At 40.6% G+C, this 58,362-nt stretch overlaps 2 protein-coding genes across 3 annotated transcripts in view; one reads left to right on the top strand and one right to left on the bottom strand.

Annotated features, from left to right (window-relative positions):
• Positions 1–11,202, bottom strand: part of LOC125131590 (nmrA-like family domain-containing protein 1) — a 13,062-nt gene extending 1,860 nt beyond the window's left edge. The window contains 5 exon segments of the mRNA XM_047788385.1: positions 2,525–2,715; positions 4,281–4,530; positions 6,577–6,751; positions 6,753–6,813; positions 11,103–11,202. Coding sequence (XP_047644341.1) covers positions 2,525–2,715; positions 4,281–4,530; positions 6,577–6,751; positions 6,753–6,813; positions 11,103–11,142 — 717 coding nt within the window. The 5' untranslated portion in view covers positions 11,143–11,202.
• Positions 11,203–31,553: 20,351 nt separating this feature from the next.
• On the top strand, positions 31,554–52,045 carry TRA2B (transformer 2 beta homolog). 2 transcript variants are annotated; one of them, XM_047788361.1, is made up of 9 exons: positions 31,554–31,834; positions 43,007–43,140; positions 44,199–44,361; positions 45,348–45,536; positions 47,999–48,114; positions 48,407–48,490; positions 49,628–49,687; positions 50,421–50,494; positions 51,630–52,045. In XM_047788361.1, exons 1-9 carry the CDS (start codon positions 31,799–31,801, stop codon positions 51,638–51,640), a joined length of 867 nt encoding a protein of 288 aa, XP_047644317.1. In that variant the 5' UTR covers positions 31,554–31,798; the 3' UTR covers positions 51,641–52,045. The 2 variants fall into 2 exon arrangements, with proteins under 2 accessions (XP_047644317.1, XP_047644327.1); XM_047788371.1 differs by lacking the exon at positions 51,630–52,045 and adding an exon at positions 50,273–50,325 and having other exon boundaries at positions 31,630–31,834; positions 50,421–50,466.
• Positions 52,046–58,362: the final 6,317 nt, after the last annotated feature.

Raw genomic sequence — 58,362 nt, 5'->3', positions numbered from 1 at the left:
GTTTCTGTCCTTGAGTCACTCCCTTATCCTGTAACTTTGGTAACAAACAGCCCTCTGTAAAATAAGGGAATCTTTTCTGCAGATTCTTGAAGGAGAGAGATTTGTTCTGTTGTGTCTCACTTTCTGAGAGAACCACATTCCTTTTGGGGCTAGATAGGCATTTTCAGCCAGATCAGAGTTTCTGATGGGAGTTTGTTCTGGGGTGTGCATATGCTGAAGTAGTAAAGCAAACAGGCTCATTCTGACCAGATTGAGCAAAAGTCAGACTTCCAGTGCTGGAGTGCCACCTTGTGGCCACATGCATCCTTCCCCAGAGTAGCATAGCCTGTAAGTATTTCCTCACTGCAGTTCAGTCGACAGCAACTCCAAGTCAAACTAGTTACAAAAAACAGCATTAACCATTCTGCAGAATTTCCAGCCTCTAATGCCCTAAAACTTCAGGTGCCAGCTGCGCTGTGAAATAGCTTGATGTACCAAGACCAGAAACCAAGAAATTTGAGTGAGAAACTCTTGGATGGTCCTGAGCCATCCCAAGCAATTTCTACCCTGTCCTCTGAGAATGAACCACACACACACACACCATATGCCCACACTCCTTCACCTTGCTCCTCTTCTTCTTTACAGAGTTCAGACCTCAGAGACAAAAATGAATATAAGAGCCAAATGCAAATTCACTGGGAGAGGGATCCATCGCTGAAAAGTAAATCTGCACCCAAGTATAAATTTGCAGGCTTTCTCATGAGTCCATCTTTTGAGTGGGTGGTGCCTTCTTGGGCTTGGGAGTAACATCTTCTCCATAAAATTTCTGTGGGTTTCAGTGAGATACCCAGATGTGGTTTTATGGCTGGCTTGACACCTACAATGTTTTTCCCCTACCAAATATCACTCTGCCTCCTCACAGCTCCAGTACTGGAGGTAAACTGGGAATCTAGGTGTCCCCTCAAGACTCACTGGCCCAAGAGTTGAAGATGGAAACAAAAACCAATCCTCTATCCCTAACTCCAGGAAACATTCTGGAGCAGAGGTCAACAAACTTTTTCTCGAAGAGCTAGACATAAATATTTTGGGCTTTCCGGTCTTATGGTTTCTGTCACAAGTACTCAGCTCTACGACTGTATTGGGAAAACAGCCACAGACAACACATAAACAAGGGTGCGGTTGTGTCCCGATAAATCTTTATTTATAAAAGCAGGCTTGAACTCTGTAAGGAAGAAGGCACTCCATACTATGGAGAGATGTCAATGACCAATTGAACCTTAGAAGGTATCCAAACCACACTCTCCTTTCACACATGGGAGAACAGCAGCCCAGACAGGCAAAGAGTTGTGCTGGTTAATGCCTGCCAGCTCAAGGAAAAGTACGATTCCTCCTCTCAGCTGCAATGGTGTCTCTTCCAGGCACACACACACACACACACTTCCTTCTGGAAACCTGTCCCTCTCCTCCCGCTTATCAATACCTACCTGGAGAAATGGCTGGGATCGCTCGGTATCATTCCTCTCACATCTCTAGGAAAGGTCTGTCTGAGCTACACTTGAGTCCAGGCCATTCCAGCCTGCTGAGTTACTGGGGGTTTACTAAGGGTCACAACAGTGCCAGGTGCTGCCCATAGGAGTCTGACTGCATCCTTACAACAATCCTATGACAGGTGTGACCATCTTTTTTAACACGTGAATAAATGGAAGCCAGAGAGATTCAGTAACTTGCCAAGATTATTCAGATAGATAAGGGCAGAGCCAAGATATGCTTACCTCCCCACACTGCCTCTGTTTCATTCCTGTTGATTCTTCAGTTTAGCCAGGCCAGCCCTATAGCTTGCTCCACTCGTACCCAAGACTTGCCCACAGCAGGACTGCCTCAAGGCTACTCCTTCCATGAAGACTTCTCCCACCCCTCTCTGACCACCAACAGCACAGAGAGTGTGAGCAACACAATTAAGCACCCACAGCATTCTGTTTTGTATTGATCACTGGGACTTCATGTGTGTTGGCATTTTCATCCCCAAACTCCTCAAAGATAGCACCAGGCTCATAATAGGTACTTGAGATATACTTATCATGTGCCAAGCCCCTTAAGTGTATTCTCTCTAATTTTCACAACATGTCCTGAGGTAGATGCTCTCGTACACTTTATGAATGAAGAAGCTGAGTCTCAGGGAGGCTCAGTGCTTGCCCCACACCAGCCAGCTCCAGCAGACTGATCAGCAATGAGAGCTAGTCAGAGGGAAGTCAGGATGGTGTATATGGAAAACATTGTACTTCCATCTTCAGAGGCTAAGTTCTTTCTACCCAAAGGAATTTTACTTTAATAAGCTGATTCGCCCTGAAGCCAAAGAAATAAAGTCGGAAGGGTAGGATTCAGATGTACCAACAGATGAAGATAGATTTAGGGAGCTGGAGTCCTCTTTGATTTCTTCTGACAACCCAAGCTCAGCCCTGCTAGATCCATCAAAAGTCTACCAGAATTTATAGATTAGAGAGATGTCACCTCCTGTGATCATGTTGATGCATCTTTAAGCACTCACCTTTGCATCTCGAACCTCTTTCCCCATACTCTTGGACAAGATATCAGCATATTGTTGTATCGTTAGGGCTTCTGCACTGAGACCAACCGCCTTGCCTATAAACTCTTCTGGAGAATTAAAAATGCTGCAGACGGCCACTCCAACATCAGCAACAGAGATACCATACATCGGTACATCCCCCATAGGCAGTGCTAGTTTTTAAAATGGGGGGGGGGGAAGAGATAAAAATAGCTAATTACTTCACATCCTTGGTAGGTCCCACCAACCTGAATGAATCAACCACTTAAACAAAAGGTATAGGAACACCATGTAATACTGAGAAGCTACCATTTATGCACAGTTATAAGGTTTGTTTGAGAAAATACCATAATGCCTGTGTATTGATTTTTTTTAAATGACTATTTACTAAGCACCTCCTGTGTGCAAGGCATGATTAATTGTATCTGTAACTCAGATGTCTCTGTTCAACTCCAGACTCATGTGTCCAGCTTCCTACTCAACATCCTTACTTGACTATTTAATAGACATTTTAAACTCAGCATGCACCAGGATGAATTCCTATACAACCTGCACCCCCAATGGATTTCCCCATCTCAGTTAATGGCACCTTTATCCTTCCAGAGTCATTCTTGGAGTAAGGAGTTCTCTGGTGACCTGGTGGTTAAGGATCTGGCATTGTCAACTGCAGTGGCTCGGGTCACTGCTATGGCACGGGTTTGATCCCTGGCCCTGGAAATTCTGAATGCTTGCAGGTTGCAGGCAGGGCCAAAAAAAAAAAAATTCTGGAGTCAGCCTTGACGTGTTTCTCCTGCCACATATTTTTTTGGAAGTCCCGTTCACAGTATGTCCAGAATCAAATCCATAGATTACAATGTCTCCGTTCAGGACCTGGGAAACATGAGGTGAGCTGGGTCCTAAAACCTGGTAGGAGCATAGGAAGAAGCAGGTGTGGCGTGGAGGGTGAAGAGAGATAGCACATCTGTACATTTATCTAGTCACTTGTTGACCTATTACCCAAGTCACCTGTGATGTGTGGCAGGTGCTTCTGGCTCTAGTTCAGGTCCACTTTGCCACTAGTTATGCCCCAGTGAGGCTTAATTATGTGCCAAGGAAGAAAGACTGACTCACTGGCACTGATTCTTCCATATCCCCTCCACTCCATTCCACCTCTGAAGGGTGGCCTTCCCCTCAGAGCCACCTTGGACTATGGGCAAAGAAATGTCCCCAAGGGCAGGGGAATGGCAGCCGTGGACCTGCAGCCTGGCAATAACCAGGGGTCCTGGTGAAAACGATGGTCCTCCAGGCTCCAGCCCAGACTTAAGGAATCAGACTCTGCAGGCAAGGATGGAAACGTTTCCCCGGCAGAGTCAGGGTCCCTCTAAGGATTCTGACCCTGGGACTCAGGTCAAGAAGAAGAAGAGAATGTTTTCCCTGTTGCTAGCAGGGGAAGGCATCTTGTCCACCTCTCCCATGAGATGTGAGGAAGCTGAGGTTTGTGGCTCAGTGCTTACATGAGAAGCATCAGCACAGTAAGACTGGAGGTATAATCCTTTGTGTTTCTGGCCCAAGAGTCAGCTCTCTCGAGGTCTGGGACACTGTGGAGTCCCTCGCAGCACCTCACACAGAGCTGAGCACACAGTAGGCACTCAGATGGCATGTATCCACTGAACAGAGGAAGGAGGGGAGAGACCTGGGTGGAGGAGTGGAGGCAAGGACAGCAGGTGTCTGGTGAGTTTCACCGCAACCTTCCACTTACCCAGGGTGTAGTAATCTCCATCAGAGGCTTTCACTGGCTTCCACGGGCCGAGGAAGTTTTCAGAGTAAGCTGCTATGAGGACACTGGTCATGGGAACGCCAGTGGACCAGAAATGTTCCTCCACCTCTCCCTTGCCGTCGAAGTGCGGCACCTCCAGCTTACCGCCTGTCAGGCGCCAGACATTCTCCAGGCTGCTGTACACCACGTGCTTCAGACCCAGGCTCTTGGCAGCATCAGCCACCAGCTTTCCCTAAGGGGCAAAGGTAGATGCCTTATAGAGAAGGCTGAGTGGGCACACAGACCGGAGGGCAGGCACTGGCCCCCTACTCCCCCTCCTTTTCTCATGGTCCTCCTTGGAGGGGAGCTCTACCCACATCAGACCATGTGAGAGGCCACCAGCGTCAACCAGCAAGGATCCACTATGCCAAAGTGCTCAACTCCCATCTAGCTGAGAGGTAACCTGGCAGGAACAGTCAGGAACATCTGGCCACTTCCCCTGGGCTGTCAGTAACTTTGTGATCAACTATCACATTTATATATGTATAAAAGATTCAGGCATACCTGAAGAAACAGTATGTAATGTTTTCTGGTAATGGACTATATCTGCACACCAGTTGGATATTGAGGGCAAAATGGAGGGAGATATACATTATTCATACACACACACACACACACACACACACACATATGTATGTGTATATATACATTTATTTTCTTTTGTGGTTTTAGTTCCAAAGCTCCTTCATCATTTCCCTCCCTCATCTTTCTTTTCACTGTTTCCTTCTTTCTTGCCTTTCAAAACCCCATGTAGCAAATAGAAAAGACATAATTTATCTGCCTTAGTAGGTGGAACAAAAGAAACAGAGAAATGACTTGTACCCCTATATTCCATGGTGAGTGAATATCAGAATCAGAACCTATAGTTCCTAAAATAAGCCCTGCCAATGTTCATCACTAAAAGACAAGTTGTAAATGATGTAATTACCTTAACAGACATTCCTAAAATGGTTTGATCTTGCTCTTTATTTTTTAAGTTGTATCATTTCTGAAAGAGTCTGGTCCCATCCATTACATTTTTAAAATCCTGTTTTCATACTTTTTTTCTGATTTATACATATGTATAATTTTCAAATAGTTCTGTCATGAGGGGGGAAAGTAGATCTTATAATGGTAAAGAAGTTCCCTGTACCCCCAGGCTGATAACCACTTTTTAGAAATAATCATGTTCATCTCTTTTAGCTGCTTGTGTATTTCTTTTTTTTTTTTCTGGTCTTTTTAGGGCCACACCTGCGGCATATGGAGGGTCAGAGTCAGGAGTCTAATAGGAGCTACAGCTGCTGGCCTATGCCAGAGCCACAGCAACACGAGATCCGAGCCGCATTTGCAACCTACACCACAGCTCACAGCAACACTGGATCCTTAACCCACTAAGCAAGGCCAAAGATTGAACCTGCAACCTCATGGTTCCTAGTCAGATTCACTTCCCCCGCGCCAAGACGGGAACTTCTGCTCGTCTATTTCTAAATAACGTGTTTATACTGCTAATTCTTGATTTTTCTCACTTTATTATCTGCTAAATTTCTACTATGACAAACGAGCCCTCATCTTCAGCTCGCACTCTCAATTTCTCTCTCTCCTTTCTCTCTCTCACACATGCAGCCCACCATCATCATCACCATTACACACCTACACAATTCCCTTTTATCATCCTCAGAATATCATCATTTAATCAGTGCTCACATAGCTGAAGCTGAGCCACGTGATATTCTACAGTTACGTTTACTTTTTCTACAAATTGTCATTTTCCCCATGGTTAATCACTGTGGCGTATTTGCTTGTTTGCTTACTTCTTTTCCAGTGTACTCATCATTCTTTCATCTCCAAATTCTCTGCTGTAGGTCTAAAGATATTCATTACTTTTTTGTTCTTCCCATTTCACTCTGAGTCGTTTGTGGGTGTCCTTGCTGCCACCCCTCCTTGCTGCCACCCCTCATGTGCCATCTACAAACACGTGGGGAGAATCAGAGCAGCTAGTGGCTGACTCTACTACCCAGTTCCTCTCAGATCTGCAAGGTCACATTTGGACATTGATTTCTCAATCACCACTCCAACAATCCACCCCTCCAACTTACAGTCATACCTCTAACAAATACCAGAAGTGCATGTACTTCATAAGCACCAGAGAAACATTATGAGATGAGGCTGACATTTTTGCCTGGGGTTGAATACCTACCCCTTTCAGGGAGGGCAGAGTACCCGGGAGGAGAAGAAGAAAGGGCTCAAAGGTGGTTCCCACCTGAAATACTTCTTTCTCTTTGCTGAAATCGTCCCAGAAGTTGGTCACCATGAAGGCCCCATAGGCTCCTTTCAAGACAGCCTCCACCGATGCTTTGTCGTTCAGGTCCCCTTTTACCACCTCAGCCCCAAGTTCCCGAAGCACCTGCACGTTTGGTCGGGTCTCATCCCTGGTCGGCTCTCACCTCGAATTTTTTGCTCTCCAAAATGGCCCTGGCCACAGAGCAGCCCTGAGCTCCTGCAGGATTGGGGAAGAAGCAATACAGGAAGATCAGAAAGCAAGTTCCCTAAAAGAGTAGGGAGTCCTATTATTCAAAGTAAAGGTGCTGTTGTAATTACTTTGGGTGGTATCCCCACGGCTTGCAAGAGTGGTTTTCAAAGTAGGTTTCTCACAGCATCTTTGGAGGTAGCTTTGCCGAAGCCACTGGGGGAGAGGAAGCACAGGAGAGGCTGGAAGCAAATAGGAAGCCAAGTAAGCAGGGAGGGCACCAGACCCCCCACCCCAGGCTCAATGAAGCAATTCTGCTTTTATCTGACTATAGATTTTATTTTGAGGTTCTTCATACAATTTTACTTTCAAAAGTGGTTTTATATATATATACACATATATATAATTTATATATTTACATATATTTATATATAATATATTTATATTATATATTTATATATATATAATTTTTTTTTGTCTTTTTAGGGCTACACTCGTGGCATGTGGAAGTTCCCAGCCTAGGGGTCTAATTGGAGCTGTTGCTGCCGGCTTACGCCAGAGCCACAGCAATGCCAGATCCAAACTGTATCTGCAACCTATACCACAGTTCATGGCAATGCCATATCCTTAACCCACTGAATGAGGCCAGGGATCAAACCCCGCAACCTCATAGTTCCTAGATGGATTCGTTTCCACAGCACCACAATGGGAACTCCATATATTTATATTTTATATATAAACAATATATTTTTGTTTTATTTATATTTAATATGTATATTTATTTTAAGGTTAAAAACTTGTAGAAATTTCTTTTTATGGTGTTCAAGGCCATTCACGGTGTGATCTCTACTTGCCCAGTTTACAAATATTTACTGAATTCCCTGTAATATATGCCAGGTACTGTGCAGTTACTGACATTTGGGAGCCTCCATCAAATTGGCCAGCTGCTTGTCCTAAATTTTTTATGTGTGTGCCTCAAAATCCACCTTCACCTTCTCTCTATCCTGCCTAGTGCCTTGGACTCCATCAGTGGGCTCTCTTGCCCTCAGTTTGGCTTTGGCCCAAGGGAGGTATCAGCAAGGAACCCAAGGGTTGGAAGAGAGGTGACCCTCTCCACATTGCTACTCTCCCCAGATTTTGGTCATCTCTCTTGCCCTTTGCTTCTTTCATGTTGTTTCTTAGTCTTTACTGCTCTATTCACTGTCTATCTTTATTAAATTTTCTCAACTTCTCTGAAAGAGTGTGGCACCTGTTTCTTGGGTTACCCCTACTGATAGACCACTGATAACACTATGAGTCTGCCAGTCCGTGAGCTCCACCTTTGCACATGGAGCTCTAGCCAGTTTCATGCTGTCATGAATGTGAACAGATAGCCAAATTTCAAGGAAACCCTCCAACATGAAAGGCAAAACCAAAACAAGCAAACTGCTGAAAGGAAACAGAAACAATGGAGGGAACAGAAGAAAAATTGTAAAGAATTAATATCCCCAGAAATTGGAGAAGTTATTGTGGCTCAGCAGGTTAAGGACCCTACTAGTATTCATGAGAATGCAGGTTGGATTCCTGGCCTCGTTCAGTGGCTTATGGATCTGACGTTGCCATGAGCTGTGGTGTAAGCCGGCAGCTGCAGCTCTGATTCAATCCCTAGCCTGGGAACTTCCATATGCTGCGGGTGTGGCCCTAAAAACCAAACCAAAACAAAACAAAAAACAAACAAAAAAATTACTTTTGCATGCTGTATGTATAAAAATTAAAATTCAATAATAAGTATTTGTTGACCACATGAGTTTGCTAGGGCTGTCATAATAAAATTCCACAGATTCGTGGCTTAAACAACCAAATTGTATTTCTAAACGTTCTGGAAGCCGGAGGTCCATAATCAAGATGTTGATAGGTTCAGTTTCTCCTAAGGCCTCTCTCCTTGGATCGTAAATAAAGAGGCTTCTTACTGTGTCTTCACATGGCCTTTCCTGTATGCGTTTGAGCCCCTCTTGTCTCTTTCTCTGTCAAAATTCCATCTTGTTATGGACATCAGTCAAATTGGGTTACGGCCCAAGCTCATGGCTTCACTTTAACTTTAAAGGCCCTATCTGCAAATGCTGTCACATTCAGAGGTATTAAGATTAGGGCTGCAACATATGAATTTGGGAGGGGACACAATTCAACCCACAATACAACTGTTGTAATGATTTCCTCATAACCATGCTATAAACATTCTCTTCAGAAACTGGTTATTCAGTCAGCATGCCTCCTTAGCTAACTACCAGTCAACTTTCTTCAACTCTGATTCATCTAACCTGATTCCTTTAGGAGCCACTCCTAAGGATCTTATCCAACCTCTTACTCTGGATGCCTAGGTGGTAACTAAAATTTAAGGAGACTAAAAGAGAGCTCCTGACCTTCCTTGACCCGTTGGTCTTCCCCATTTCAGTGAACCACAACTTTTTTCTTCTAGTTGCTCAAGCCTGAATGATTATGAATCATTCTTTTCTCCTCTCCTCTTACCTCTGATACCTGGTCCCTCAGGGAACCCTGTCAACTCTCTTTAAAACATAACAGGGGAGTTTCCTGGTGGTCTACTTGTTAGGACTTGGTGCTTTCACTGCTGAGACCTGGGTTCAATGCCTGTTCTACAAACTGAGATCCCGCATCAAGCCACTGCATGATGCAGCCAAACAGACAAGCAAAAATTATATCTGGAATCAGACTATTCCCGGATCTAAGGTCTAAGCTACTATCATCTTGCCTGGTTTAGGGCAACAGCCTCATAAGAGGTCTCCCTGATTCAGCCCTTGCCCCCATAGTCACTTCACAAAACAGAAGCTAAAATGAGCCTTTAAACACCTAATCTTATCATTCATACTCTGTCCAAAACCCTTCCCTGGCTTCTCAACTCTTTCAGGAAAAACCAACCATGTCACCATCACTGTAATGCGACAATCATCTCCTTTTCTCTACTTTTATTTCCTTCAACAGGCAATGTCATATCTGGCTGTTGATTTTTGAGAATTTGCTTCTCTCTTCTCCCTGCTTGGGGCTTTGCCTCCCTTCAGACAAAATCCCTAACCTCACAGAGCTTCTATCCTATGTGGAGAGACAGACGGTAATGGGAGAAATCAAGCAGGGAGGGGAGTCAGACAGGCAAGGTGAAGAGGGGTAGCAATTTTATTTTATTTTACTGTCTTTTTAGGGCTATACCCGTGGCATATGGAAGTTCCCAGGATAAGGGTCGAATCTGAGCTGTAGCTGCCGGCCTACACCACAGCCACAGCAACACGGAATCCGAGCCGTGTCTGCACAACCTACACCACAGGTCAGGCACCACCAGATCCCTAACCCACTGAGCGAGGCCAGGGATCCAACCTGCGTCCTCACGGATGCTAGTCAGATTCCTTTCTGCTGAGCCAGGACAAGAACTGGCCTAAAATTTTAAATTAAAATTTAAAATTGGCTGCAATTTTAAATACCGAGCTCTGGAAAGTGCACATGGAGAGGACGCCAGCTGGTGGCAGACAGGAGGGAGAAAGCAGTGTGGGTAACTGGAGGAAGATTACTCTAGGTTGTGGGAGCAACCAATGCTAAGGCCTTAAGGTGGAGTGAGTCTGAGAAACACACAGAATGAGCAAGGGCGAACGGAATAAGATGAGGTCCACAAGGGTCTCATAGGTGATCCGCTGGGCTTTGCATTTTACCTGGAGTGAGACAGAGGGTTTTGAGCAAAGCTTGCCATGCTATGACAGTTTCAAATAGATCAAAAGGCAGATGTGAGAATTCGACAGAGGAGAAAGACCTGACTAGAATTACATTTTGCCAAGATAGCTCTGGCTGTTGGAGAGCAGAGTGCAAGGGAGGCAGAGTGGAAGCAGCAATGCTGGCTAAAGGCTCTTGGGCAGCTGTCCAAGAGGGAGAAGTCCCTCCCCCGGAGAGTCGCTGGAATACAGGTTAGGCACAAGGCTGTCCCTACATACCCACGGGCTCTCACACTTGCTCATTTTGCTTGTCAGAAAGCGACCAGAGAAAAGTCTCCAGAGTAGAGCTAACGCTGATGTGCAACTTCTACGAAAAAAGAAAGAAAAAGAAATAGACAGACAGCTGTCCTTGTTCTGCTGAGATCCTTTCTGACCAATCAAGTCAAATCACCCTGCCCCATTACTACATCAGAAATGATGTATCAAGCAAATGATACTTTTCTCAGTTTTCCTCCAAAGGGCCCTTTGTTCTGTCCCTGCTTGCAAGCTCTGAAGTGAAAATCAGGAAGACAAGAAAGTAAGCAAAGTGAGCATGCACTTTAAAATTGAGGAGTTTGGGGGGTTTTTTACCTGTTGCTCCAAACACTGCAATGGTTTTCTTGCTGGCCATGTTACTGAACACAGAATTAGTTCAGAAGCAGGAGTTTCCTCCAAACAGCGAAGCAGATGAAATGCGAAGTTCCGTTGACTGTGAGATTTATAAACCACAACTAGCCACCACATCCCTAATTTTCACTTGTAAAACCTTTATCGCTAGATACCTTAGTCACTCTGACACAGCAGTTTTCTAAATGAGGATTCATTTAGTCGCTGTCATGTGTACAGCAAATTTGTATTAAGTACACTAGGCGTAGAACTAGAGACCCTGGTTAGAGAGAGAAGCTAGTAAGTAAAAGTAAAGCAGAGAGGAACATAGAGGGGACATAGGTCCTAGTGGAAAGACAGGAAACTCAGACTGGGGGGGTGTTAGAGAAGGCATTTAGACGAGGTGATGCTGGAGCTGACCAGAAGTCCCCTTGAGTTGTTCAGTCAGGAAGAGTAGAAAGAGAGACCACCCTAGGCAGGAGGAATGGAGGAATCAAGGAACCAAGGAACTTGAACTTTGCCTATTTAAGTTCAAAGACAAGGTAATCATGACACAGGGCTCATGCTGGCTGCAGTAATGCTATATGAATGGCAGGAAATCAGACTGGGAAGGATGGTGGAGTCCAGAACACAATGGCCTGGCAAGTCTGTCAAGGAGCTTGGATTTATCCTGGCGGCCACAGCAGGTGTTATGTGATCCTCTGGCAGCAGAATGGAGGATGCGTTGAAACAAGACAATGCTGGAAGCGGAAACTCTCCTAAGGAGACTTAAGAAATGATACATGTGAGAAATGACAAAAGCTTGAATGGAGGCAAGCCTTTTTTGGGTGGATTGTGTCCCTCCAAAATTCAAAGGTTGAAGTTTTAACTTCCCATGCCTCAGAATGTGATCTTTCTTGGAGAGAAAGTGTAGGCAGAGGTCATCAAGGTAAAGTGAGATCATTGGCATGTGCCTGGCCCAGTATGACAGGTGTCCTTATAAAAGGGGGAAATTTGAACACAGAGGTGAGTACAGAGGGAAGAGGATGCGGAGATACAGGGAGACTGCCATGCGAATGCAAAGACGGCCATCAGTAAGGCAAGGAGAGAGGCCTGGAGCAGATCCTTCCCTCATAGCCATCAGAAGGAGTCAACCCTGCCAACATCTGAATCTTGGACTTCCCTTCTCCAGAATCATGAGACAATATGCTTCTGCCTTGTGGTTCTTTGTTGCAGCAGCCCTAGCAGACTAATCAAGTCAGTGACAATGGGGGTGAAGTGAAACATATTCAGGAGGTAAACTGAGAAGATCTGCATGGTTGATTGGATGTGGGGAAAGGGAAAATGAAGAGAAAGGACTAAAAATGACTCTGCCCACTGGAGGAGTTGGCAACAGAGGAAATGAACACAGAACTGGGCAAGTTGTGTTGGAGGCTGCAACTGGTTGAGACATTGGGAGGTGAGGAAGTGAGGAAAGCACTGTAGATATCTGCTTTAAGGAGATTGCTGTAAAGGCAGTGAGAGCAAACTGTGGTTACATGATGAAATAAAGTTTTCTTTCCATCGGAAAGACTTGAATACACATGAGGATTAAGGGTGGCATACTACCTCCCTCATACTTTGCTTTATTTTTCTTCATAACATTTATAACATGACATGCTACAGGCGTGTTTCTTTGCCCTTATGTTTATTTCCCCCCCTCCCTAGCAATTGGACTGTGTACTCAACAAGGGCACTGACTTTGTTTTATTCATTTATGTGTGTCTCCAATGCCTGCCACTCCGGCACACAGCAGGTGCACATGAAATATTTGTGAAATGAATGAAGGAATAATTAGTGGAGTTAGGTTACTGGGAAATATGTAGGGCACAGACTCTGCAGCTGATGAAGAGGAGCTGGAAAGAGCACCTACCCAAGGAATACCTGGGTCCCTCTCCCGAAAAGGCATGAAGATGGATCTAAAACAGGAGGCAGATCATGGGTCTTCAGCCTGTAGGCCTTTCCTTTTCCCTCCAGGCTCCTACTTGTATCACCTGCTTCTGCCTAATTATCCTTGTAAGAGAGAGCAATTCTCCTAACTGTGTTTCTCTGTAGTATAACCCACAGGGAAACTGAAGGGTAAGCTCTGGAGTTGTTGAGGTTGAAAGAGCTGGTCATGTACATCTGTCCATTTCTCGAGGGCAAAGGTGCACAGGCTAAGCTGGACACGCTAAATCCAGAAGAATCAGTAAGTGGGGCACTGTATGTTCTCACTTCTAAGATAAAAATGCTAATTGAATAAAGTCAGCAATGTCACAAAAAAGACATATGTAGCTTCTGCTACCCTAAACTACATACAATCCTACCATAGCCGTATGGAGAATTCTCAATACCATTCCAAGCAGACTTGCACAAGAGACAAAGGTTTATTTTCAAGGAAGTTTATCCATAGTACTATTTGTATTGAAAAGAACTAGAGGAGTTCCCGTCGTGGCGCAGTGGTTAACGAATCCGACTAGGAACCATGAGGTTGCGGGTTCCATCCCTGCCCTTGCTCAGTGGGTTAACGATCCGGCGTTGCCGTGAGCTGTGGTGTAGGTTGCAGACGAGGCTCGGATCCCGCGTTGCTGTGGCTCTGGCGTAGGCCGGTGGCTACAGCTCCGATTCAACCCTTAGCCTGGGAACCTCCATATGCTGCGGGAGCGGCCCAAAAAATAGCAACAACAACAACAACAAAAGACAAAAAGACAAAAAAAAAAAGAAAGAAAAGAAAAGAACTAGAGACAATCTAAAATTCTGCCACAAGAGGATGAATTAAATAAATAAAGGCAAAGCCATGAGACAGAGTGGTGTAGCTCCATTAAAAATTACATTTTCTTCAGTTCCCATAGTGGCGCAGTGGTTAATGAATCCGACTAGGAACCATGAGGTTGTGGGTTCGATCCCTGCCCTTGCTCAGTGGGTTAACGATCCGGCGTTGCCGTGAGCTGTGGTGTAGGTTGCAGACTCGGCTCAGATCCCGCGTTGCTGTTGCTCTGGCGTAAGCTGGCAGCTACAGCTCCGATTAGACCCCTAACCTGGGAAACTCCATATGCCAAGGGATCGGCCCAAGAAATGGCAAAAAGACAAAAAAAAATTACATTTTCTGGAGTTCTCATTGTGGCAGAGCAGCAGCAAATCCAACTAGTATCCATGAGGATGTAGGTTCAATCCCTGGCCTCACTCAGTGGGTTAAGGATCCGGTGTTGCCATGACCTGTGATGTAGGTCACAGCCGTGGCTTGGATCCCACGTTGCTGTGGCTGTGTCGTAGGCCAGCAGCTGTTGCTCCGATTCCACCCCTAGCCTGGGAACTTCCATGCTGCAGGTGCAGCCCTAAAAAGCAAAAAAAAAAAAAAGCAAAAAATTACATATTCTAAGAATTTTCATGATATGGGAAAATACAATATAAAGTTATATGAAATCAGCAGAATAGAGAACCACATATATATTGTGATTCCATGTTGTAAACAAAAATACACACACACATATATGGTCTAAGAGGAGTTAAGTGATGTTATGCAATATATTGCTGGTAAAACCAGAGGACCGGGCATGACATGACATGATTGCTCTCACATCCTGATTACAGCATAGTACTATGACATGCACTTTCTGAGAGTTGAATGCAAAAAAAAATTAAAAGTTTATGAGGATATAAAAGCACAGTTCCTAGTGGCCAAAAGTCAGAAACATCCCAAATATCCATCAAGAGTGGGATGGTTAAAGTGTGGCATATTCATACACTAGTATACCTTACAGCAACAAGAATAAATGAACTACTGCAACACACATCAGTCTGGGAGAATCACACAAATAAAACATTGAGCAAAAGAGTATGGGAATTGGAGTTCCCTTCATGGCTCAGTGGTTAAAGAATCCGATTAGGAACCAAGAGGTTGTGGGTTTGATCCCCGGCCTCTCTCAGTGGGTTAAGGATCCGGTGTTGCCGTGAGCTGTGGTGTAGGTCGAAGACGCGGCTCAGATCCCACGTTGCTGTGGCTCTGGTGTAGGCCAGCAGCCACAGCTCCGATTAGACCCCTAGCCTGGGAACCTCCATATGCCATGGGAGCAGCCCTAGAAAAAGCAAAAAGACCAAAAAAAAAGTACAGGAATATCTAGCATATAATTCAATGTATAGTCAAGCCGAAAGCAGGATAAACAAATATATGCTGAGAGAAATCAGAATATGAGGGTGGTGATTAGAGGGAGCTCAAGGATGGGGCTTCTGCCCAGCTGGTAAGGCTCTCTTTCTTGATCCAGGGGTTGATTGCATGATTGAGATCATGTTGTGAAAATTTATTGAACTGTACAGTTAAGATAAATCCAATTTTCTGCATCATACTTCATTAAAAAGTTTACTTTAAAAATCATCTTTAAAGAAAAGTAAGTTTAAGGTGACCGAATAGGAAAATATAAAGAGGGCAGATACCAGCCTATAAGCATTTACACTTGGTGGGGAAAAAAATGGCTGCAGCTGTTTAACTAGGTTAATCCCTATCTGGGCAAGTAGCAACCCATTAAGAGACCATATGCTCACAGAGAAAAGTCAGTGATGCCTTTTTCTTTTCCTTTTTTTCCCCTTAGTATTCCTTTTTTTAATTTTTATTAAAGTATAGTTGATTTATGGTGTTGTGTCAATTTCTGCTGTAGAGCATAGTGGCCCAGCCATACATACATATATATATATATACACATTCTTTTTCTCATATGCTCTTCCATCATGTTCCATCCCAAGAGATTGGATATAGTTCCCTATGCTGTACAGTAGGACCTCATTGTTTACCCATCCAAAATATAAAAGTTTGCATATACCAACCCCAAACTTTCCAACCATCCAACTTCTTCCCCCACCCCCTTGGCAACCACAAGTTTGTCCTCCATGTCTGTGAATCTGTTTCTATTTTGTAGATTTGTTAATTTGTGCCATATTTTAGATTCCGCGTATAAGTGATATCAAATGGAATTTGTCTTTCTCTTTCTTACCTCATTTAATAGCAGAATCTCTAGTTAAATCCATGTTGTGGCAAATGGCATTATTTTGTTCTTTTTATAGCTGGATAGTATTCTATTGTATGAGCATCCTGAGCTGACTTCATAGCATTTATTTATGGCCCCGTGATGGAAGGAGTCTGCTTTTTGGTCCACCTGATAAAGAGAATGGGCAGGATTTTTCTTCTCCCAGCATTCAGCCATGAACTCTCTTGCCTATGTTTGCCTCGTACTTCCAAGTGTAATTAAATCAACAAGATCAACCCTCAACAAGAAAGCTGTACAACCCAATGACTAAAGCTTTGGAAAAGGACTATCCAAGGTTTAAAACCCAATTCTACCCCGTACTAGCTGTGTGACTTTGAGTACATTTTTTTAAAGTTCCCTAAAATTCAATTTTCCTTATCTACAAAATGAGGGGTGATTATGGCATCTACCTCATATAGATGTAGTGAGGATTAAATGAAATTAAACCACTTACCCTACATGGTTCACTCAAAAAAAATTAGCTGTTGTTATTTCTAAACACATTTTTCACTGCCAGTCTGCTTTCCTCCCCTTACTCAACTTCTCACCCCGTAACACAACTTATCTTCTTCCACTGCACTAAACTGATATATCCTCAAAGAATATAAATTAGCTTATTTTTTTCCATATTAAAAATTTTTATTGAAGTGGAGTTGATTTACCGGTTGTGATCATTTCTGCTGTACAACAAAGTGATTCAGTTACACATATACACACATCCATTCTCTTTCAGATTCTTTTCCCATGTAGATGATCACAGAATACTGATTGTGTAGAGTTCCCTGTGCTGTACAGCATGGCCAGGCATTCAAAATACAGTGTGCATGTGCCAATCTCAAATCCCTAGTTCACCCCTTCCCCCACCCCACCTGTCTCCTTTGGTAACTATAAGTTTGTTTACAAAATCTATGAGTCTGTGTCTGTTCTGCAATAAGTTCATTTGTATCTTTTTTTTAGATTCCACATATAAGTGATATCATGTGATGTTTTTCACTGTCCAACTTCACTTAATATCTCTAGGTCCCATCCATGTTGCTGCAAATGGTATTATTTTATTCCTTTTTATGGCTGAGTAATATTCCATTGTGTGTGTGTATACACACACCACATCTTCTTTATACCGCATATATATGGGTCTTGTTTTTGTATCAATTCAGCCAGTCTACGTCTTTTGGTTGGAGCATTTAGTCCATTTACATTTAAGGTAATTATTGATACGTATGTTCTTATTGCCTTTTGTTAATTGTTTTGGATTTGTTTATGTTGATTTTCTCTGGCGCTTTATCTCTTGGCCTTTTTTCTTCCCTTTTATTCTCTTGTGATTTGATGACTATCTTTAGTGTTGTGTTTGAATTGCATCTATTGTAGATTTTTGGTTTGTGGTGACCATGAGGTTTTGATATAGGAGTCTATATTTACACACAAGATTGCTTTAAGTTGCTGGTCTCTTAAATTGCAAATGCATTTCCAGGATCCTGCATTTGTACCTTCCTCTTCTCAGAATTGTTGCTTTTGGTGGCATATTTATGTGTGGATGATTTCCTACCTTTACTCTTGTTTGCCTTTACTGGTGAGCCTCCTCATTTGTAATTTTCTTCTTTCTAGTTGTGGCCTTTTCTTTCTGCCTAGAGAAGTTCCTTTAATATTTGCTGTAAAGCTGGTTTGGTGGTGCTGAATTCTCTTAGCCTTTGCTTGTCTGTAAAGGTTTTGAGTTCTCCTTCAAATCTGAAAGAAAGCCTTGCTGGGTAGAGTAATCTTGGTTGCATGTTTTTTCCTTTCATCACTTTAAGTAAATCATGCCACTCACTTTTGGCCCACAGAGTTTCTGCTGAAAAATCAGCTGATAACCTTATCGGGGTTCCCTTGAATGTTATTTGTTGCTTTTCCCTAGCTGCTTTCAATATTTGCTCTTTGACTTAAATGTTGGACAGTTTGATTAATATGTGTCTTGGTGTGTTTCTCCTTGGGTTTATTCTATATGGTATTCGTTGTACTTCCTGGATTTGAGTGAGTGATTCCTTTCCCATGTTAGGGAAGTTTTCAACTATTATTTCTTCGAATATTTTCTCTAGCCCTTTATCTCTTTCTCCTTCTCGCACCCCTATAATGCGAATGTCAGTGTGTTTAAAGTTGGCCCAGAGTTCTTTTAGACTGTCCTCAATTCTTTTCATTCTTTTTTCTTTAGTCTGTTCCACATCAGTGATTTCCACCAGTCTGTCTTCCACCTCGCTTTTTTGTTCTTCTGCCTCCTGTATTATGCTATTGTTTTCTTCTAGTGAATTTTTTATTTCAGCTCTTGTGCTGATCATCTCTGCTTGTTGAATCTTTAAATCTTCTATTCCTTTCTTAAATGTTTCTTCTAATTCATCAATCTTTGCCTCTATTTTTTTCCCGAAATCTTGGATCATCCTTACTTTAAAGTATTTTTCAGACAGGTTTCCTATCGCCACTTCATTTAGCTATTCTTCTGGGGTTTTGTCTCGTTCCTTCATCTGACTCATGTTTCTCTGACTTTTCATTTTGTAGAACTTTTTGTGTGGTCTCTTTTCTGCAGGTTAGAGGGTTGTAGCCTCACTTTCTTCTGGTGTTTGCCTCTTTGTGGATGAAGTTGATTGATACAGGGGCTTCCTGATGGCAGGGACTGGTGCCTGCCCACTGGTAGGTGGAGCTGATTCTTATTCCTCTGGTGGGTGGGGCTTTGTCTCTGGGTGTGATTGGGGGCAGCCTACTTGCTGATGTGTGGAGCTGTGTTCTCACCCTGTTTGTTGTCTGGCCTGGGGCTTCTCAGCCCTGATGGATGTGGCAAAACTTTTCCAAAACGGCAGCCTCGGGGGAGCTCACACAGATGATTATTCCAGGGACCCCTGCCTCCAATGTCCTTCCCCCACAGTGAGCCATGGCCACCCCTGCTCTCCCAGGAGACCCTCCAAGACCTCCCAGTGGGCTTGATCCAGATTTCTATAGAGTCCCTGCTTTGTCCTGTGATCCAGTGCACATGAAACCCTGTGTGCCCTCCTAGAGTTAAGTTTCTGTCTCCCTGAGTCCTGTGGAGCTCCTGTGCTTAACCCTCAGTGGCCTTCAATGCCAAATGCTTCAGGGGATCCTCCTCCCAATGCCAGACCCCCAGGCATAGGAACCCGATGTGGAGCTCCAAATTCTCACTCCTGTGGAAGAGCCTCTGCAATGTAGTTATTTTCCAGTTTGTGGGTCACCCACTGGGCAGTTATGGGATTGCTTATATCATGAAAGCACCCCTCCTACCATCTTGATGTGACTTCTTCTTTGTCTTTGGATATAGGATATCGTTTTTGGTAGCTTCCAGTCTATTTTGTTGATGGTTGTTCAACAGTTAGTTGTAATTTTGGTGTTTTTGTGAGAGGAGGTGATCTTGAGTCCTTCCACTCTGGAATCTTGTCTCTGTCAATTATGTTCCATTTCCCATGTTCCCTTGCAGTCCTGTCCACATGTAACAAAGTTGGGATGGTCCTTTGCAGGATGCCGTTGTTGGCTCTGAATTAGGGACCAATAAATTGTTCTTCCTCCCCTGTTTGTGCCTTGTCCTCTGTGCTGAGTCTAGTCTCACTGGCTCATGGGCACCCAATGCAGAGCTCACACACCTGGCCCTTCAGACAGCATTCCAGGGCTAGCTTATTTTTTTTAAGGAGAGAGAAATATGAAAATAAAACTGCCTGGGGGTGGTGGGAAGGAGACTTGAAGCATATTCCAGTCCATGTGGAAAGAATTCAGTGGCAGCCCAGTCTGAGGATTCACCAGCTCCCACTCTCTGCCAGTTTCCTGGAAGGATGAATAGCTCCTTGACTCTGTCCTTTTCCTCAAGTCTCATTAATGCCTCCCATGGAAACAGAGAAGCTTAAGGATCTAGACAGGTTCAGCCAGGACTAGGTAGAGGTGAGTAAGGCACTCGCCTCGGTACAAAACTTAAGGGATTGCCAAAAAACTCCCTCAATCATGATAAATATTTTTAATGCAACATTTTAAAATATCAAAATTTTTTTACACTTTTTTTTTGTCTTTTCTAGGGCTGCACCTGCGGCATATGGAGGTTCCCAGGCTAGGCGTCCAATCAGAGCTATAGCTGCTGGTCTGCAGCAGAGCCACAGCAATGCCAGATCTGAGCCAAGTCTGTGACCTACACCACAGCTCATGGCAATGCCAGATCCTTAATCCACTGAGCGAGGCCAGGGATTGAACCTGAAACTTCATGGTTCCTAGTTGGATTCCTTAACTACTGTGCCAGGATAGGAACTCCCTAAAATATCAAAATTAATCCCCAAAAAGCCATGGTGAATAAAGACAGGATCCAACAAGGCCAGGACGAGGGTGAGCAAGTGAGGCTGAGTCCAGCAGGTCTAGGACTCCTGAACAGCTTAAACTCTTAGATTTTTACCCAGAGAGCCACTGCTCTCTCTGGTTAAAATAAATAAATAAAAATCTGTTTCATTTTCTTTTAAACTAGATGATACCCTTTCTGCAGAGGCCTCGCCCAGGAGTCCTTCACTCTGCTGATTCTCTTTGGAGGAGCCTGGACCTTGGTATACCTTCGTTTCCCAGATCAGCAGTGTGTGTGTGTGTGTGTGTGTGTGTGTGTGTGTGTGTGTGTGTGTGTGTGTGTGTGTGGTATGTTCACTCTCCCCTCAGAATAGGGACAAATTCTCAGGGGATAGAATTGGCTTGGCCTAACTTGGGTAACCTGTCCATCCATGGTCCACTCAGCTGGGACTGCGGACGTGTTTATTCAAAGCCGTCACAGATTGCATGCCTACTCTGTCCCAGTCACAATGTTAGGTGCTTAACAAAACATCTTCTCATTACAATAACCCTGTAATTTGGGTATTAGTTCTTTCATTTCTGAGATGAGGAAACTGAGTTAGAGAGAGGTTACACAGATTTACCAAATCCACACAAGTAGTAAAAGGGCAGAGCCCAGATTAGAATCCAGTTCTTCTTTAACTAGCTGCAAAGTCTGTGCTTTTTCCAATAAGCATGCTGCCTCCCTTTTTATGTATGAGGAGCATAGTAACTTAATAATTCTTCAAATTATTACAGTAAATTTAAGCTAAATTACTAGTGTTTGAAAAGGGAAAAAAAATCACTTATCTCTTGGAGAGAAAATGGGTAAAGGAACAAAGTCTAGGGAAGGGTTTATAACATCATGGTGTTCCAGCTTAGATAGGAATGAGGACTGCAGAGCTGGGTGAGAAAAATTTCCTGTTAAAGGAAGAAGCTATAACTGTTTTAAGCATAAAAAATTTAGATGAAGCTCCTTGCTTTTGTTTTTGTTTCTCAGATTTTAACTGGTTTCTCTTGTTTGCAGTCCCATAAAGAAAATCTGGAAAATTCTTTTATGTGTAAATGAGGAACATTTTTATCATAATATCACTACCCAGAAGGGACCATGCTTGGCATGTTTGGTCCCATATTTTTAATGCATTTATTTCTTTATTTAGTTGAGATTATTTTTATGTAAAATTTGGTATCTATTTTTTTTTTGGTCTTTTTTGCCATTTCTGGGCCGCTATCACAGCACATGGAGGTTCCCAGGCTAGGGGTATAATCAGAGCTGTAGCTGCCGGCCCATGCCACAGCCACAGCAACGTGGGATCTGAGCTGCGTCTGCAACCCACACCACAGCCCACGGCAACGCCAGATCCTAAACCCACTAAGCAAGGCCAGGGATCAAACCCACAACCCCATGGTTCCTAGTTGGATTCGTCAACCACTGTGCCATGACGGGAACTCCAAAATTTGGTATCTATTGAACAGTACAATAAAGATGGGAAAAAGCTGAATAAAACATAATAAAAACATATTAGTAAAGTCAAGATTTTACTAGTCAGGATTCTTATTTGCAAACAATAGACTCTGATTACAGAAATTACTCAAAAGCTATTGGTCAGCTTTAGAATCATTTAAGTAATGCTGAGAATGAAGCTCAGAGGCTGAACACACAGGATAGAGCTCAAAATGAAACCACAGACCTGGTCTGGCAAACACAGAATCACAGCTGCTGCCACTGAGCACAGCCGTCACAGTTCATAACCACCAACACTCCTGACACCATGCACTGGACCCTGTAACTAGGAGCTAACCTGTTGCTTCTTGTAACTGCATGTAGCTGCAGCTGTGGTTGCTACCACTTCCAGAATGTATTCTGTTCCATCTCAGTTTCTTGGTACCACTAACTTCTGATTCCAAGACAAGGATGGTACCTGGTTGCAGGGAAAACAAGTACCTGGAATCCATGGCTTCTACAGTGGGAGGCAGACTCTGCATGTGGAGAATCCCCCAAGCAAGGGAAGGAATTCAAGTGCTAAGTGACGATAAAACAACTTTCCACCATAGTCTACCCCTCTGGCTACTCAAAATCAACATATATGTTTCTTCCCACACTTAGACTTCTTTCTTTCTTTTTTTTTAGGGCAACACCCATGGTATATGGAGGTTCCCATGCTAGGGGTCCAATCAGAGCTGTAGCCGCCGGCCTGGGCCACAGCCACAGCAATGCCAGATCCAAGCTGCGTCTGCAACCTACAACCACAGCTCAGGGCAACGCCGGATCTTAACCCACTGAGCAAGGCCAGGGATCGAACCCGCAACTTCATGGTTCCTAGTTGGACTCATTTCTGCTGCGCCATGACAGAAACTCCTAGACTTCTTTAAAGTAAGTAACATCTAACATAATGCAACTACCTCTTATATCTTTAACCTCTGCAAAAAAGGGTCAAGTGAAAATCTCAATTATCACACCCAGGATCCAGGATCTCAGGGTGATGCTTATCTGTCTCCTAATTCTCTTGAATTCTTTAATTCTCTTGAAAATTTGGCCACTATTCATTAAGTTATAAAATGAACAGTTATCTTTGTCATAAAATATTGGGGGAAAGGGAGAACAAAGACCAAAATTATTCTGAAATACATAAATATGAACATGAAAATGTCAGTAGATTTTCAAGTTCTCATGTTTGCGATTGAATCCAAGTCCACAATTTGTATTTAACTGTGGCCTTGTATTCTCAACTACCCATTCTTATCTTTCTCTAGCCAACAGCACCTCAGCTGATCAAATTTTTATTTCTCAGACATTTGAAGTCTTAATGGAATTAAGTTACAACTTAGAATTACATCTTCCTGGGTAAGGTTACAGAAGTTTTCCATGAACTTTTACCACTAGAGATGGCAATAACCCACGAAGAATTACTCTGCTTTCTTAGTGGTGCAGCAATTAGTCCTTCCTTTTCAGAAGAAAGGAACTGGTCCCCTGAGATGATGTGCCATTGGAATTTCATGGGATTTGTCTCCTATCCTTTGGCATATTTGTTTTTTATGAAGGCATCAAGGGCAACTGCTTCCAGTTCCATAGGTCATTGCAGCCAAATATTATCAATTAGTCCAGTACTAATGGACTAGTGTGTAACAGCCTATAGATTAATGAAACAATAAATATTCCTGAACGGAGTTCCCTGCTGGCTTAGCAGGTTAAGGATCAAGTGTTGTCACTGCTGTGGCTCAGGTTGCTGCTGTGGCATGGGTTTGATCCCTGGCCCCAGAACTTCTGCATGCTGCTGGTGCAGCAAAAAAAAAAAAAAAAGCAATAGTGTTGTAAGTATAGTCAGACAGACCCAATGGAACCGAATAGATAGCTTCGAGATAAACTTCTATGGGAACTTAACATACAATAAAAGCAGCACCACATTGGAAAGGACAAGTCGTTTAATACAAAATGTTGGAGGAACTGGTTAAATCTATAGGGGTAAAACAAAATGATCTCTATCTTTTACCACACACAAAGGTGGACCCTAGATGGAATTGAACCTAAATGTGATAGGTGAAAACAGTAAATAGAAAGAAGTATAGATTATCTTTTTAAATTATGAGCAAGGAAAGTCTTCATAAACAAAATCCCTCAGTACACGGGTAGCCAGTTTAGGACCTCAAATAAGGTGGGTATCAGCAAAGCTATAGCACCAGAATCTCCATAAATAAACTGAGAAGCAGGCCATGCAGTCTACATCAGGAGCCCCAACTCCCATGGTCCTGGCTGGGAGAGAAGCAAGTGATGAGACACCTGCCTAGGGAATTCTTGGACTGATCAGGAGGGACTGGAGCTGACTGGGCATGGGAGGCCAGGTTCCAGAGATTGAGATGGTTGAGCACCAAATACTGTTTTGTAACTACTCGTTTGACCTCTTACCATGCCATGCTGATATAGGCGGAGAAGTTTTGTGATACACTTTTTAAAAAAATAAGTCCACTCTTTGAGTCTTCTTTTAAAATGTTGGCCCTATAAATATTTTGGTGAGGACAGTATTAACATTATGACATTCCAGTTTATCATAGCAAACTAATAAAAGAAAATCAGGGAAAATCACTGCATTGTGGTGCAGTGGAAATGAATCCCAGTAGTATGCATGAGGTTATGGGTTTGATCCCTGGCCTTGATCAGTGGGGTTTCATTGCCATGAGCTCTGGTGTAGGTCACAGACACGGCCTGGATCCCTTGTTGCTGTGGCTGTGGAGTAGGCCAGTAGCTGCAGCTCTGATTCAGCCCCTAGCCTGGGGACTTCCATATGCCTTGAGTGCAGCCCTAAAAAGCAAAAAAAAACAAAAACAAAAACAAAAAAACAAAGAAAAAAGAAAATCATATTTTCTAATATGACAAGTATCAAAAGACAAAGAGTTTTACTCTTTCACTTCTGTCTAGTTCAGAAAATTTGTTGTTATGTCAAACCCTGTTTTTTTGTGTTTTTTCCTATGTTTTTATAATAATTGTCCAAATGCTATCAAATGTTTAAAGGAAATCATGAAAACACCTAGAGGAAAATGTAAGGGTACATTTATTTTATCTCAAGATGAGGCAGAACATTTTTTAGCCTACATATAATAACAAAATTCCTAACAAAGAAAATTTGTAGGTCTGACTACATGAAAATTTAGAAAATGCCTTGTGGTCAACACAAATTGGGATAGCTGCCCAGACTCTATTTGTCCTACTCCTTCTTTTTTCAGTAATAGACCTGCCTCTCAGTATAGTAGGCACATGACCCAGGCTAGCCAATCATACAATACCTTTCTCTTCTCGTTTCTTATTCATTTTTTGGTCTATTAATTCATTCCACAACTATTTATGGAATGGGGATTCAATGATGAATGACATATTCCTGCACTTTCTTAAAGCTTAGGATTTGGAGGGAAATAAGCATTAATCGAACACTTTGGCTATCAAGTATACAATTACAAGCAGAAATAAGTTCTCTGAAGGAGAGGAACGTGGGCCTGTGAGAACACTGGACTTTCCATGTGGCTCACAACATGGGTCTATGAGAACATAAAGAAAATGGACATACACTAGAGGCAGAGAAGAGCGCAATCAGTAATGAGGGCTGTTGGTGGAGATGAAGTGTAAAGAATTGGGTAGGAATAAACCAGGTGAAAGGGGTAATGAGGGCAAAGAGAAGATTGCACGCCAGGAGAATCACAGCCATCTGTCAGTGTAAAAGCAATTAGAGATCAGCAGAGGTAATCCTGTCACTGGTTGTTGAATGCAAATGAAACAACTACCAGATGTCAAGTCCCTCCCCCACCTTTTTTTTGGTTGTGCCCACAGCATACAGAAATTCCCTCAACAGGGACTGATCCTGCACCACAGCCCTGACCAGAGCAGCCACAGTGACAACACTGGATCCTTAATCAAATGAGCCACAAGGGAACTTGAAGCTGAGTTTTTCTTTAGCACTCAGGAAACTCCAAAATAACTGGTTATTTCTGCACAATTACTTACATTATACAGCCGTAGTCATCATTACTAACTAATTATTTTCTTATTTTCCTCTATATTTTCTTAATGACCCCTCAATTCTAAGCTGGTTCATAAAAATCAGCCTTAACTAAGTCTCCAACTTTTGACTTCCACATTCATGTTTCCAAGCAATGGATGGTGTTCAGCCACTTTATCTGCTATTCCCTGAGTGTTACAGAGTCCAAGCTTTTACAGCTTGCTGCAGGAAAGGCCAATAAATCAAGAGAGGAGGTGTTGAGGCAAACAATAGAGACTTTATTCTGAAAGCCAGCAGACCAAGAAGATGGGAGACTAGTGTCCCAAAGAATCCTCTTACTCAAGTTAGAATTTAGGCTTCTTTGGGGTTCCTGTCGTGGCACAGCAGAAATGAATGTGACTAGGAACCACGAGGGTGCAGGTTCGATCCCTGGCCTTGCTCAGTGGGTTAAGGATCCAGTGTTGCCATGAGCTGTGGTGTAGGTCGCAGACCTGGCAGATCTGATGCTGTGGCTGTGACATAGGCTGGCAGCTGCAGCTTCAGGTCGACCCCTAGCCTGGGAACCTTCACATGCCACTGGTGCAGCCCTAAAAAGCAAAATAAATAAATAAAATAAAATAAAAATAATTTGGGCTTCTTTCATACTAAAGGGAAGAGGGTGTGGCTGGTGGTTGTAGACTTCTTGGTGCCAGTCAGACCCCAGAAGGAATGTGATAATCCTTTCTTCTTGAAGCTGTCCATGTAGGTCTGGTCACAGTGTTCCTGTACACCTTCAAAAAGACAATGTTATTTTCTGTTCTACAATTTTTTATCTCTATATGCATGATTTACAACTTTTTTTTAATAAACTGTTATGGCTCTAAAGGTCAAGTCTAGGAGGCAGAGCTTTGAGAAAAGGCTATTATGTATATTTCAGGCTATAGGTAACATTCTCATAAAGAAAGGTACAGAGCCAGCATGACCAAGCACAGGCAACAGAGCACAAAGGTTAGAGCTCAAGAAACAGATCCAATACAGAATCAGGTTTGTTCTTCTCTGTTATGTGAAGACATCCCAACCTCACTCTTTAGAGGAGCTTACTTATTCCGTGTAAAGTTTTCTTGACCATCTTTATACTGGTAATTCCAGTTCTATATGTGTATTCCACCTAGATGTCCCCTGAGTCCCAGACTGTTATAGCCAGTGTTGACCGAATACCTTCATTGGGATATTCAAAACGGAACCCACCATTTGGCCCCACCTATCCTTATTTTCCCTCAGTTAATGGCACCACTGTTCTTACACCTGTTCACTCAAGCCAGAATCCAGAATTTGGTCTAGATCTTCTCTCTCCTTCCCTCCCACACACCACCGATATCACAGGGGACCACTCCTGGGAGCAATTTTGAATCAGGGTCCAATCAGGAGAGATAAGCCACTAAGTAATAGGAACAGAGAAAGTTCAATATAAAGATATTTGGGGAGAGGGCCTAGACTCTAAAAGGAGACACCATAATTAACCTTGGGGCCAGACTCCCCTAAGCTGTGGGAGTTAAGCCTCAGAGTGTACTCCCAAGTGGGCATATTATTTACTCCTGTATATATCTCCCTTACCAAGACACACAGTTTTTACAGTCATTTTTTTTAACTCTCTTTTCCTCTTATCCTCATATTCCCATTATTAAGGCCAGTCAGGCCTATTCTTCCAGCACTATTCTCCCACCCACTGTTTACTCTCCATTCTTGCTGCCATGGGAGACCAGTCCTCCTCACCTCATAGTTACATTCTGCATGGCCACTCATTCAGCAGCCTGACCCTGTGCAAGGTGCTGAAGCTCACAGACATGAACTGATACACAAGCCCACCAGTGGAACCTCCAAGTCTTTGCCAAGACAGCAAGTCAGCCCCCCCAGCACTTATGAAGGATCACTGTTGCCTTCCCAATGAAATCTAAGTTCATACTTTTCTTTCTTTAGTTCACTCACCAAGTGTTACTGAAAGTTACTATGTGCCAGGTACTGGTACTAGGAATAAAGAGGTGAACAAACTGGCCATGGGCCCTGACCTCAAGGAACTTAGTCTAATGGGGAAGACAGACACAAAAGCCGAAAATCACAGAAATAATTATATAATTACTATTGTTTAATTACAATTATTATGAATGAGGGGTGCTTATAAGAGTGTATAAACAAGTGATCTAATCTAATCTAAACCAGGAAGTAAGACAAGACCTGAGATCCGAGTAGGAGCCCAGGTTTAGGTGTGTCTTGGGAGAAGTGGTGGTTACTAAATGTTCCAGGAAGAGGGAATAGCTCATTCAAAGGTCCAGGGTTGAGGAGACATGGAATGTGAGAAACTGTGTGCCTAAAGCATAGCGAACAAGATGGAAAGTGGCAGTTCAGGAAAAAAAATGCAGAGAATTGCAGATTGAGTTCAGGTTTTTGGACTTTGTCCTAAAATTTATAAGAAGGTATTGATGGTTTCGAAGCATGGGATACCATGACCTGACTTGCTTTTTTTTCCTTCTGAACACATTATGAAAATGTTCAAACACAGTGGAGAGAATTGTACAATGAACACCCATACTGTTAACTCACATAAATTTTTACAATTAACATTTTGCTCCTGACTTTTAAATTATATCAGCAACAATTATGCAGATGTGAAAAAGGAGGAAATAAATTTAATTTCTTCATCCTAAGGGGGATACAAAAAAGTTTAGAAATGGTATAGCCTAGTCAATAAAATGATTAGAAATATCAAATGCACAAAAGCACAAGGGATCATTGCAAAATTCCAAACACAATTATAGGGGGAAAGTGTACTAGAGTTGTTTTCTCAGTTACACCCTATATCATTTCATCTTTGTGAACTCCAGCTCCAAGGTAATATTTTGGATCTTTTTATACATTGATTTCCTCTTATTAGAATTTGAAATACAATGTTTAAAGAGGAAAAAAACTCCAAAAACACTTCAGTTTCTAAGATAATTTGCACTTCACCAGATAAGTGAGTTGATGAAGCCCTGATAAATGGTGGCCAGAGGAATGAAAGGTCATTCCTCTGGCCACCATTTATCAGGGGGAGGAGGAAGAAAGATCAATTTAAAAAATTATATATATATAAATATATATATATATATATATATATATATATATATATATATATGGAGTTCCCACCATGGTTAAGAATCCAACTCCAGCAGCTCATGTGGCTGGGAGATGAGGGTTTGATCCCCAGCTCTATGCAGTGGGTTAAAGGATCCAATATTGCTGTAGATGCATAGGTTGCAGCTGTGGCTTGGATTCAGTCCCTGGCCTAGGAATTTCCATATGCTAAGAGTGTGGCCATTAAAAAAAATAGGGAATAGAATTGATGAGATATGTTAACTAACTAAATGAGGGAAAGAGAAGAAATTTTAGCAGAATGGTTCAGAAGGCAAAGGAAGAACAGATACTTAAAATGATTATTTTAATTTTGGAAGTTAATTTTTATAAAAATCTGAAGTATCCAGGTAAACATTCCAGTGAGCATAGAACTGGAGGAGGGGGAGTGTTCAAAGCTATAAATACAGATTTGGAAACCATAATCATACAGGTCCCTGACTAAAACCATGAAAGCAGATGAGGCTGGAGAGTATATAAAAAAAGAGAGGATAGTTGTCACCTTGAGTCATCACCAAATCTCTGGGCCTCAAGTACTGACGCTGTTCCAGGTGACTATTTTAAACCAAGTAAGAATCAAATTGCCAATTCTTATAACTCAGTAATAAAAACAGTAACAATAGGCAAGGTATCTGAATAGAATTTCCCTAAAGATCTATAAATGGCCAATAAGCACATGAAAAGATGTTCAACATCATTATTAGGAATAAGCAAAGCAAAACCACAATGGCATACCACTTCACATTCACTAGGGCGGCTATAATTAAATAGCAGTTCCTCAAAAAGTTAAAGACAGAGTTACCATACAACCCAGCAATTCCATTACTAGGTATTTTCCCAGAAGAGCTGGAAACAAACCTTCAGACAAAAACTTGTACATGAATGTTCATAGCATCATTATTCATAACAGCTAAAAAGCAGAAACCACCCAAAAGTCTACCAACTGATGAACAGATAAATATGATACATCTATACAATGGAATAAAATACGAAAAGAAATGAAATACTACAAAAATGAATGAAATCAGCCATACGAAAAGGAATGAAGTACTGATACATGCTACTGCATGGATGAACAGTGAAAACTTACCCTAAGTTAAAGAAAACAGTTACAAAGGACTTCATATTACACATATGATTCCATTGATAGGAAATGTCCATAAAAGGGAAAACTGTAGACAAAGTACAGTTTTACATTCCTTAGAACTGGGAGGGTTATGGGTGGGGGGAGGAGGGGGAGAGGAGGTTGGGAAGAAGATAAACAATATCTATTAATGACAGGATTCTTATGCAGGGTGATGGAACTGTTTTAATATTGTGATGGTATGGAGTTCCTGTTGTGGCTCAGTGGTTAACGAACCCAACTAGTATCCATGAGGATGCCAGTTTGATCCCCAGCCTTGCTCAGTGGGTTAAGGATCCTGCATTGCTGTGAGTTGTGGTGTAGGTTGCAGACACAGCTCAGATCTGGCTGTGGCTGTCCATAGCCTGGGAACTTCCATATGCTGCGGGTGTGGCCCTTAAAAAAATTACAATAAAATTGTGATGGTTGCAATTTTATAAATATAAAAACCGCTTGAATTGTACATTTTATTTTTTTGGCTGTGCCTGTGGCCTGTGGACTTCCCCGGCCAGGGATTGAACACTCACCACAGCAGCTACCCAAGCCACTGCAGTGATCACACCAGATCTTTAACCCACTGCCCCACAGAAGAACTCCAATTCGTATACTTTAAGTGGGAGTATTGCATGATATGTGAATTATATCTCAAGAGAACTGTTTTTAAAAATCAAGTGGCTCTTTACAGGTATCGAAGTACCTCACCAGCCAAGTACCACACTTTTTTAAGGAGGACAACAGGGACAGAGGAATGGCTGAACGTCCAAGTTTGGACTCTTCCCAGTATATCATGCTGTTGAGATTTGGCATAATTAAACTCCTTGTGACACCACTATAGTTGTACATTTCTCTAATGTTTGAAATCATAGTTTGCAAATCTGTGTTTAACAGTTCTCCCTAATTACACCACTAACTCCTTTAGGTTAGAGACTGTGCCTGGTTTCAGTGCATCAAGATCTGGTAGAGTACTTGCTACTTAACAGATGCTCAAATGAAGGTTTTTCAGGCAGGAAAGACCCGTAAGAGCAAAGCAAAGCATGGAACCTATCATAGGGCTATCCGCCCTCTCCAATCACAGGAAGACACAAAAATGAGGAATAAAGTGAAAGAAAGGAAATAAAGACGGGCGAAATGTTGGGCATCTCCTCCCTTCCCCCACCCTCCACGACGGCTTCCCTGGAAAGTTCCAGAAGGGAGTCAGGCGTGGCCGATGACGTCACTACGGCCCTTGGCGACCACCACTGAGGACAACTCGCGCTCTCACTTTCCCGCCTCTAAGAAACCCCGAGTTGGGAGTTAGCGCGATTTGAGGGGCGGGGTTACGTCACGTCCGTTCGGAACGCGCCACTGCTGTAAAGGGAAAGTCGAGCGCAGAGGGGCGGGGCCAAGAAAGCGCGCCTTCTGGGAGGGGGTGGGGCCGGGTTAAAGAGCGCCGCGTCACGTCCGGAAGACTTAGAGCCCGTGCGGAGGCGGTGCGGAGCGTTTCGGTCCTCAGCGGCTGGGGAGCCACTGCGTGGTGTGAGGCTGCGGCGGAGCCTCTAGATAGAAGGCGCGAGAGGGTGGCAGCTTCGCTGGAAGCACGTCGAGCGACGACAGCAGCCAGGAGTCATGAGCGACAGCGGCGAGCAGAACTACGGCGAGCGAGTACGTAGCAGTGGTGCAGGGGGCGGCTGCGTGGTCCCAGCTTCTTGAATCTTTTCCAGGCCCGTCGGCCTCGGGCCGGGTGATGGGGGCGCGATTTCGGTTCCGAAAACTGAGACCAGGAGAGAGGGGAGTCAGGGTTTGAAAAGCCCTCGTAGGTAGTGTCTTAACCGTGAGGGAAACTGCCGGCATGTTTAGGTGGCTTGGTACCCGAAACGGCGGTTTTTTCCGTTATGAGATGGGGGGGGGGGAATTAAAAATGGCCGCTGCGTCCCCTCGGTGGTGGGGGAGGGGAGCAGTATCTCGTTTCGCCGTTGGTCTCTTGCGAAGCCTCGCCGCAGCCATCTTGGGCTGGCGGGCCGGGCGCGCTGCCAGAAGCACAAAATGGCGGAGGAGCCGCGCGTCAACGCGGGCCCGACCGGCGGAGGGGCCCACACCTCACAGGGTCGCGGGGGCTTCGGGAGGGAAAGAAGCGACGTTCTGTGGGGTCTTTCGCTCGTTAGTGTAAGACAAGGTCGAATTCTGAGCCCCGAATGTATGAAATTCTAGAGTGTTCTTGGGGCCTCTTTTCAGGTGGGGGAACTAGGAGGGAGAAGTTCTGGGCCCGTTAGTTTGAGGAGATTACGCGCGGGCTTTGTGTTCGGCCTAAATGGAGTGCTTTTCTTTGATGTCGAAGAGGGTCTCAAACCCTAGATCGTTGCGGTGTCCAAGTAGACCACAAGGTCGCTGATATTTTCTTGTTTTATAGAGGTTCCCCCCCCCCCTCACGGGATGGTGAAGAAATTGGCGGGTAACAATTTATGGCGCCGTTGTTTCCTTTGTTTTGAGGCATTCTTGTTATGTGAACCACAGCTTGTTTTGGTGCGCTTTTAAGTTTTCACTTCAAAATGTGGAGTTCCGTGAGGGTTGGATCAAGTGCAGAAATAAGACAGTTCCTGGGCTTAAAAAGCATGATGTAAAGCTTGGTTTTGGGTCCTGGAGTACAAATGTGTAAAGATGTAAGACTTGGCAGAATCTTGCCTACTTGGAGCTTGAGATTTGTTGGAAGGGTAATGAACACCATAGAACTTGATTTTTTTTTTTACCTTGATGGGATTAGGTTAGATGTTACGTAATTTTCCGGTAAAATCTATTCAAATATCTGGTAAATCTATTCAAAAATCTTCCACAAAGGAATGAAAAAGATTTTAGGTGGTTCATTAGAAGGGCATTGTTGGGGAAAAAAAAAAAAAACTTATTTTAGCTCTTGGAATCTTAGTGGCTTTACCGTGTAACTTCTGGATTCAAATCTGATTAATTTGGCTTGAACTAATCAGGCCCCATCTTTAGCTATGCAGATGAATTTTGGCTTTATATATTTTTCCCTAAGACGTTTGATTTTCACTGTCACCAGTGTTTGTCTGATTATTTAAGCTTTTTTGTAGAGAGAAAGCTTGGATCCAGTTCACAAGTTGTTGAAGCTGTGGCTTATGGTTTCTGCCAGTTGGGAATACTATCGAAATTGGGCGTCTGGACTGAAAAGGAAATGCTTTTTTAGTCTTTAGCTATTAAAACAATGGGTATTTTTGTTTTGAGAATACAAAATGACTAGCCTCTAATGACTGATTAGAGGAGCTCTCAGGTGAATAAACCTAAGTTGCTTGTGAAGATGAAAAAATTCCTGAATGGAAAGTTAGTGCATTTTACTTAAGGGAGGGAACCAATTACAGGAATTAGGTCCTTGGTTTGAGACCGCTCAAGAGACATAGTCCTCACGCACCAAACAAGTTTTTGAGTTGGTATGTTTTTTGTTAGGAGAAAAAATTTACGTTCTAGTGTCTCACAATTCTGTTACCTAGAATGGCAACTCACTAAATTCTTATGAAAAGAGTGTTATAAAATAACTTAAAGTTACTGTCAGAAATTGATATTTTGTCTTAAATAAGTTTTGACTTTCTGGAAGAGATTTCTGAACTTTGAAGTTGTGGAACACTCCATGTTTTGTTTGGCATTTGTTTTGTCTGTAAATTGCTTTCCAGTTGGTGTATTGAAACCTGAAGTGGTCAGAATAGACCTAAAACAAACGGTTGGGACTCCCAAAGAATGCTTGGCAAAACCAAAATCTCAGTGGAACCAATTTAAATATAATGCCATAAAAAACACTAGGTAGAATAGTCAAGTTTGCTTGGCTAAAAACTTCTTGAAAGGGCCTTAAAACAGTGGGAATAAAAGTTGCATTCAGGGTAATAATCTTGGACACGACCTGCTGTGAATAGCTTCCCTGGAGCTTCAAAAATTACTTTGATTCTGCTCTAAGCTTTCAACATTACAAATTGTTAATGTAAATCACCAATACTTGAACAGTTTAATCAATTAGTCACCGACAAAACTTTCAAGCCTAAATCATGGGCCCTCCCCCAGCTCTAGAAATGTCTTGTGTCCTCACCCACCCCCAAACCAACCCGGAGGAGGGGTGCAAGCAATAATTATCCTGTTTGTTCATAAGTAAGCATACTTACTTATTGAGTAAATATTGACACTTAGAGATGGGGTTCTTTGTGTTCCCTTGTCAATATTCATTTACAAGTTGAAGTTTCTTCCAGGACATTTTTGCAAAGAAACTTGACTAGCACCTTTGGGAAAAAGAGGTACTCTTAACAGATATGTACTCTTAACAGATATGTCACAATTTGGGAGAATAAGAACATGATAAAGAGTCAGTAGCCAAGTTTAGAGGTTCATGGTAATGGTGAGGTTTGTGATAAATCTTTAAAGGCCCCTTTATGGTCACAATGTTAAGAGTATGGTGAGGTTTGTATGTTTGGTATTGATCGTGGTATAATGTTTTACCCTCCTAAATTGTAGTTTCTTCAGCTTCTGCAAATGGGTCTTTACCTAGAGAAACCAGATACACTATTGTATGGACCAGATCATTTAATTTCTGTCATGTTAATCAATATTGCGTAAATATTCTGATAGAATAGTGCCTATTTTTGTAGGATGTGTTTACGATATGGGTATATTATCTTTAGTCTTACTCTCTGTAGAGATGAATAGCATCTGGATATCATCCCATCAAACTGTCTTTCAGATTCTGCAGTTTTTCTCTTCTTCTGCTTAATCTTTTTGGTTGTCTTTGAATTCTGTTTTTAGCCCCTGACTCTAAATCCTAATTTTCAAAACAAACATCTCAATCTATTTCTTTCTAAAGAATTGTAGCCATTGCACCACGTTCCTTTAATAGAGGATTGAATTAATCACTGGGTGGGAGGAAATCCGTTCACCACCTTGTTTTATTCAGGGTGAGTCTTGTTAGGCACAAGTCTCTTGAAACCAGGTTGAAGGATATTTTTCTTGGTTTTAACTAAGAATGCTTTAACATTATGAGTATGGTGTGGAACTGGAAGGTGGCATTTTCAAACAGATTACAAGGTAAGTACTACCAGTTTTGTCCAAAGATTGAACAGGAACTCAGGTGATGAGAATGGATAAGTGAAGTTCGCCTTGTATAGCCTTTTCCCTTTGTTTATCCCCAATAAAACCCAAAGCCTGAGTGATAAATATTAATGCTTTCATAGTTCACATTTTGCCCAAGAGAAGGACAGTGCTACAGCCGTGTGTACCTTTTGAGCCTTAGCATTGTGTTACGTTGTACAGTTTCTTAAAATTAATCTTATTTTCTTACAAGGTACAGTTATGAGGTGGTGATTGATTTTTGGGAATTGTAAGTGCTTTACCCACTTTAGTCTTGGGAGGTGTGGGTTACATAGAGTGAGATGTTGTCACATAGTCTTGTTATGAAGCTGGGGTAGGGAGAATTGTTCATTATAGCGAATTTGAGTTTTCAAATTCCCAAAATCTTTGCTTTGAATTGGGTTTTGGAGGTTCTAGTCTGATTTTTATCAACAAGATTGCTGAATATGACAACATGGATGTGGACCCCTTTTTTTTGCATTTGCACTGATTTTTGTGCTTAGATAATTAGGTTAAAAAGTGGTATTTCAAAAAAAAGTAAAATATGCTTGCACTTTAGCTATAAATTCAGTCTGCTGTTAAAGCCTTGACTTAGAGTTGATTTAGGCATGTTGGGTGACAGTTTTTCCATAAAATAATCTGTCTTAGAGGATTTTCCAATCCAACCAGCCTTCTGGTAGGTTTCAGATTAGAAAAAAATAAAATAGTGCTTATGTTGCTAAGAGCATTAATCTTTATAGTAGAATCATTGAGGGGTTTTTTTGGCCCCCTCCCGGTTTTTAAAATATTACCTTGTCAGTCAATCTAATGAGTTTGCATATGTTTTCAATGTTACATAAACTCCAGTTGTAATCCCTAGAATCATTTTTTTTAATTGTTTTGGTGATGCAACAAATTTCTGCTTTATTCTGAGTATGACCTCCTCTTAACCACATGTGTATAAATTGGGCCAGTCTTCTGGTTTTATGAAGTAGCCCCTTGAACTTAGCTGAGTTTTAATGAACCTAAAGTTTACATTATTTAGCAGTGTATTTTGTTCTTTAGATATAAAAGAAGAAAGTTGGGAAGAGGTAATGAAATAACAGCAGGAAGGCATTCATTTTGAAAAGCTGTGATATCTAGAGTTATGGCCTCTATTCCAGTATCTTTTGCATCTAAGCCCTGTATCTGTATTTAAATTTTAGGAGGCCTTAGAGGAAACCTGCTTGGGCATTCTGATTCCATGATTACATTTGTGTTGCCAGTATACAGTTCCCATTACATTTTAGTGATGGATATTAAAGGAAAGCCAATTAATGTGACTCCCTTAAGAAGCTTTTTAAACTTTTTCCTGGATTAAATAAATAGTAACTTTGAAAAACTACACTGAAAACTATGCTTGCCCTCTTAGAAAAGACATTGTAGCCATACACGGTTGTCTTTGTGATCAGATAATCTTTCTTCTTTTTTAAAAGAAGTTTTATTTTCTGAAAAAAATAAACTAGGAGAGGAAATTGTTGACAGTGAAATGAAAGGTCACGAGGTGAACAGGAAAACTTGAGGGTAGTATTTTGTTTAAGGTGTTCAATAGACACTATTATACTTTATTGAGCTCTTAAGGGATATTGAGTCTTTAATAATTTCAGCACGTCAGCTATAATTTTCTCCCAATATTGCCACCTTTAAAAATAGGATTGCTCCTTTGGATTTGGAAAGATTTTAATACTTTATTCATGGGGGGGGGTGTTACCAAAAAGTTCTTTGAAAACACCACTGTTGGATTCAAGTTTGTTCTGTTTCCTTCATAGCTACTTGCATGTAGTTGTTGGTTGACTTGATTTGGTCTTTTTATGATTTTAGTTCTAAATTTAGTAAGTTGGGCCATTCATGATATAAAGTCTCACTAGAGCAGTTTTCTAGGGGTGGGTTGAACACTATAGTCCATATTACCAGATTTCCTTGATAATCATTTTTCTACAGAGCTACTTAATGTAGTACAAAAATGTGTGACGTTGAATACATTTTTCTTGACCGTATCTAGGCAAGTCACAATTTGTAAGCTTCTTCAACCCTGAGCCTTGTCATCATTGTGCAAATGAATTGTCCATGCTTTCCTTTCTTGCACTTTTGTGTTAATGTGTCATTTTTTGACCAGAGATGTGCTTTTGACACTTAACATACTTTCTATTGAATACCATAAGTGTGAAATGTAATTATAGTTCTTAAAATGTTAGATGAACAGTAAATGTTCAGTCGTGCACTTCACATTCAGTTTAAGCATGATAAACCTACTTGGCGTAGACAAATGAGATTGATTACTATATATATTTTATAGAACCAACAGGAAACTAGTTTCAGGGTTTTTTTGAGCTGCGTATTCTAGCTTTTCTAGAAATCCAAAACAACAAAAGGGATTTTTTTTTCTAGTTTCAGTTTTGGCACTGGATTTTATCCTGGAGTTTTAAAATATTCTTCATCCTGTTCTTTTTCTATTAAGGTTAATGTTGAAGAAGGAAAATGCGGAAGTCGTCATTTGACAAGTTTTATAAATGAGTATTTGAAGCTCAGGAATAAGTGAAGCTGAAATTTGAAAAAATAAAAGAAAGAATGCATGCTAATTATCAGACCAGAAGTCCCACTTGTAGAATATTGAGCAATTTGTGTGAAGTGGGGAAGATGAAAGAAGTCAGAATTTGAAACGGAAGAATGAAGAAAAGAAATAAAAATGAAGTTAAGATAAGAAGTAATCTGGAATCAGAAAGCACTACGCTAAGTAATTACTAGTCTGTTTATGTGTCCCTGTATATTTTTGCTAAACATGCATGCATTATTTGTTTAATAGAAGAAAATATATACAGGGTAAAGAAGTGCCTTCCAGGGGAAACGTTTAAATTAGGTAATTCTAATTTAACTTCTTAGTCAAATGATTGAAATGCAACCTTAAAAAACAACCCTTGTAGTCAAATAGGCAGGAATGAGCACTCCAGTTGGGTAACAGCTGGCTTCATGTTGTCTCCTAGATTTTTCATCTCTCTGACTTTGCTGGCCCTGGGACATGAGTTGAGTACTTCCAGAGTTGGAATTGGTGGTCTTGTGCCACCCCCCTTGAATTCTTAAAATGCATTGACCCCTATCCTTCAGTACAGAGCAGTGTATAGTAGAATGTTTTCTTAAGTTTTTCAAAGTTTTCTTAAGGAAGGTCACCAGGATGGTTATGGAACCAAACCCCCAAAATCCAAGCAAAGCATTGAACAGGATACTTCCTTTTAGCATTTATGAAAATAGTTTCTTTCTAGATAGCAATAGTGGAAAGCTATGACCATTTAGGTCCTAACTTTAAGATGCATGTATGCTAAATTCACAAGATAATTCTTAATTCTTTTCTGTTTAATGCTCATTTCAGCTGAATGACTGGGGTTCCTGCTAAAAAAAAAAATTATGGGGCTTCCCATAGAATGAGGTGGGTCACACGAGTGAACAGGATGTTTAACTCAAGAGTGGCAATAATAGTAGAAACTTTATTCTCTTTTCTCATTTTCTGCTGTTAACATTTAGCTGTTAAAATGAGAAGTAGCTTTTTTCTGGTTCCCCACTCTCACCACTTACTGGGAAAATAGAATCCAAAGTTCTGTCATTCTCCCTTCTATGTGTGTTGTTTTAGCTGAATAGAGGAGTCAAATGATTGGTGCAATGTTGGTAACTTTCACTTGAATGGGAGTACATGTGTCAAAATAATACCCGGTAGTAACCAACCAAGAGATGTTTCCTGTCCTTTTGGTAAAGTCAAGTCACTTCTTCTCCCTGAAATGAAGATAACCTAAAAGATTTTCTGAGAGTAGTCAGAACTTAGAGCTCTTGCGAAAAGTGGCTAACATTCTAGAAAGATCCATTTTCTGAGACTTTAGGACCTATTGTTAGTGCTGCGTTGGTGCTTTTTATAGTAGTAATTCTGTGTCCTACAAGCAGAAGAAAATTACTCCCACCTTATAGGTGTTAGTTTCAAGAATTTGCTTTGCCCTGATTATCGCTTTGTAAAATTTGCCATGTACAGACTAATTTAAACATTAAATTGAAACTCTTAATTTTGTATTCCAAATTACTTACAACTTAGGCAGAGAGCTGTGGCAAAGCTGACGTGAGTAGATGTCATATTTTTATTCAGTTCCATGGATTCTTTTAAGGTCCTAGGGATTCAAAAGAGAAAAGACCTATTAGCCCTGTAAGGGAAAGGAGCTTGGAATTTGAGTATATGGCCCAAGCTGGAGAGCTTATTTTATCTTAGTTTACTTTGTTTTATTTTTGTAGAGCAAAAATAAAATTTGATGCTAGGTGGACCATCTCATCTATTCAGGTTTTGTTCCTCCCTTTACCCACTGCCTGGGGAGTATGGGGGAGTCAGGCCTCATTTCCTAGGGCAAGCATAAGGTACAAGCCCACAGGAGGGATGATTAACGCCAAGGGGCAAATGGGGCAGAGAGAGTGACAGAAAACAAGGTTCTGAGAACGTGACTTTACCAAGAAAAATAGGATGTGTAAGAAGTTTCTCAAGTTGATTAAATCAGTGAGATTTGAAGCATCGAAAACATGTATGGTATTTTTAAGAAATGTAGGTGTCCAACTCCAGGCCTAAAGTAAGCTCTAGTTAGGGAATCTCTATTTTTTCTGCAACTGGTTTTTAAAATAATACATGAGAAACTTAGCGATTTGGATGGTTGTTCCCACTTCTGTCATCCCTTTCAAAGTTTTTCTAAGATATATCCCTTTCTCAGAATAGGGAAATACAGGTTGATGTTTTGTTGGAAGGCTGAGTTTATTTTTTCCGTGTTGTGTTCCCTATTCTTTTGGCTATATATGAACAAGATCCAATCTATAAGAACTTGATTTCCTTGAGCAGTGTTCAGGAAATTTTTGTTTTTAATATTATTCGTGCAGACTTTTAAGTTCATGATCCTTTTCCTTGAGGTATTGATGTTCAGAGTAGTGCTTCTTTTGGTAGGGCTTTAATGTGTTGAAAGTATATTTTGTCAGCCCTGAAAGTGGACTTGGAATTTTCCTGTTGTGTGTGGGTTTTCACAGCTGGTTTTTACAGATTTGACCAAGGCTTAAAGTTAATTTTATGCTTTTAGATTTGGTTAATGATTTTAGATTTGTCATTTCTTCTAGACAGATGAAAATATCCTCACATGTATTTCCAAACCAGCTAATGGCCGACATAACTATTAAAAGGGTTTTAACTTTAATGGTCCCTGACGAGAAAGGTAGGAGGGAGAGGCGATGTTTCTGTGTTAGCCTAACAAGTGTCAGTAGAAAAGGAAAAAAATCTTAGCATTAGTATTTCCCCTGTTCCTGGTCTAAGAAATGATTGCTTACAAAATGCATCTGCATATAGCCAATTAGTTTTAGAGGCTGGGTGGAAAGTCTTAGGATAATTTTGCAAATACTGTACCTTTGACCCTTGCTCTGCTAGAATTTCAATGGGGAACTTCATTAAGATTTATTCTTAGGCTTAGAAGTACTTTCTTTTCCCTCTTGGTGGACAGATGGGTAAAGCATCTCAGGTTGGAATAAGGCTTTTCTGTTTAATAAATCAAAAGAATCTTGACTTTTCTACTCTCCCTTTTCAGATCCCTAGACTAACTGGTAACTACAGTTAATTTATTGGTAATCTTACAACTCTTACTGTGAGGCACCCATATTCTCTGCCTGCCAGAGCAAATTGTTTTCTTTGGTTTCCATTAAAGGTTATAATTATTCCATGAAATAATCTTTCTAGCATTGGAATAAACAAAGGCATTTAGTTTAGTAAATAATTTTTGGGTCTTTGTTTCTGCCTTCTTTCTCTTCTAGATGAGCGTTTTGCCTGTTGAATTGATGGCAGAAACTCCACCCCCATTTTTGAGAATTTCTTTTCTGAGGATAAGGAAGAGATGACTTGTGCTTTTAAATATGTCAGCATTCAGAATATTTGCCAGAGAAAACCAAGGGACTGTTAGTTGGGGGTCCCCAAAGCCATTGTACATCTTTTAGCCATTCCATGATGATATAAGCAGCTATTATCACTAGTAATTAAGAGTGCCATCTTTTTAGTAATTCATGGCGGGAATTGGGGGAGGCTCATTTCATATCACTTTATACCATGTTTTGCAATGACTTTGAAATCTTACTGTAAAGTTTATAGGGTTGTTTGGGATATGGAGACCAGAACTCAGTTTGGCCCACAGATTTGTTCGTCCCTATTCTAAACTTGAGGCTTTAATTTGTCTCTTTTGTGTTGCATGTAAATTTTATCCCTGAGCATCATAGGAAGGATCTTCCAAATTTTCTGCACTATGCTGTAAAGTCACAGAACATACCCTAAAATGTTTTGGGCTGTGATTTTAAAATAATTTCATATTTTCTATCCTTTCAAGAATGGCCAGAATAATTATTCTGAAGGTCTACAGACCTTATGCAGCTTCAACATTGATTCTTATTAGTGGCTTATTATAATGTTGATTCCTTTTTGAGTTTGGCCATTTCTGTTCTATCTTGAGCAGGAAGATTCACTGGACTTCACACCTTTTAATTTGCCTATAATGGCTAACCTGCTTGATGATACCTTGGTTATATATCACACTGAGTGGATTCTCTTGTCTTTTCCACTGTTTCTATTTTGGTGCCCTGGCAGAACATTTCCTTGGGTCTAGTTCTTACTATATATAATAGTGTTTACTTTTTCCACTAATTAGGTGATTATATACCTTTGGTTCATTGATGAACTACCTATTCTATTTACCTATTTCTTTGCTAGTGTCTTTTAGAGGTCTTTTTTGTCCTGCCTACCTACCAGCTAGTATCAGTCTTGATAGGGTAAGCTTAGAGTATACAGTATATACCTAGATTTTCATTTTTAACCTATATAATTCCTGGATATTCTCCCTTAGATTAGGAGCCCCTGATCTAAACCAATTTGATTTGACTATGTCCATTATGTAACTTTACTAACTGCTTATTATCAGTTCTCCATCAGTTGGCTGTGACTCATCTCCACATAGCTGAGGAAGCTGTAGCTCTCTGGTGCCCTCTTAAATTCTTACCTCTGCGGTTTACTGCCTTTCTATTGTAACTCCATCTAGTTGCTTTGAGATTCTTAAGGCCTTCCTACCATGGTTAGATGGACAGGTCTAAGATTTATTGTCCTTCAAACTGGTCTGGCTTTCCACTAGGTTTCTGCCTTTCTCTGCGACTTGAAACAGATATTATCCTTGTCTTTTTCCCCCCCACTCAACAGTAAATAAAACTTGAAGTGTTGAGGTCTTATGGACAAAAAACAAGCATTTTACAGTAAGTTTTATGAATTTCATAGGGTTTTTTTTATTGATGTCAACTTGATTGAAATAGTTATAAGGTATAGGTGTCATAGTTACTAAGGTTCTTTCTCACCCTAGTCTTACTATGGAGTAACTTTCCCAAAACATTCCTTGGGCAGTTCCCTTAACTGCTTGGCTTTGGCACCCATTTCTGAAGAGTGGGGTCAGTTAACTCTTATCCCTGCTCCAAAAAAGGTGGAAGTTCAAGTTAATTGGCTTGTGTCAGTTGGAGCAACGTAACCATTATACAAGGTATATTCAGTTCCTGCCCTTACCTATGTTTTCTTATCTTGGAAGGGGATTGCTTTCCCTCACCATTTATCTTACCACAGCTTATTTGTTTTTAAAATTGCCCAGAAAGTATACAAATTAAACTTTTGACATCTACGTGTAGGAATCCCGTTCTGCTTCCAGAAGTGGAAGTGCTCATGGATCTGGGAAATCTGCAAGGCATACCCCTGCAAGGTCTCGCTCCAAGGAAGATTCCAGGCGTTCCAGATCAAAGTCCAGGTCCAGATCTGAATCTAGGTAAGAAAGACTGTCTTGGGGTTTTCTTGTTACTCTTAGCTTTGAAATTGGTGCGTGCTTTTGTAAACTAGGAAGATAGAGAGGGTTAGCTCATTTGTTGGCTTATTTAATATTGGTACTAGAAACGAACTTAAGTGATAAGTTCTGGGAGACAGAAGACTTAAGTGGTTAAGAGCCTGGGCTTTTGGCGTTAGGGTTCAAATCTTACCTCTGTTTTTTCTGGCTTGGGAGATTAACCTTTTTCAGTCTTAGCTTTCTTATCTATAAAAGGCAAGTTAGTTAATAGTACCAATTCTTCAGAATTGTTGTGAGGATTCACTGGGTTTAAGTGAACTGCTTATTAGTGTGGCAAATAGACTGCAGAACATTGGCTTTTAGTAACTGCAATTCTTGATAAATAGGTGTAGTCTAATATGACAAACATACGTATAAAACAAAACACCTTAACAGAGTGCACTTTTTTAAAAATGTTGGTCAAGAGTAGGCCATATGTCCTGGTTTGCCCAGGTCAGCCCCAGTTTATGCCAATTGTCAGGCATAATTAATAGCACCCCCCCTTCTCTCTTACAGTGTATCCTCCCTGGTTTAGATGATAGTTTATATGTTCACTGTAGTTGAGAGCAACTGGTTGATTTTTAAACGCTACCGGACAAAACTACTGTGAATGGTGATTTTTATCTTAAGTGAGTGGTGGGCGTATATGCAAGAGGCAGAAAAATAAGTAGAGGGTGGTATTCTGAAGGGGAAAGATGGGAACAAATAAGGCTAGTATGAAATGTTGCTTGTTTTAGAAGTTTCGGAAGATTTTGAGTATGTTAAATTTAATGTTTTTAAAGAAATATTGGAAGAGAGCTTTAGTTAATAATGGTTTGGGAACTCTTCTAGCAGAATTGAAATGACTAGATACAGAAGAAAAGCATCAATCTCACTTCATTGGCACCATGTTAGTATATGCCTGGATTGTGTTCCGCCTCTTGAGTTCTAGAGTGTTAAAAGAATTGAAAGCCATATCTTACTGTCAGCTATTTAGTCATAACCTTGAAGCCTTTGTCTTTCAGGTCTAGATCCAGAAGAAGTTCTCGAAGGCATTATACAAGGTCACGATCTCGGTCCCGCTCCCATAGAAGATCCCGTAGCAGATCTTATAGTAGAGATTATCGAAGACGGCATAGCCACAGTCACTCTCCCATGTCGACTCGAAGGCGTCATGTTGGGAATCGGGTAAGATGAGAAATAGGTTTTTGAAGCAGTTATAATATATAATAACACATTCCCCTTTCTTTGTGCTTTGTTTTACTTGATGTTAGAACTGCTATTATTTGACAGTGGAGCTTTAGCACGAGTTACCTGTAGAGATTTTTTTTTTTTAGTGCTTTGAGATTATCTCTTAAATAGTATCTCCTCCCACTTAATGGTATCCATTTGCGTTATTAGTCACTTTGAAGCAAAATAATTTCACATTGGTGTGACTAAACCCATCAAAAAAAAACCCCACTGTGCATTACTGCTACGGTTTTAATAGTACACTGTTATATAACATCTATATGTTCCATACTAATGTTAACTCAAATTTTCTGGGTTTAAAATAATTTTTTATAGAATGCTCTCCTGACTTACCCATTTAATTTTAGGCGTGTTTCTTCCAGGTATTAAGGCTTTTGATGTTTCTGTAGAACTAAAAGAGAGCTGAACGTGTTCTATAACTTTTTGACAATTTAGAGCCTCCCATTGAATGAGTAGTATATCTTAATTTAAAGTTTTAATGGTTTACCCTTTTCCCCCCTGGCTTATAAAGCACTGTTTTGATTATCCTCAAGTGTGCATGTTCTGAGTGTATGGACATTTTCTTTGATTAAAGCCTAGAAGGGGAATCCTTTGGGCAAATTGTCCTAATTGCCAAAAAAAAAAAATTCAGGTTACCTGTCACTAGTATGAGCTGCCATGTGCCTGTGTCCCTGCCAAAGCCCCCCACCCCCCAATTCTAAGTTGGAATTAATCTCTTTGCAGTCTTTCTTGCCCAATTCTAAATGTGCTTGTAGTGCTTCTATAACATAATTCTAAAATAGCATCTGCTTTACTTACTATCCACTTTTAGTGTTAGTGATATTTTTGGCTAATAGGTGCATGATCTCTTTTTAAAAAAAAAAAAAAAAAACTTTGATTTATAATGTGTCATGTTTACAATACATTTATTTTACTATTTCCAGGCAAATCCTGATCCCAACTGTTGTCTTGGAGTATTTGGATTGAGCTTGTACACTACAGAAAGAGATCTAAGAGAAGTGTTCTCTAAATATGGCCCAATTGCTGATGTGTCTATCGTATATGACCAGCAGTCTAGACGTTCAAGAGGATTTGCCTTTGTATACTTTGAAAATGTAGATGATGCCAAGGAAGTAAGTAAAAGTTTTATACCCTGAAAAAAAAAAAAAAAAGCCAGTCCTATTTTTAACTCCCAAATACTTGAGTAAGGATTTTTTCTTTTTAGGGCATATCTATGGCATATGGAAGGAAGTTCCCAGGCTCAGGGGGTCAGTTGGAGCTGCAGTTGTTGGCCACAGCAACGGGGGATCCAAGCCACATCTACAACCTAAATCATATAGCTCACAGCACTAAGAACTCCCAAACAACTTTTGCTTTTAGTAACTATAGCTTGAGCTAAAAGAAATGGATCCTTTGGGGAACAGATACTGAAGTTAATAATTTAGACTTTAAAAAAGGAGTTCCTGTTGTAGCTCAGTGGTAACAAACCTGACTAGTATCCATGAGAATATGGGTTCAAACCCTGGCCTTGCTCAGTTGGTTAAAGATCTGGCGTTGCTATGAGCTGTGGTATAGGTTACACATACAGCTCAGATCCCACGTGGCTGTGGTGTAGGTTGGCAGCTGTATCTCTGATTCAACCTCTAGCCTAGGAACTTCCACCATATGCTGCAGGTGTGGCCCTAAAAAGGAAAAGGGAAAAAAATACTTTCAAGGAGTTCTCTGGTGTCCTTGCAGATTAAGGATCCAGTGTTGTCATTGCTGTGGCATACACTCCATCTCTGGCCTGGAAACTACCACATACTATAGGCGTTGCAAAAAGAAAAGAAGGAAGGAGAGAAAAATATTTTTTTTTAATTTTCAAATATAACAGGATAACAGAAAAGTGTAACAATTGGTTCTATATTCTGGTTCCGTTCCCTCCATCATATTGAGGTAAATCCCAACAGAGTCGCCTGTTTCCAGATGTGATATGAGTCTAGATACAGATATTTCTAAAATATAAGAATACTAATACTCTCATTTGGAACACAATTCAGTGTTTACATTGAGTTGCTTTCTAAAATGGAGAAAAACTTTAAAAAGTGATAAAGCTATAACCCCGGAGAAAGAAACTGGTTTTGAATGTATACTGGCAATTGTGTTTATATTTGTTAACTTAAAGCAAAATGTGGGTAAAATTTTTTAGTATGTAGGCTAAAGTGAAAATGCAGTATGTGAATCTAAAACATCAATTAGGAAATTTGGACTTGGTTAAGGATGTTAGCTAAAGTCATTTCCAAGGATAGTATAAGGAAGAGAAAAGCTTGTGAAATTTAATGACAAGCTATTTGAGGTCAGTGTTAAGGAATTGAGCTCTCAGTAAAATTATACATAGTATATATAAAATTCTCATGTAATTTTTATGAAGATTATACTTAGTTTTGAAAACTATAAACCAGTTTTAATAAGCTGATCTACTAAAGAAAGAATTGAAAGCCAAATACAAGTAATTGTACTTTAAGAGATTTTTGAAGGGATGTTTAAGGTGTTATTTAACTTCATTTTGCTGATTATTGATGCCGAAAGATACAAATAGGAATTGCCCAAGGTTACTAACAGTATAGCCTTCCTGGTTTCCCTAAATTTTTTGGTTACAGGACCACAGTTAGCTTTCTGAAAGATAGCATATTTTATATCTGAAATCAGTAGTGTCAGAAACTCTTTTGAGACTTAAAGTAGAAAATTACAATTATATATTTTTTTATTTATTTACTTTGTCTTTTGTCTTTTTAGGGCCACACCTACAGCATATGGAAGTTCCCAGGCTTGGGGTCCAGTTGTAGCTGGCCTTCCCATAGCCACAGCAATGAGAGATCCAATCCGTGTCTGCAGCCTGTACCACAGCTCATGGCTATGCAGTGAGCCACAGTGGGAACTCCTAGAAATTGAAGTTATGTTTAGGTGGTGGGTGTCTTAGATTATGAACAAACTGCTAAGTCTTTGGTTTGGTATATTTTTTCTGTACATACTGTTTCATTGAGTGTATATTCTAGATGAAGGAACTATATATAATTGAAGCTTTCTTCACACAGCCTTTTGCTTCCATAGCAGGGATCCATAAGCTTGTGTGAAGGATTAGACAGTAAATATTTTTGACTTTGAGCCATAAGCTCTGAATGACAACTTTGCTCTTGTAATGTTGTAAAAGCAGCCGTATGCAAAATGCAAATTAATTAGTGGTGCTGTGTTTCAGTAAAAGCATTTATGGTCACTGAATTTTGAATTTCATGTAATTTCATTTGTGATGAAATATGTTGATTTCCCTCACCTCCCCAGTGATTTAACTTCTTTGCTTCTTTAGCCAACTATGTACTGCTTTAAAGCTATAAGCACTATCAAATCTATAGTTATTCATGGGTTGTAAATTGGCCTTTGTGGCTTTTTGGATAAACTATTTGGGCTAGCGTTTACAAATACTTAATATGAAAAAAAATTTACTAATAAGCTGTCAACCATAATTCTCTGGCCTAACTGGAATATCCAGTTGGTCCTTATTTTGGATACTTTGTGGATTTGTCCAGAATGTATATAACAATTTTCTTATTTTTTGAAGGCGAAAGAACGTGCCAATGGAATGGAGCTTGATGGACGTAGGATCAGAGTTGATTTCTCTATAACAAAAAGACCACATACCCCAACACCAGGAATTTACATGGGGAGACCTACCTAGTAAGTTTATTTTCAGGGTTGTTAATACTGACAGTTCAGTTTGTTCACTTCCTCTAAGAACTATATGTAGGGGGAGGGAGGTCTTTGTCATTTCAAACTGGCTAAAGCTATATTCAGTGGAAACATTTTGTTGGTGCCACAAATTTTGATTGACACCATTGAATAGATCACATCCCTGTTTATCATAAAGATTGGCATATATTTGGCTTAGCTGGGGAATTGTTTCTCATCAGATCATTTTTCCCATTCTGGAAACTTAAAATCAAGTTCGTATAAACCTTATTATTCATAGTGGCAGCTCGCGCCGTCGGGATTACTATGACAGAGGATATGATCGAGGCTATGATGATCGGGACTACTATAGTAGATCATATAGGTAAGTTTAACTAATACGAAATTTAAGTTGCCAAGTAATTGAACAAATCATGTCCTGAATCAATTGTGTAATTTAAAGCAGCATTAATAATGAAGTTTTAGCCTTTGATAAAATCGTTAGCTTTAATATTAAAGATCCAGAGGTTGAACAGGATTTTATTTTTAATTTATAAAGTGAACTTCGTAAGCTGTATTTTGAAAGTCATTGGTTAAAAAGAAATTTTTTGGTATCTAAGGTAACATGCACTAGAGGGCAGGGTAAAGTGATTCTTGGAAGAGTCCAAAGTAGTAATTATTTAATGAGAATTTCTTATAAATGGTAAGAGGTTTAATTTATTATTACCAAAAATATTGATGCATTTTCCAGAGGTTAATAGGGAAATGTTCGTGATGCCAAATAAGAATACTAGTAAAAATGAAGTAAAGATCTCCTTTGTTTTAGCAGCAGGTAATTTAGACCTTGCCTTGCTTGTCAAAATGTAAACTGTGTAAGAAATACCACAATTAGCCTCATTTCTTGTGGTATTGAGATGTGGGTGTCACTTTTTTGGGAGCACACTATTTGGTAATGTTACAAGAAGTTGTTGATAATCCTTACATTTATCACTAACAAAAAGAAACTTTCTTTAAAATGGCACTTTTGGAGTTTCTGTTGGGGCTTAGCAGACTAAGAACCCAACAGTGTCTGTGAGGATGTGGGTTCCATCCCTGGCTTCACTCAGTGGACAGTGGATTGGCTCTGGCATAGTCTGCACGTTGCAGATGTGGCTTTCTTATATTTAGTGTTGCCGTGGCTGTGGTAAAGGTCAGCAGCTGCAGCTCCGTATCCACCCCTAGCCTGTGAACTTGCATGTGCTGTATGCAGCCATTTTTTTAAAAATGGCATTTCTGTACTAAGTGACACTTAAGGGATTGATTTGTGGAGGCTGTAAAGATCATGATCTTAGATTTTAATTCACTCGTGTTTATTTTTGATGATATTCATTCTAACCACCAGGGAGCGCTCTATGCCAGTTTGTGAAAAGGTGGCAAAAGCAGCTCTTTATCGCTTAAAGGCAACTAGCTTTCACTAGATTTATATGAATTATATATTTTCAAAAACTTTAAGTGAATGTATGTTGTTTTTCTTTCTTCACAGAGGAGGAGGTGGAGGAGGAGGAGGATGGAGAGCTGCTCAGGACAGGGATCAGATATACAGGTATGCAAGGAAACTAAAATCTGTACAATAGTAAAATGACTCACATAAAGACGTTTTCGTTTCTGATATTTTGGTGAATTATAAGTGGCATTGCCCCAAATTGGATTTGGTGAAGCTCATGAAAATACTGTAACTGAAGCCAAGATGACAGTGTGTGGCTTAATTTGTGTATTTACAGAAATTAATTGAATTTAAACTGATTATTCAGTGGTACCGCTTTGTACATTAACAAGAGATGGTAGTACAATCTTAAGAATCCATAAGATTCTTAATTCCTTATTTTGGTCTTTATATTCCTAATAGTTTTGTTAGCTTTTTATAAGCATCTCATAATAAATGAATATTGAAATTGATCTTTATTACACAAAACTAAATCACTTTTGAAGCAACTGTGAATGAAATTGGGATTTTTAGAGGGTATGGTTAAAATTAGTGAAAGTTTTTCCTTTAACATTGTACTTAACCAGAATTTAAAATGGGTTAATTATAATTAGCAGATTATCCGTGGATCAAAGCAAGAAATACTCAACCTCTGATAGTTTGATTATGTTTGGTACTGGGCCTGATAGTTTGCTTCATTCTCAGGACTAAAACAGAACTTGAAATCCCATGACTGACTAATGCACTGTTTCTTAAAGGTTAGTGAGGGCCTTAGTTTGGAAACTGATAGATCATATGAATCTTCATGCAGTTTATCTGTGGAGTCTTAGATGGTCTTATCATTTGTTTACAGAAGACGGTCACCTTCTCCTTACTATAGTCGTGGAGGTTACAGATCACGTTCCAGATCTCGATCATACTCACCTCGTAAGTTTTTATATTGATATGATTACATGTTGTAATAGCTTGGCTTGTTCTGACTTATCAAACCATCAGAGATAATGGTTGATTCAAGTAGTTTTATCTATATTATATTCCTTTCCAGTTTTTTGGTAGGGTTCAAATAAGTGCACAATATATTAAAACAACCCTTGGAATCTTACTCTTGCTGCTAATTAAAATAGTATATTTAGGTCCTGGCGTAGGCCAGTGGCTACAGCTCCAATTCGACCCCTAGCCTGGGAACCTCCATATGCCGCAGGAGCGGCCCAAGAAATAGCAATAACAACAACAAAACAACAAAAAAAGACAAAAGACAAAAGACAAAAAAAAGGAGTTCCCGTCGTGGCGCAGTGGTTAACGAATCCGACTAGGAACCATGAGGTTGCGGGTTCGGTCCCTGCCCTTGCTCAGTGGGTTAACGATCCGGCGTTGCCGTGAGCTATGGTGTAGGTTGCAGACGCGGCTCGGATCCCGAGTTGCTGTGGCTCTGGCGTAGGCCGGTGGCTACAGTTCTGATTCAACCCCTAGCCTGGGAACCTCCATATGCCCCGGGAGCGGCCCAAGAAATAGCAACAACAACAACAAAAAGACAAAAGACAAAAAAAAATAGTATATTTAGGGAGTTCCCATTGTGGCTCAGTGGGTTATGAACACGACCAGTTTTTTTTTTATGAGGACAGCCTTGCTCAGTGGGTTAAGGATCAGGTGTTGCTGTGAGCTGTGGTGTAGGCCGGCAGCCATAGCTGCAATTTAACCCCTATCCTGGGAAGTTCCGTATGCCACGTGTGAACCTTAAAAGCAAAAATAAAATGTTTTTGGATAAAATAGGAAATTATTTAGGAGTCCCCTTGTCATTTTTGTATAGCTTGAAAACACTTGAGTGACTTATTCTCAGGTTAGGGTATGTATACTCCCAGTTGTTTGTTTAACATTGTTCTTTTAGTATAACCCTTGTGTGAAGTTCTTCCTTTATCTTCATGGGAGAGAATCTGACACTTTGGAATTTCCTATGTCTAAAATTCTCAACATTAAGTATATATATATATATATATATATATATATATACCCTTGATGATGAGTTCTCCTAGGATTGAAGCACATTTCTTTGTTTTCTTTCTAGGTCGTTATTAAGCATGAAGTTGAAGACTTTCTGAAACCTGCCCTAGAGTTGGGATATTGTTTGTGGACAATATTTTTTATTGTCTCCTGTTTAAAAAGTGAACAGTGCCTAGTGAAGTTAGGTGACTTTTACACCTTTTATGATGACTACTTTTGGTGGAGTTGAAATGCTGTTTTCATTCTGCATTTGTGTAGTTCGGTGCTTTGTTCAAAGTTAAGTGTTTTCAGAAAAGTATGTTTTGCATGTATTTTTTTACAGTCTAAATTTTGACTGCTGAGAAGTTTCTATTGTACAAAACTTCATTTAAAAGGTTTTTCTACTGAATCCAGGGTATTCTGAAGATCGAAGCCTGTGTGTAAAATGCTACCAAATGGCAAAAAGCAACAATAAAGTTTCGTTTTTACTTTTCTTTCTAACATATCAGTGCTTAGCAGAACTGTTCAGATTAGGTCGTCAGTAGTAAATTCAAGACAAAAAAAAGCCCATTTTCCTCCAGTCCATGAAACATACCATATACTCAATATACCTGCAATTAAGTGTTAAAATTATGCTCTGTAACTCTATACTGCTAGTATTAGAACTAAAGATCTCTCAATACAGCAAATGCTTAATACTTATATAAATGTGGATTTGTCGGCCTTTATGTAATCTGTATTATATATAGCAGGGAATAAGATAAGAGTTATACAATGTATGCCTTTAAAAGGCTATTTCTTAAAGCTGTTACAAGGGGATAATGGTATTTCAACTAAGTTATCAGCAAGTGACAATACATTCCACCATAAATGTACTCTTGTTCTTCTAGCTTTTAGACTATATGGAAAGACTGGGTGCTTCAGAGCTTGAGAAAAGAGAAGGGAACACTACACCTGTGTTGTGTATGAACTGAAGACTTTGCCTGTTCATTTTTTAAATATTATTTTCAGGTCCTTTGCTTACCAAAGGAGGCCCTATTTCACTCAAATGTTTTGAGAACTGTGTTTAAATAAACTCAAGTGAAAAGAGAAAAAGACTGGTACAACTCAGTTTATAAAGAAAATTTTGTTTTAGCCTTGCTACATATAATTAGTTATCTTAGTTTCTAGGCCCTCATGCAGTATTCATTGTACTGAGATGTAACTCTTTTAAATAGATAAATTGTTCCTGGGAAATACATTTAAGTGAATAACCAGGAGTTCTCTTGTGGCACAGCTGCTTAAGGATCCAGCCCTCACTACAGAGACTTGGGTCACCACTGTGTTCAGTCCCTGGCCAAGGAACTTTTACATGCTGTTGGCATGGCAAAAAAAAAATGAAGTAAATAGCTAGGTGTTGGGGTGATCATTCTCCACTAGGGGATGGTATTATATTAAAATTAGTCTGAGCATTTATCCTGAAGGTGCCTGAAATTAGGTTCTTTTCGTGGCCAGTTCTAGAGAAATTGCTATATAGACAGGTAATTACAGTTTGTTAGCCTATTGATCTTTGTATTATTTAGATATAGTATGTCCCAGGTACTTTGTAAAGCACTTACCATATATTAGTACGTTTAGTCTGTAGCAATCATAATGATTTAGTAGTTTACCTCAGGTCAGACAGCTATTAAAATACCAATGCCGGAGTTCCTGTTGTGGCTTAGTGGTGACAAACCTGACTAGTATCCATGAGGATGTGGGTTCAATCCCTGGCCTCACTTAGTGAGTTAAGGAATATAAATAATAAATACCAATGCTAAGATTTGCACTTGGCCAGTCTCGGTCTATAGTCTGTATGTAATCTTAGTCAGTGTCATTCTACCTCTTAATTTGGGTAACCAGATAATTAGAAATGTTGGTAATGGACTGGAGGCATTATTTGCTGGCCTTAATTTGCCAAATTTACTGGACAGAGGAACTTAGGTTGATGGGAGCTGAAGAGTGATGAGACTTCTGCAAGTATTTTAGTGTGCTATGATGGTGGTCTTCTGGTTCTGTGAAAGAAGTCTCTTGAAAAATTAGCCTCAAGACAAGGGAACCAGGATTTTTGCTTACAACTGTAGGCATGAAGATTACTGAAAGAAACCAAATACAAAGTTGGTACAGAAGGTTTCTAAATTAAAATAGTTAAATTAGTAATCAAACTAGGGTCTTAGGCACATTTCAAGATCCTTTAACCTGCTTTGTCACAGCAGGCACTCCCTGTATGTGACTGCTTTTACATTCTAAATAGTGGTGTTATGACAGTATGACCCACAAAACCAAAAATAATTGCTGACATTTTCCAGGAAAAGCTTGCTGATACCCCATCTGTCCACAGGTACATACCACAGTTAAAATCCTGAGTTTATAGATGGCTCTCTACCCAGTATGCTCAGGGACAGGTTGTTAAATGTCACTCAATGACTCTGATGGATAACATCTTGTCAATGAGAACTAAGCAGGTGTCTTGGTCTGATAATTTGAGTTCATAGGTGTCTTGGTCTGACTTGTGTGGTTAATGGCTTGGCAGTAGCAGAATAAGAGGGTTGGTAATAGAGCGAAGGCAATGAACGTTTCTTCTATTTGCATGTTTGTTCACCTAAGCTAAACATTGCTCACTACTGAGAGCCTAGCTTACCAGTAATGACCAACCCTGAGCTCCAGGGTGAGATAGGCTTTGAGGATGTAACTGCAACACGTAGTTATTACCCTGCGCCATTGTGAAGAGGGCAGTAATTCTAATTGTAAATAACATTCTGTATTTGGATTTGCTTTCTTAGCTAATTTCTATACCACACAACTAATCAGAGTTCTTGAGAAACAGAACCGGTACAAGTGTTAATACCCCATTATATGGGGTATATAGTTGACATTATCAGCTATATACATAGCTTCATATTCTTGCCAATTCATATCGTGAACATTATGCTTTTAAGATTAAAATATTTAGAGAACGCCCAGGAGTTTCCCAACATAGTGCAGCGTGGAGCGAGTTAAGAATCTTACTGAAGCAGCTTCTGCAGAGGTGCAGATTGAATCCCTGGCCTGGAACAATGGGTTATAGGATCCAGTACTGGCACAGCTACAGCATAGAGCCAAAGTGTGGCTCAGATTCAATCCCTGACTGAGGAGCTTCTTTTTATGGCTATACCTGTGGTATATGGAGGTTACCAGGCTAGGGGTCTAATCAGAGCTATAGCTGCCTGCCACAGCAACACAAGATCCGAGCCACATCTGCAACCCATGCCACAGCTCATAGCAACGTCATATCCTAACCCACTGAGCTAGGCCAGGGATCAAACCCACAACCTTCATGGTTCCTAGTCGGATTCTTTTCCACTGTGTCGTGACTGGGACTCCAGCCATTAATTAAAAAAAAAAAAAAAAGCCTGCTCGTGAGAATTGTCTTCAAAATATTTTAGATATCTTTTGATCTTTTTGCCATTTCTTGGGGCCACTCCTGTGGCATATGGAGGTTCCCAGGCTAGGGGTCAAATTGGAGCTGTAGCCACTGATCTACACCACAGCTCACGGCAATGCCAGATCCTTAACCCACTGAGCAAGGCCAGGGATTGAAGCCGCAACTTCATGGTTCCTAGTCGGATTCATTAACCACTGAGCCACAACAAGAACTCCATCTTTTGATCTTTTTAAAATCAGAAATAATAATGTTTGACTTCGTGTGTTAATTCGTATTCTACATAAAAGTGGACTTTTAAGTATTCATGAGACATGAACACTTTTAAGGCTCATGAGTACCTATTACTCATTTTGTAGAAGGACTATTACTTGGCCCTTCTCCCATCAAAGGTATGCAGGTGCTTAAACTCCCAGGCTTACCACAATTAAGTATCATTATATAATGTCCTTTCAAAATGATAAAGCACTTTGCTCAAGTTCTAGAAAATCTGGATTACCTGGTATGAAGTCTTTGTGCTTTTAAAGGTTTCTTGAATACTTTTGGTTTATACTAGGACAAGTACTGGGAATAGAGCATGACTGTGTTCCATTAGCCATTCAATTCACTACTGCTTATTAACTTGCTACTATAAGATGGAGGTGATAGGGTTATGCCATGAATTTATCTAGATCTAAGCAGCCAACCTAGATGCCATCTATTTTAAATATTTATGCATTCATTTCTGAGCTGTGTTACAAACCCTTGTTCCAAGTCCTAAGGATACAGGACTGAACAAAGAACTATGGAGAAAAGGTAGAAATGTATTTTAACTAAGTTGGCCAGGGAAGACTGCATTTAATACATTAGGGACTGATGGTGAAACAGCCATGCATATGGCTGTTGGGAGGAATGTTTTGGACAGAAGACATTGGAAGTTACTTTGTTCAAATGTTAAATCACACTAGGAAAGCCAGTGTGAGTTTTAAGTAGAGAACATGTTGAGATCATTTGAGTAATGGGCATGGCCACATGACAATTAAAAGGAAAATTTGGCTTTTGTTCATGAGATGGGTAACCACTGTGTTGTACAAAAAGTGACAATTCCATAAAAGGCTCAACTGTTGCACACCAAGCAATGGATAAGAATGGGCTTTTAAACTAGGGAAAGCCATGTAAAGAGGTAATTTCACTGTAATACAGAAGATGTATTAATAGAGGTGCTCGTGGGAAGTGCTGTGAGACCCCGATGGAGGAGAAGCCTTGTGCAAGGGTTGTGTGAAATGATAGCTGGACTGAGTTTAAAATCATGTTTGCAAAGTGTTTTGCAAGCCAGGAAACAATATATTGAGCATCAGAATTTTGAAGACCATGCATATGGAGGCTATGGCCACTCCCTCACAGTAATCTCCAGCACAGACAAGTCCCTTTAAAACATTATCTAAACTGTAGAACATTTCCTTACTCCCATAATTAAAAGCTTTCTTAATTGCCAACCTTTTCATGCTCAGAATACAAGTGTATTTGATAAACTGTTGGCTGCAAAATCAATTGAAAACTCAAGAGGCATGCAAGTATTTAGCTGCTGATCTCAGCCAGGCTCTAATTTGCAGGACAGCTGGGGTTGACTGACTAGACTGCAGAAGACAGGCTGGTTTAACATGTCTCAGCCTCCTTGGAAGAGTGAACAAACCAGCACATGTTCCTCTCATTGTGATGCAGAAACACAAGATCAGGTTCAGTCATCCAAGTACATTTCAAGCCTCTGCTCATAGGCAAAAAGCAAGTTATGTGGCCAAGAAAGAAGGCAAAAAATGAGAAAAACTTCTAGTGGGGGAGATGCAAAGTCACATGGCAAAGGGCATAGGTACAAAGGAGTCAGAGCTACCATACCAAGTTTACTGTGCTGATACTGGATCTCATTTTCTCAGTTGGGACAGCAAGATCTATCCAAGTGGATTAGAGTGCCTGAAAGACAGTAATATGTGGGACAGGTTGGGTGGAATGGGGTGAAATTATGGTGGATAAGGAAGGTGATTCTATCTCTAGGCAGCAGATTTCCTTGTCTGGTGCCTTGGTAGTGGCAATGGGACAGGTTGTGGTATCCATGGTTTAGCAGTGGTGATGACCTCACTGAAATGACTGGTGTGTTGGGCTCTGGCTGTTAAAACATCCTCCCAAGCCTGGTTCTCTGCTGCAGAATCTAAATGTTCTAAAAAAACAGACCAAAAAACCTGTATCTGCTTAAATCAGTTGGCATTGTTTATTGCTTACAATCAAGAATTCTGACTGATAAACACTGCTTTACCATTTATGATGCCTAACTGGTAGCCATCTCTAGTTTCAATTCCTATTCCTCCAATCCTTAATCTAAAATGTCTTTAGAGGTTAATCAAATAACACCATTCCTTTCTTTGGCTTTAAAATCCTTCAATGATGGCTCCCCTCTTACATTTAGGTATAAATCCAAACTTTTTTTCAGTGGCTTACAAAGACTAACCAACCCCCCAGCCCACCCAGTCTCTCATCTTGCAACGTTGTTTTCTTTTGGATACTAGAAGCAGGAGTTCCCTCAGCTTTAGTAAAACTGGAGCAGACCAACAATGAGCCATTTTTTATGAAGACAGGAAAGAGAAGGAGATAACAAGGAGACAGAAAACCTGGACCTGGGTACCTCATGGTACTTCTCAGGATTGGAACTAATTCCCTAATCTTTTATTTGGTTTACTGTTTTGCTTGACCTTTGTAGTTACAGTGTTTTGTTTTTAGACATGCTTTAAAATGTAAGCTTAATTCTCTGCTTCAGTCTAAATGTACTATTTGAATTAAAAAGTTACCAAATGACTTCTGATTTCTACTCCAGCATGTAGGGAACTTCCTAATCACAAAAAGCTGGACAACATCAAGTCAACAGCTCTCTTTAGATCTATAAGAGGTAAGGTCACAAGGCAAACTGCTGCCCCCCAAATTGGAGACACAAACAGGCAAATAGGTAGAATCCCAATTTGCTAGAGCAGAAACCAACAAGCAGAAATGTCTGAAAGAACCAGTACTAGGATCGGAAAACCTAAACTCTATAATTGGTGAGTTGCTGGTGGTTCAGTGTGGACATACTGGAGAGTCAGAAACTCCAAGGGGACCCAGTCAGGGGAGTCTGCATACAAGAGTTTTGCCTTGAAGGGCTTAACTAATTTTTCACAGTGAATGCTGGAGAGAAATCCTGGGTGTGCTTCTGTCGGAGGGGCAAAGGAACCACTGTGCAATTCACCAGAGCATTCTGTACCTCTTAAGATCTGCCCCCCAGGAGAAATTAACCAGAACCTAACACGTTGGGATTTTATCAGAGCCTAACAGACCTGGAAAAGGAAACTCCCCAACTCCCGCTTGTTCTAGCCATCTG

The sequence above is a fragment of the Phacochoerus africanus genome, chromosome 1, assembly GCF_016906955.1.
Source record: "Phacochoerus africanus isolate WHEZ1 chromosome 1, ROS_Pafr_v1, whole genome shotgun sequence".
Lineage (NCBI taxonomy): Eukaryota > Metazoa > Chordata > Mammalia > Artiodactyla > Suidae > Phacochoerus > Phacochoerus africanus.
Note: the sequence above shows the minus strand (reverse complement) of the source record. Positions and strands in the feature narration are given on the sequence as shown.

Bases quoted from the DNA above. Each gene is read 5' to 3' on its own strand.
- TRA2B (XM_047788361.1), top strand. From the start codon at position 31,799: ATGAGCGACAGCGGCGAGCAGAACTACGGCGAGCGA. The intron at 44,362-45,347 runs GTAAGATGAGAA...TACTATTTCCAG, and splicing joins GGCGTCATGTTGGGAATCGG to GCAAATCCTGATCCCAACTG. The intron at 48,115-48,406 runs GTAAGTTTATTT...TATTATTCATAG, and splicing joins TACATGGGGAGACCTACCTA to TGGCAGCTCGCGCCGTCGGG.